This window comes from Hirundo rustica, chromosome Z (assembly GCF_015227805.2).
Source record: "Hirundo rustica isolate bHirRus1 chromosome Z, bHirRus1.pri.v3, whole genome shotgun sequence".
NCBI classification, from domain to species: Eukaryota; Metazoa; Chordata; class Aves; order Passeriformes; family Hirundinidae; genus Hirundo; species Hirundo rustica.
In genome coordinates, this window is record NC_053488.1 from 64,252,035 (window position 1) to 64,324,123 (window position 72,089).

The window sequence follows — 72,089 nt, forward strand, 5'->3', positions numbered from 1 at the left end:
CAATTCACTGAAACTCTCTGGTGAAATGAAGAAAAGCAAGTGCACAGCTTGCTGAGGTCCAGAAAAACAGGTAACCAAACAACCAGCAACAGAGACTGTAAGTAGGGGTTTGCATCCAGCATGCTGGTACCACAGTTTTTTCTTCTCCTCTGACTTTTTTTTAGTTCTATTTTTCCTTTACTTACTCTTCATAAGACTCTCACAACTGAGGTGGTGTGCTCAAGGCTGCATCCTTAGCTTTACTCTTGCCCACTGCAGACGGAAGTTCATAGGTACAGCTTTTAGCTAGCACACCTACTCAGGGAAATCTTGCTACATGGCAGAGGTAGAATATGTGTGTATCTTGAGCAAAATACAGGAAACATTAATTTTTATGAGAAATATAAAAGTGATGCTTTTGAGTTAATGTGAAGCAAAACACTTCAAAAGTATCAGACTGTATAATTTTGAAGTTATTTTAATTTTGAAATGTATTTTAAATTCATGTCTTAATTTTATATAGTCATGTTATCATTTTTAATATCAGCTAGGAAACAGTGAACAATTAAATAATGACTACAACTTCCTACCCTCTGTAATTAATTTACTGAATAAAGTTAATATAGTTATTACAAAAATGTCTACAATATAATAAAAAACATAATTAACAGATATGTAATAAAATGATAATTTAAAATAGATGCACCATTTTTAAAAGGCACAAAAAAATCCACAAAGCTCTAAATTCAAAGTGAAGCATTTAGAATTCAGCAAAGACCCTTCAACTAATGTGGAAAGAAAAATATGTAGAAATGCTGAAACTTTTCACCAGTTCAATTTTTTTGCTGCAGACAGCTCTGTGCTTTCCAGGCGTGATATACACACACATACAGAATGTCTCTGTAAGAGTTCTTGTACATCAGGAAATCTTTAGCTCTGTGGAAGGTGGAATTTCATCTTACGCATCTCTAGTGACAGCACTGGTTTAAAACTTCCTGTCCTTCTCCAGTCTTGACTATTTATTCCTGCCTTCACACAGCTGTTCACCGCCTCCTGCACTGAGCCAATAGTATGGTCTATGAAAGGAAAATAATATAAACCTCCCCCATCCCCTTGAAGAAGAAATACAGAGAGTGGAAAAAGAGAAGCAATGATGAAGTGATAATTGCCCCCTTTCCATTGATATTTAATGAATTATTTGCTTCTCTGAATTCCATGTAAAGATTGTCAATGCCTGTGCAGTATCATTTTGTGAGTGACAATCTAGTATTAACTCTTCCCAGTTAAAATTTAGATTTTCAAGGGCTGGCAAGCCAGACCAAGCTCTGGGTTTGTGTAACAAAACCGTTTCTTATCATGAATACTGGGATAAAGCCAAATTACTGCAAGTGATATGACTTTGTCTTCTAAACTTTGTGTTTAGACTGCCAAGTTACTGAACTAATGACTTGCATGGGGGCTACAACCTCTTCTTGAGAGCACAGGCTGAAGAAGGCACTCGTCTTGTTATAGTATGAAAACAAAGAAAGCACCTCTGGAGGAGCAAATGGGAAGGGTACTAAATAATCTTTTTCTGAACCACATCACTTACAATTTCTTCTAAGCCCAGAAAAATACTATCCTCCATCTCTGATGCTTTTGACTAGGAAGTGCAGAAGAAATTCCACATAAATTAATTCTTAACTCTTAAAGAGCCTCTAATGAGTACTTCATGTCAAAGAGGTTTACAAAGTCCTAAGACTTCTAAAGCAAAGGTAATAAACTTAGAAGAGTTCTCCTCAGACTCTTTCTCAAACAAAGAAATGTGGTATAATTGTATAGTGGTATAATGGATGGGTGCTTATTTTTCGATTTAAGTCACTCTAAGATAAAAAGTTTTATCCAATGCAAATAGAGAATAAAAAACATAAACCGTCTGCATACAAAAAAAGGTAAAGGATTTATGGAATGGTTGGGAATGCTTCTACACAATGTACAGGCCATAGCAGGCTTTTGTTTTTGATTGAGAGACAGAATATACTGAAAGAGCCACAGACTCCTTGCCAGAACATGGTAAGAAAAACAGAGTAGCTGGCAGAAGCACAACGCTGACTTTACCATGTGTTTGGAGACATTTTAGCATTTTACCGCTTTAGCATTTATCATGTTAGGCTGTTTAACAGAGAAAACTTTACCCTAGTCTTTGCTGCCTTTAAATAAACTGGCTGCATTACCAAACTTCTCAGAAAGATTATACTGCCTAGGAGCATCCAAAAAGGCCTGTCATTTGACTCTCTACATATTAAATTGTTGTTGCTTACAATGGACAGCACAGGGCAGATGAAGATTTAGAAAACACCTGAAAACGACTAAGATGCCTGATGTACTCATTAGGTTCATTCGGCTGTAATACCAGGAAAGACATGAGGTTTCTTGGGTTTAGTGATCCTGTGGTTAATTTATCTGGGTTTGACAAGTGAGGTAAGACCACAATCTTGAGTTTGCAGACCGGAAAAATGGGAATAGAGAGCCTTGGGGAGAAAGCACAAACCAAGATTTACATTCTGTTGCTGTTAGTAACCAATAAAGCCAACACATCAAAATACAGCTAAGCTATACAGTTATAGGGCACAGCCAGTTTCACTGGCCAGCAACCCTTTTCTATGCTCAGAGTTCAGGGAAAAGCAGACATACCATTTGAGGATGTATTGGCATGCTCCAAGTCCTATAAAAAACTGAGAAGCAGCACAAGGTTGTTGTCTTGAATTACACTTTCACACTTTCTACACTGCATCTGTCTCTGCAACTCATCTTAGGAGGCCCTTTTCATTTCCGCTTTGTCTTGTGGCTTATCTGTCTTAGCTTGCACTTTTTAATGGATTGCTAAGGCTGAGTCCTCCCTAGACAGGAGAAGAGAGGCAGTCAGAAAGCACTCAGCACAGAATCTCAGATTGATGAGCAATCTGCAATCCATCATGAATGAATGACAAGACCCAGCAGGAGGCTTTATAAAGGAGTGATGTCATGTTTGATAAAGTCTATCCAGCTCTGAAGTGCTTTTTGTGACACAGAGCCCTTCTCCAGGCAGGTAAGGCAAGGTACTAATGAGTAGCAACAAAACTAAAAGCTACTAAAAATTCTGAGAAGTAATGAGTAAAAGCAATAGCTAGAGGCTACTAAAATGACAAGCTACTACAGGCTACTAAAAAGGCACAATGGACATACACAATACACAATAGATAGTCCATTCATTTTATTAAAGACAAATGGACCTTTTGCATTCCATACAAGAAGAAAGAGGATAAACCAGGGGAATTGGAGAAGAGAAAAAAAAAATCTGAATTTTTTGCCTGCACGAAGTAGTAAACTTTGCGGTAGGCATTCAGAGAGTGAATCAAGCATCTCAGTTGAAACAGAAAGATGCTTAATTATCTTTACAATAAATAGGTAGATGGGCACTTAATTCTCCAGAATATTTAATCTCTTTGACAGCAAAGGACTATCTATTAAGTCATCCAGAAAAAATTAAGCAACTGAATCAGAAACTTATTTCATTTGTAACAGCTGTACCAGCAATTAGTAAAAGTTATTTTGTCAGCTGCAAGAAAAGCACATACAATTTTGAATCTTTCAAGTTGTTATTTTTATGTTTCCATTACATGGCATTTACTTGTACTGAATAACTTATACTTTCAGATCCAGTTAAAATAGCCACTTTCCAAAGCATACAGTCTTGGTTTTTGAGACTTTAATATAATTGCCCTAGCCACATGAAGAAAGTTATCCCAATGTGATCAACACAAGAAGACCTCTGGAGAGTAATCAAGTTACAGCACTGACAGTGATATGGATTATAAAAAAATATAACAAGTCAAGTTTAAAATCCTACTAAGAAATATTGGAAAGGACTTACACCACAGTGTTAATGTGAGGATCCACAGCAAATGAAAAATTACATATAATGGAAGGAAATAAATTAATAAAGGAAACTGGATTAGTATTTACGTAAGGGTTAAAGCACTCTTCTATGGATGGTCTCAGGTTAACATATGCAGTGTGCTTATGACATCATAACTCCCATAAACACAATGTATTAGGTTTGGTTTTTTTTTTTTTAAATTATTTTGTATAGCTGCATTTATTTGTTAGAACACAGTTGGCATGGATGGGAAAACAAATAAAACTTTCCAAACGCTAAATACATTTATCCGATTCTAAATAATATGTCTTTTGGGAAGTCAGATAGATCTGGTAGCTCTATTAAACAAGAAGATAATCTGTACAGCTCAATTTTGTTGTTTGTACATCACATAATTAAGACTAAGGAAATAAGAGCAGACACTGCATCCATTTACTAATTTATAGATGAACCTATAGCTCTAAAACATGAGAGGGCAGCCAGTTGGTTTTTATGCTAAACTTCATACCCACTGAACTACCCAGCTAGTAGATTACTGATTGATTATTTATCTATATGCATTTCCATACTACAATCATTACATGCCATCCAGATGTCTCGGATAGCTAAAGCTGTGCCTACCAATGTTAAATGGCTGATACATTAATATCACTGTATCTAAGGAAGAAGGATTTTTCAGTTTCTCCTTCTCAACTTTGAATCTGTTGATCCATTTCAGCCTGTGTGACAAAACCAGACATCTCAAAGACATTTAATTCCCCAGGTGTTCTGTATCTACAGAGAGAGAAAATGAAATCCAGCATTCTTGCTGAGGGAACTGCTATACACCATTCCCTTTGGCATGGCAGGCCATTCATCCCACGTGTTTTGGCTGTCCCCTGGGCACCTGGTACTGCCTGGCTCATTAGCTTTTGCTTAACTGTAGCCAGTGTTTGTCCTCTTACTTCAGGGTGAACACAGGGATGGGAAAAAAAGATAAGACTATAGAGACAAGTGGTGAACTGGAAACACTGCAAGCACGGCAAGTTCTCAAGTTACTGAGATGCACATCTCCTGGGATACTGGAAGGAAAACTGGCTTGGAGTTCGGGGACAGAGTGCATGGTTTTGGAGGAAATCAGGCTTCACAAGCTCTGCTGCTCATGGAATAGCTTGTCTTTCCTTCTGGTTTACCTACCATGTCTCAGCAAGCACATTGAACATTGCTATGCTGATAGCAATTTCTGATCTTTTAGGAACTGCATTCTAATACAGGTTCTCTTTTTCTTGAGATTAAATTGTCATGGAATATTGCTGCTTGAAACTAATGTTTGGCTAAAGCTGTCTGGATAAGAATGGGTGATATTTCGGGTCCAGAAAACAATACACCTGTCCCGCTGTGTGGAAAGTAGAGGAAAATACCAAATAAGGAAGGCTTGAGCTGAAAAAAGTCCCTACATTGCAACATGTAGCTGTCTTCCCACTCCTAAAAAAACTGCAGAGAGATTATTCTCCCTTCTGCAGACAATCACTTACTTCTATTTAACAGGAAAACAGAGAATATAATGCACCTGGTCTGCATTCCTTTTTCAATTCAAATAATTTGTTTAAGATTTACTCACATTAATTTAGGGCTAGAAATATTAGTACACCTTTACCCTTCTCAAAATATAATGTACTCCTATGGCACTCCAACCAATCTGTTTTGTTTGCCTTCACAACTGTCAGTCAGCTTGGCAAGGGACCAAACCCCAAGTCAGGATGCTCAGCGAACCCTAAAAACCCTGAGGCCAGTAGGAGCTTCAGAGTATACAGAACCTTCAGGAATCACCTGTTTTGGTGCCATAGATGTTGGCACATTTCCATTGAGTGGTTAACAAGGTTAACTGGACTTCATGATATGCTCAGGAAGACACATCCACGTAGACACTGATTGTTGTGCTTTTTTTTAACACTTAATCCTTGTTTCTTTTTTCAGCATCCCTGGTGATTATCCTTCCATTGCGATGCTTGGGTGGATAGACTCTCAAAAGCCTAGCTCTCCAAATCCACTGGAGAAGAAGCTGGGCCATGAAATCCAGACGGCAGAAAGACACTCCAATCCCTTTCTTTTTTTTTTTTTTTTTTTAAATCTTGCTTGATTATTTTTTTCTGAAGTCTTTAAGACAATCCAAATAAGCAGACAGATAGAGTGCCGAAATTTCTTATCTTAAGGCAGAGCCTATCATTATTTCATTCATCTAGTGGGCAGATTACAGGCAGGGATTTTCATCTGTGTAAAGAAAGAACCTTAATTTAAATTGCGTCTAAGAACTTTTCTGTTTGAAAATGAATTGCTAGCTAGAAAAAAGAACCATAAGCAGAGGTCCAAAGTTATTTCATGAGCCTTGGCTTAAAGTAGTAGTTCAAATGCCTTTGCACACACAGCCATATTGTGAACCATTTAGGAATGTTAAGATTTTGTGATTTGATATGGTATGTGGTTTCAAAATTATGCTGAGCTTGTCACTGAGGTTGACCCTGAAGAGACAGACTTGTTTAGATCACTCCTTGCCAGTCTTTGCTAATTTTTGCACTCTTTAGAGGAGCTTGTGCAAACTGTAATATCAAAGAGGCTTCCAGAACTACAGAGGTCCCAAAAGAATACAAGAAAGTACAAACTGCATGGAGCAACACTGGCAAATGTGATCACAAGGTTCAGCCCCTCATCCTACTTTCAAGACCCTTTATGAAACCTGCTTAACCCCTTAGTACCATTAAAAAATACTCAGTTAAATAAACCTGTCTTTAAAGCAAGATCTAGCTTCAGTTTCCATTGTTCCTGTCACAGTGTTACGCATAGAGGTGCAAGGGCATCAAGGAAGCTACTTTGATCAGTACTGCTTGGTCTCAGAAATGTAAATTGTAGGTTTATTAGTTTCTTTCTGAGTATGCAGCTATACACACTAATTGTTTCCACTAATTCTGAGTGGAGTCCCAAATGAGAAGTTCAACTCTGTTAAAACTAGCATGACTTTTTTTTGAAAAACACATTCTCTGTGGTCAGAGCTCTGGATTTCTTGATCATGTTTCCTGGTGCTTAACACTAAAGAAGAAAAAACTCCAGATGGTATTAGCCTGGCTTGTAACCTCTCCCTACAACCTCCATAACTTAAAATAAATGGCAGGGATATGAAGAATTATATAAAGATATACTATTTCTTATAAACCAAAAATGGTTACTGTAAACACAGGCATATTTCTCCTGCATAACATTAACGGACACCTGAAACAAAGAATTTTCTCTACCTTCTGAAAGTATTCGATTTTTGCTATTGCATCATAAAGAAAAAAAAATGTTCATCTTCTATTAGTTTGAGATGTCACATACTGAGAAAAAAATCATCTTTTATGGTGGTTTTGATACAAGGTAAATGAATGTGTTGCATGTTTTCAAACAGAAAAAAACTATGCAAATAAGGTTAAATTTCTTGTGGCTGAACCTGTGAAGTAAATACAGAACATATTTTGTTTGTTTGGATCTTGGAGGAACAAACTGTTTTTATGTAGTCATATTACACTAAAGTAAGCACTGTAATGTATTGCATTTCAAAATCACATATTTGTATAATAGAGAAGGTACTCACATCCAACATAATCAGTCTCAATCACAAAAACTGGAAACAATTCTGAAAAGTGAAAACTTGTAAAAACACTCCTTTGTTTTCTAAATGCTGACATTATAAAGGCGCAAAAAACCCCACACTACAGGCCTGAAGTAAACTTTCACAACATTAGGACCCAATTGTGAAAAGCTGTTTATCATACATAACTTTCTTACACAAGTCTGATTCAAAGTGGCTACCTTTGAAACATCCTGTCTCGATAAACTCTACTAACCTCTTCACAATCTAGGTCTTCATGATGTTCTATTTCACCTTAATTCCCATACTTGTGTTTCACTAGGGAAATGTCTGATAAAATAATTAATGTAATTCACCTTCAGTGAATAGCACTTAACATGTATTGCTAAGGCTGAGTTGCTTAAGACAACTACAGTTTAGAAGGGGTTAGGAGGAGCACCTGGAAACTTTTTCAACTTTGAAAATTATTCCTGTGTCATTTAGGGAGAAACACATGATTTTTCAAGATTTCCTGCAAAGAAATTGGGAGTGAGAACTTCAGAGTAGATAATAACATATTGTTAATTTGGAACTACTGTTTGACTTGAGGGTTTTAGCTGTCCCTACACCAATGCTGCTTTGCTACTTGCTTTGGTTTTAAGCAAAAATTGCATGCAGTGAAAACTGTCATTAAAAATTCCTGTCATCTCAGATTCACTCCTTAACAGCCATGATCACAACCAAGCACCTTCTACAAAACTCTAATTTTGCAAAATTCATAAACTGCTGAATTGATGCTCCTCTCCCCAGATAAACAAGCTGTATTGATTTACAAGTAATTTCATTTGGGAATTGCTATGTTGTAGAGAATTGTGACATTTCTAAATAAACAATGATGCTGAGGACAAAAATGCTAGCCTCTGAAACATGAGATGGATCTCAGTATTCCTAGAGGAGGAGTAAGTTCAGCTGATTAGTTTAAGGGATACAAATAAACACAGTGTGTTTCTAATTACACCAGTGAGTCACAAAGGAGTGCTGGTTAATAGGGTAGTTTTGTGCCTGAAGTTCTACAACCTCTTCAATAAACAGTGTGCTTGTCCTTTTTTCCTTTCCCCAGGCACAGCTGATTTCTTAGCAGAACTAGTTAACACAGCTGAAACAGCTGAGGTCACAGTACTCAATCTCCTTTATGTGAGCACGTTTAAGCTGTCACTATAAAGCTATACATAAGGAAGTAACACAGCCTCGTTGTTCGTTGGGACAAGTGGTATGACTGCTTGAGTGTGGCAGAGCTCAACAAGTGTTCTACTACACTAATAGATGTGAAAACATCCCAGACACACCTACTCAGACCACCTCATACTCAAAAACATTTATAATCTACTTTTCAAGGTTATTCTCATTCTCAAAGGGGTAGACAAGAACATATTCAAACACAAGCCAAACTTCTAAACAAAAAATCCAGGGTGTGTTTTTGTTGTTTTTTGTTTGTTTGTTTTGGGGGGGTTGTTTGTTTGTTTGGGGGGGGGTGTTGTTGTTAGTTGGTTGGTTGGTGGGGGGGGGGTTTTGCGTGTGTGTGGGGGGTTGTTGTTGTTGTTGTTTGTTTGTGGGGTTTTTTTTTGTTTGGTGTTTTGTTTTGTTTTGGGGGGGATAGGTTTGGATAGAGGTTTTTTTTTGTATCCTACTACTTCTTAATTAGGGGCCATGTGATTTTTCAGACTGGAAGTGCACCATAGACAGCTACAATGCCAGTTTCCTGACTGCTTTACTTCTGTACAATTCTGTTCAAGAGAAACCAGAGGAGGCAGAAGACTGGCTGCCTAAAATAGAAATTTTGTGTGGGTCTTTTTGTTTGGTTGGTTTTAGTTTTTTCATTTGTTTGTTTGTTTGTTTTTTGTTTTTGTGAGAGAATTTTTGTTGGTTTAAACCAAAGAAAAACCATGGTAAGTTTAATTATGACAGCTGTGCTTATTCCTTGGTCACTGTGTACTCTACAGAGTCATCTTGACAAAACTGCCATGCAAGGCATGCAAGGCATTTATTCATCTAGGACAAAGTACCTTTCAGAGTTAAAAAAGAAATTCCAAAAAGTAGTAGAATAATAAATTACTGTACTTTTATCTGTGTATCTCTGTTTACCTACCTATCTCATCTCCCCCATAAGCCCTGTCCCACACACTTAGAAACAACTCCTACACAACTTTGAAATGTCACGTTAATGAATTTCCAGTATAAATCAGATCCCATTTTCTTCCACAAGCATCAGCAATAACTCTTAGAGCCCCATCTTGATTTGCATTCCTCTTTCTGCCAGCGTCTCCACCCAAACAATTCCATAATAATAAGGTGACGTGCAGTCACTTTTTTTTACACCACTGAACTTTATACTAAAACAATTCACTAACAAAAACAACACAACTTTTATGTGTTCACTCCAAGGCTAAGCAGCTGTACAGCTCTCATTTGGCAAATACGGTAGCATAACTAATGCAAATTCTCTATCAGGAATAAAACTGATTATATATATATATGTATATATGTATGCATGTATGTATGTATTTTATATTACAGTGTTCACAAAATAGAATCAACGTGAGTTTGGTATTAAGATTTCATTTATGATGGAAAAGTCTGTCCACCTGGAGAAGACATTTCAGAGTTGTCTAAAGAGAGAACTTCACCCATATTTCTCCCCAGGGGCTTAATGGAATCCATATTGTTCATTCAGTCTCCACCAAAGCCAGAACCCTTCCTGATTTTCTCATCTGGCAACCCTCTAACAAACAGCACCTTATGCCAGAGTCCTCCAGTAGCATCTTGATTCTTGCCCTACCATCCTACATTTCCTACATCTTTCTGTGGTTTTTTTCCTTCAGAAAATTCTACATATGGCCTTTGTGTGGCTGTCCTCCTTCCCATGACTTTTTCCATCACCTCTCTCTCAAACCACTTTTCCAAAAAAAAAAAAAACAACCCTTTTCAACTTCTTGGCAATAAGTTCAACTTCTTTTCTCTTCTTGGCAAGAAACTCCCATTTTTAGTTTCTTCTCATATCCCTAAGTTTTCTATTTCTTTCATTTGAATCCATTAAATCAATGGATTTTGTCAAAACCACTCTCGCCTGATGTCAAGCAAGGAAGTTCAGTGACCTCTCACACAGAAACACTGGAGCTGCAGATCCCTCTCCAGCTAAAGTGAGGGGTCTGCAGCTCCCCATGTGTGTTGTAACCAAGGTCTTCCCTCAAATAAAGCTGTGAATCTGAGCTGTCCATCAAGTTACCTATAAACCAATGCTCCATTCAAACTGCCTCCCCAAACCCCTCACGTGCTAAATCAATAAGGAGAGTAATAATGATGATGATCATTATCATCTTATCTCTACAAAAACTCCAAGTGCGCCTTTTTTTAAAATTTTTTTTTTCTTTTTTAAATACTGAAACTTAGAAGCTACAGAGAGGAAAAGAGAACAATTTTGCTAAGGCAAAGAAAACACAGGGTGTAATAGTTACCTTGGGGCCAGAAAAAAATTTGCCCTGGCCCTGTCCTGAAACCCTGTGTGCTAAACAGGTCTTTGGCCATTAAATGTCACTGGAACTCCCAATCCTTTGGCACAGTATTTACATGTAACAAAAAGACTAAGTAAGTGAAAAGCCACTGGTATGTCTTCTGGCAATGGACAATCTCTATTTCTTCACTGCTTTCCCTAACTTGAAACCTGCATTCAGCCTCCCTGCTGCTGTCTAGACATAGCTCTGCTTTTGCCATCCACCCTGGGGTGAGTCTGTAGACTGAAACTACAGTAGCACAATCTCAGCTCTCTCATACATGCTGTGCATTGAAGGGCTCATTGGAGGCTGCAGTTTTCCCTTCTAAAGAATCCAAGCTCCCTGCTAATGCACCAGGTATCTCCAGCTAATGAAGATGTTACCAGATGATGAATTGTCTACACCTGGTGAGCTAACACAATGCTTGTTCTCCAAAACCACTGGCCTATTGAACTGCACAATGCCCATTGTGTAAGAGGGAGAACAGGAAGTTCACCAGCCTGGTGCCCTGCCAAATCAGCCAGGTCACCTGGAACAGCGGGGTCTGCGACTACCAGGGATCACCAGAGAGACCTTCAGGGCAGAAGGAAGCATGCATAAAGGGGAGGGGAAACATGTTAACGATTTGGGGAAAGTGGTTATCATATGTATGTTTATTCTGGGATAATAATTCAGTATATGTGTAAAATACAGTATAAAAACAGAAAGATTCCTGTACTCAGCATACATGGATCTTGGGAGGAGCTACACCCCTGTGCATCCACCCTAATAAAGAATGCCCACTACTTAAATACACTTGTGTTAAGGAGTTTTTTATTTTACCAAATTTTTGCAACAAAGATAAAAAACTTAGAGAATCAACTTGGGAGGAAGTGAGTGAAGCACCTTCATTTTGAAAACTAACTTAAACCCCTTGTCATCTCCATTAACAGTTCTAGCCCACCCAACCTATTCAAACTTTTATTTGGAATTATTTGGCTAAAAAATTATGAGTAAGGAGTGAAGAGTGGGAAGAACAAGGAGAGACATTTGAAATTCCAGAAGTGTATCCTCCTATGAAAAGTATGACTGTCACAGCATACACCAAACAGTGAGTGGATGATAAGACATGCTTACAGACAAACTCAGAGAAGAATTTCTAAATACAACTCTGAAGAATGAAACAAACTATTATTTTCACTCTTAATTTTTTTGATCAAGAAGCTTTGTGTTCCTTATACCCTCACAAATTGAAATATCTAAAAACTTGAAAAACATGGATGCCAAGCAAAATTAACAACTCTGGAATGTTATTTGTTCTTCTGGTGGGCAGGAGAGAAATTTTCTTAAAAGAAACATCACTTGGGAATACCAGTCCTGGCACTGAAATTGACATAAACCCTGAAGGAAATCAGCCCTCCTCTCCTATTAGCCTGTCATTTATTTAATAGGTAGCACAGGTAGAAGGGGGCTAGGGGAAAAGGGAGACTGGGGAATTCATCTGTTATCACTATATACCTTGACTATTCACCCCACCAGCAGCTCTATCACTGTTTTGCATGAGGAAGTGCACAAACATAGTGTAAGTATTTTCTTACATTCACAAATGCTACTAATACTATGTAGCACTTAACTAAGAAATAGCAAGTTTTCTCACATTTAAATCCGATATTTTTTCCATCTTTGTTAGTGCTTCCTCATCACTCATGCTGCCTTTAGATAAATGGTTGTCAGAAAAGCAGAATTAGATCAACCAGCAACTGTCAGATAATATGGATATATTTTAGCAGTTTAAAGCTAGCTGCTTTTGTCTTTAGCAAAAAAAGACCTGGGTTTGCAACAGCTATTTCCTCTCCCTCTCTCTCACTTAACCCAATACCCTGTCTCACGTAACCCAATAAACTGTTTCTCAATTCTGTCACACTTTCATTCCCAGAGTATAAAATGACCTGTTAAACTCTTTCTTCTTTTACAACCTTAATTACACTTGTTTTTCTTGTGGCATTTGGACAGCATCCTTTCTAAGCTGCTCTGCAAACTACTAATTTCCTTTTGCCTAAGCCTTCTTTTTGGTATGTGCCTCTTGGGAAACCTAAGCAACCTAAGCAGGAAACCTTTCTCTATACATACTTATGAAAGAATGAATTTAAAATAATGACTTCATGCGTGATGCAATGTCTTACTGAGTTACTACCCTATCATATCATCTTCCCTTATCCTACTATCTCTCTTACTATTCCCCTAGAATTGGTTGGGATAGATTTAATCTTCTTCATAGCAGCACGTATGGTGCTGTTTTGGATTTGTAATCAACCAGCACAGATAGCATCCCCATTTCAGGTGGTGCTATTGCAGTGTCAAGCAAGGCCTTTTCTGACACCAGCCTGCTCCAAGCAGGCTGGGAGGGCACAGAAAGCTGGGAGGGGACACTGCTGGGGCAGCTCTTAGTTGTGTTGTGCTAACCCACAGTGCTTGGATAAGTGTTTTTGGAGTACTATATTACTACATGTTTTAGTAAACTGCAACCAAACTGAAGACATACTATCGTGGAATTAAACTACTTAAATGGGCTGTAACAGTTTCCTAAGAACTGAAACTTCCAAGGTGAAGGAGGCTCATTTAATATGGCAATACTTGCAAGCTTTTGCAATCTGTTGCACTGATGCCATGAGGGAAAGGATGAGCACTATTTCTTACCTTCCTTCTGACTTCCTGTATGACTCTAAATTGTAAAATGCTCTCTCAATTTTTTTCCTGAAGATCACCTCCTCTTGCTGAAGACCTGGATTAAACCTTTCATGTAGCTTCATAACCCCTACGACAATTGCAACACCTCATGAGGCTTCCTCCGATCACATGTTCTATACTTCAGTCTCAAATTACCTTCTGGCAAGAAGCTTTCATAATAACTTTCTCCCTTCTAAGCCTGTACTACGGCTCTAGCATGCATGTCCACAGAAGGGCTTGTCTCTAACCAACCTTTACTTGTCCTTGATTTTAAAGCAGCAAGGGAAACCACAGCCAGGATGCAGATGCCTGTGTTAACATAATTCTATATAGAAACATGTTCATAGAATCACTGAATGGTGGGGACTGAACATTAAATGTCACATAATTCAACCCCCCACTGTTAAATTTCATTAAACCAGGTTGCTCAGAGCTCTTTCCATCCTGGCCTTACACACTTACAGAGTTGGGGCATCCACAGCTTCTCTGGGCAGCCTGTTTTACTGCCTCACCACACGGCCAGTAAAGAATTCTTCCCTAGCATGTAATCTCAACTCACTGTCTCTCAGTTTGAATATCTGTTTCACATGTTGCCAGCACAATCACATCTTGAATGATTGCTCTACACCTTGAGGAGAGACTGCAGCCAGGATGTGCCCTGGTGGACTTTGCTGGAGTACCTGTCCTGAAAACACACTAAAGACAGACAGATGACAGACACACACAGCCCTCCCTGTGGAAACAGAGTTTGTGTGAGAGGCAGGCAAGCAATGACACATGATATGTCACAGTGTCTCAGGAAAGGAATTATGAGTTCTGTCCTCTGACCCAAACAGTTCTCACATGAAGTAAAACAGCACCTCACTTGGGAATGGGATGGCTGTTTGAATTGTGAAAGCTCTATGTTGTTCTGACACATACCAGCAGAGCAAATTATTACAATGACTATTTCCAATGCACTGTCCGTTTCAATTTTGCTTCCCTCTTCTGCAGACTGCTTGGTCAAACTTGTTCAGATGGGCCTTAAGAGGGGAAGATGTGGGTGCCACACACTGTGGCTACACAAGAGAAGTTTCTCAGGTGCACACAGAGACTGCTGATCACACAGGCATCCTACCATGCACATGGATCATGCAGTTACCCAGCATACATCCCAACCTGTGGTGTTCAACTCAAGTCCCACAGCAACTCTGCTGGCCACGTCCTAACAATCTTATGAGAAGAAGGTCTATGGATTTATCTGTGAAAGTGAACAAAAAACAAGGGGACTACAGAGAGATGTTTATCCAAGCAGCTCACAGCTGTCATTACAGGTCTGTATTTATATGCAGCTCTGGTAATAATCTCATAGTGCTGTTCAGAGGGCTTTACTCCACTTCTCCAGCAGCTCTTCTGGCTATTTTACAGCACAGCCAGCACAGAAAGGGATATCTGAAGTCTGTGTGTGCTGCTGAGTCTTAGAAGAGGCAGCTGGGCAGGAAAGCAATGCAATATGTCACAAATGGTCCTATCAGTGTGCCTCATAGGATGGATGCTGGATCAACTCCAACATACCCAGGATTCCAATCATGGGCATACTTGCTCTGTGCAAAGAGAGGATGTCTTGACCTGTAGTTGCTCCCAGGTCAGACTGCACTCCTACTGTGCCACAAGACCAAAACCAGCATAAAAGAGATCTGGCTGCCAAGCTTACACGGCAGAGTGACTTTGTGTTTTTCCCATGGAATGAAAGCACTGAGTATTTTGGAATAATCACTGAACACAAAAAAATTGCAAGGACAGATCATTTCCCTCAATGGAAGAATTTATGATTTGTTATGGTAATTGTTAGCAGCAAATAACAAAACAGTACTTTTTGTGAAATTAATTGTTCACCTTTAGTCAGGTTTTGGCAGTACTTGGTTGCCTTCCTTGTTCCTCCTAAAAATTATGAATACGCTCTGCAGAAGTTGAGAAATTCATTTTCTGCAAGACCTAAGCTCTGAGGTTTTTTTAACAGTTATAAAGCAGACAATTCGTTTCTGTATGCCCTGCATTTGCTGCAATTCTGTATCAAGGAGTTTTATGAGGAAACTGGTAAAACTTTAGCAAGTTCTCATTTGACTGTCACACTTCTAAGTAAAACTCAGGACTAATTTTAGCATTTATTGGAATGTGCTTCTAGAAAGAAAAGGTCAAATGTGCTCACAGGAAGGCAGGACCAATTTGAATTTTTGGCTTGAACCTGTTTCTCCTTGCAACAAATGACACTTTACCTACCCATGTCAAGCAGAATGAATCAAGCAGCAACACCAGTTTAAGAGAAGGAATTCTGTATACACTTGTAATGTAAAATTTTCCATTTTCCCTATGATATGTTCAAAACAGTGGTGTCCAGGGAGGAGAGAGGAACACAATGACACAGCATGTGTTCTGTCTGTGCTGCTGAAACCACAGATGGCATTCTCTACCAACATGAGATACTTACCTTTTAAGAAAAAAAGAGTCAAAATGCTTTTTCAGCAGTACTTACTGCCCCTGCCCCAGCAGGAAAATTAGCTGCTCTGTTCCAAGACTATGGAGGCAGATGATAATGCCCACCCACCCTACTGAAACGTTATCCTTTCTGCCTTTCTATTTGTTTAGAAAAATCCTTCTTGCAGTTCTTAGAGAAGCCTGGAGTTAGGAAAAATGGCTTTCAGTGATTTATTTAGACACACTGGTACCCTTAAGACCACCATTTGAAAGGCAGGCCCTAATGATTTGGAGAATGGCAAACTAGTTGCCTGTCTCTTCCATCTGACGGAGGACTCAAGATGGCCTTTTCTCCTTTTTAACAATGTGGAAAAGACTGATATTATACATACATACACATAATAAACACATAAATATCCGCACACTATCACCTATATCTGCTCACCTATACCTGCAAAGGGTGGGGTTTTACTGTTATAAAAGCACAAAAAACATTTAGATTCATAATCAAAAGCTTAATCATTTAGATCCCACATTTTGTTTCCATTTTAAATCCTAAGACGTGGTTGAGAGGAAACTGATTAAACAGGAGAAAGAACTCAAAAGGCATATCATTCTCATGAAGGTGAAGAACAAAAGCACATCAACATTGTGGCAAGCCTGTTAATACCTGAATATAACACAAGACAAGCCTTACGGTAAATGGAAAGGATACTATTTCCGTAATTTCTATTAAGCAAATATCGCCTCTTCCCAGCAGTGTCTAACAACATGGTAAGAGGGCAGTACCTCCCCAGGCAAAGTAAAGATATTCCTCTGGCAAAGGGGCGACAAGCAGACAGGTTCAGCTACCCTGAGGAAGCTGACATGGTCATAGCATTTGTCTTTATTTAAGAACCTGCTACCATTGAGGATTTTCTATGGATGAGAATTTCTCTTTGAAAGGAGTGCAATTTTACTGTGAAAAATCTGATAAATCATTTCTTCCCATCTAATGATTTTCTGAGTAAGGAAACAACAGCTCTGAGCTACAGCCTCACATTAAATATTTGCTGGATAGTCACAGAGAAGCTTTGTGAAAAGCCAGAGAAAAAACTTTCGGCAGAAGACGTGTCAGGTCAGAGAAAAGCAGCACAGACAACAGTAATAAAGCTAATAAAACTAAAATAAAAGAGTTTAGAATAGCTACATAATTGTCAAAAGCAAAGATCTAGTTCACTAAAACAGAAGACAGGCTGGCTATTGACAGGTGAAAAGTTAATCTGAAATATGGTTCATGTCAAGATGCATCTCAGATATACTTTCTTTTGGGTGCTGCATCCAAATAAAGGCAGAAAATATTTCTCTGCAAGGAATGAAAAATGTATTAACTACATAACTTTACAAATCTGAAAAAAAAAACCTAGAGGGAAGAAAGTGAGACAAAAATAGAGGACTCGGAAGAATTTCTGAAATTTTGAGTTGCTTTAACAAATAGCCCAAAAACATTCTGTAGGTCAGAGTACCAAATGTTTCAAAATGTCCTATTCCTCTTTTGGCAGGAGAACTAACCATATCATCACAGAGGCAACAATGAGGAAACCTTTCAACATCTTTACATTGAATGTCACATGTGCCACATATTAGTAAGATAAACAAACTAGGCAAAAGCAGGTGAAATATAAGTTTCAGTTTTGTAGTAACTAAGATGTCCAACTCGGGAATACTAAGGAATACCTCACAGGGGGCAAAAAATGGCTGCATTGTTTTACTCTCTCCATTTCTTTGGTCAAAATGATAAAGAAGCAGTTAATTACTTAAACCCCACCTGAAATTTTTGGAAGCCTCTAACTAAGAAGGTTGATGTGGAAGAATAAATATTCTTTTTGAGAGGTCTGGAGAGAGCATCTCTGTTTTTGAAAGCATTTTTAAATGGTGTATGTTAATTGACGTTTACTTTTATTTATTTACTGTTTACTACTTATTAAATATAATTTATGTAAGATTTACTGTTTACTATTTATTAAATGTAATACAAAGAATATACATGAAGTTGTTGTTCCAGCCCCGCCTCACCTTAAGAAATACATTAAAATTTCTTGGATTGTATCAGATTTTCTACCTCAGAAGTAATTTCTCTTTCTTCTTTTCTCTCTCAAATACTGCCAAAAGATGTTAGTTATCACTGATCAAACAGAAAATGTGATGTGCTTCAAAGTTTATCCTATGGACTATGTCTTAACTTTCAGCTGGAAGGAAAAGAACACTTAGTTTACATCAAATCCAAACCCCTAAAGTAATGCAGGACCTCTCAGATTAGTCCTGAAATCTTGTTGATACAATACTATTGCATTTTCATAGAGAGTATCAACTAAATATTTATTTGGAGAAAAAGAGGCGTTGCAGAATTCTTAAATATCCCAATTACATTTTTATTGTTCATTTAAACAGACTTGTACATCACACAGAGCTTAAAAGCATGATTATAAAAAACAATCACTATCCCCCTTTTATGTTTTTTAGATCACAGAAGAGTTTAGGAGCTGAGGTGACTTACACAGAGGTGACAGCACTTAGATTTCTCTGAGGTCTTGACAATACTATGTGACTCATAAATCTAATTCTCAGAGCAGAGAATCACAAATGTCACCAGGCACAGAGTACCTATTAAAGTATCCCCATTTATCTTTCCAGAGTGCCTTTCTTTAACACATTATTTGATAGACTGTCATGTACAGATTCGAGCTGCCCAAATAAAATTTCAGCCCATTCTGTGATTCTCACAACACAGAGCAATCATAGGGCCCATTCTTCCCCAAAACAAAGTCAGACCATCAGCGAAAGTCTATCAGATTGTGTAAGTATCAAGACGTATATGTAAACAAAAGTCACCAGATCTTCAGTAAAGGCAGTTTTTTCCTTCAGTATTATAATGAACAGCTTTTGTGAGAAATGTAAAGAGCCAATATGTTAAGCACAATACCCCTGTGTAAGCCCTTCAGAGATGAAACTATAACATCAATGTCTGCTACAACAATATAAATATACAGTCAACTGGCTCCATGAATAGGAAATAACATGGTTTATTGCAAACTTATTGTAGACTTCAAAAAAACATGTATTTTGAAGTCCAGTTTGTTATGATTTTATTTAAACAAAACATGAGTTAAATGTTTTCATGCAATACTTGCACTTAAGTCTTAGATAATCATGACAAACAGAAGTAGTTAAAGAACACGCTAATTATAGACTTTGGTGAATATACAAAACCCCTCAGCATTATAGTTTATACAAAGTAAAGAACATCTTAAATACTTCCCAAAATACTGCAGCAGCTGCGACACAGTGATATGCCTTGCAAGGGCATAGGAATGTAATTTAGAAATCACAAGGGACTACCCCTTTCCTTTAATTTCACAAACAAGACAAAAGCAACTCCAACATTCCATTCAACTCTACACACTGATTTTTCAGGTTATGTCTATGCAGTACCTTGAGTTTTATCCAAACAGTAAAAGCTAGACATGTTTATTTAGTAAACAATTATGCAGTAAATCTCTATTACATTTCTTCCTTGGTATTACCTGGAGTAGCCATGTTATTTAAAAGTGGGTAGGTTTGGCACTTTTATACTGATGTCACCAATATTAATATTTCTTGGGATCTCTGGCAGATTCATATTCTTTACAGCTGAAACAGCCCGGGCTGGAGCTCCTGCTAAACCAGCCTGTATATAAAGTGAGGAAAAATGCAAGTCAGACAAAGTTGGTCACAAGAAGATTCAACAGCAATATACACAGACAACTAGCTTTTCAAGTATTTCCATGGTTACACAATTAGAAAAACCACATGGTAATTGTATTTGGAATGAAATGGGTTACTTGGAAATATTAAACCAGAAAGAGAAAACAGTTCACATATTCCTTTTTATGTGACAAAATAGGTAATGTCAACTGGATGAAAAACATGAGAGGAAGGAATGGGAGGCTTATCCAAGCACATGTAATGTGCACGTTATAGAACAGACAGTCTCGAGGTGTTGGGTGTCCGATGCGCTGCCTCTGTCTCTTACCTATTCTAAAGTTCACATGGTTCACCCTTGACTAACACTGGTTATAGTGTAAGAGTTCAGAGTAAGTAAACTTAAAGTAACAAGGTGCTGAATGTCAGTCAAATCAATGAACAGATACATAAACACACACACTCTAATGTGTATATATATCTATATCTATATACACAAAGAAAAATATATATATACACATACAGAGGTATTTCTAGGTGGCTTAGACTAAGATGAAAAGGATAACCCAAATTTGTGGGTGATGAAGAGCATGCAGACAGATAATTTCTACAGGCAAACTAGAATAATCTGTTGTCCCACAATAACTAATTATACACTAACATATCTGCATCACCTTGAGCATTACACAACACAGTTATGACAGATTAAACTCTTTAACTAAATAGCACCCATTTTTTATAAAGTCCTCTACCGCATGCAGTCTCTTTGCACACAAAACTAGAGCCTTTCTGTACAAACAAATAAGTTTTAAGTGCTGAATTACTGACTTCCATTTACTTCTGCTTTTAGGTAAAGTAGCTGCCAAGTTTACACACTAAGGTATATTATGAAATGCTAACAATTTACAGTTCAGTGGCCTGAAGACATACCATAAATCATCCTTCCCTATTGCTTCTAAAAACACCAATTCAAAATCTTGTTATTTTAAGGATTATTAAAGGCTATTAAGTGTCACCACTATATTTGATGTTGTGAAAAAAACCAACTATTAATTTTAAATATGGAAATGTTTCTCCTAAAAGTTCAGATTCTCTATGTAGATTTAGGATTTTCAGTGTGGTTTTACTTCAGACTTGCCACAAAAGTGTAAAAATATTTTTTATTTTTATAAGGAAAAAAAAAAAAAAGGCATGGAAGGTCTTTAAAAGAAGAGTTTTTATTAGCAGAAAAAGACATCACATTCCAAATTCTCTGAATATGTAAAAAGAAGTAACTTTTATTTTGATGTTTTAAAAGTAAGATTAAAAGTATTCAAAAACATTAAAAATCATAATGTGATTTTCGGAACTACTAGGTGTGGAGTGTGGCATCTTGCATGCCCAGTAAAAAGCAGCAATCCACAAGAAACTAAGCAAGATGCTAGGAATTGGATTAATAAAAGACTAAACGTGCAGAAATAGAAGGTCTTTAATTTTAGGTTTGTCAAGACTGAAGAAATTGGCGCATTTGCATATAAAGTATTTCTGCACAAGAAATACAGCAAAATGAAAGAAGAAAAACTTTGATAAGGTTGTGTCATATTTGATTATTAAAAAGCGTTGGTATGTGACTACCACTCAAAGTACAATCTTTTCAGATTCTTGGTTTTCACTGAAATTCATTGCAAGTGCAAGGCAAACTTACTGAGGAGTAAACCTGACTTCCAGTATCCACCTGGTCTACTGCAAAAAAGGAGACAGACACCCCACACACTTGTCAGATAACAACTCTACTTTCTGAAGGCTATGAAAAAAAAAAAAATCTCCCTTTTACTGCTCACTTATAATAAATATAAAGTCAAGCTAACATAAGATTTTCACTCAAAATCATACCTGCTAAAATCCTTCCTTCTCTCTCCAAAAACATGACCCAAGTCAAAAGAATCCAATTAAAGCTTCTGCTTTTGAACAAACCCTTTATGTGGAAAGGCTAAAGCACCACAAGTCCCTACATTTTAGTCATGGGATGATTCCCAGAAGAAGAAACAGAGACCCGAAAGCCATGAGTCATCTATTAACAATATCTTCCCTGTCAAACCTTCCTATGTGAGACATGCCAAATTTGAGAAAAGCATTTGGGGGCAGAGGAGAAAGCTGAGAAAACAGAATCTCTAATGTACCCAAATTTGCCCTCACCTTGGCCCTGACACAAAACAAATTATCAGTTGTCAGAAGTACAGACTAAGTAAAACTCAAAAGGTGCAAAAAAGAATTTTCAAACCCTCTTTTTCCTTCATTTCTCTTAACATCACCAAGTCTTATTGGGTTATTCACTTCAGAGGCTCTTTCAATAGCAATATTTTCTTAAAGGAAAACCTGAACCTAACACTAGCAGTATTGAGAAATGCAAGTATCCAAAAATCTGCATCCCTGAATCTGCAGTAAGTCAAAGGAGCAGTATTAGACATTGTAATTTCTTTCTATTTATTAAAAAACAGTGCAGAAGGCATGAAGATGCTCAACACTGTCCTTTTACATCTGAGAACTTGGAAATACTAATTTTAAATCAAGAGGTAACTACCAATTAAGTCTTACTGGATAAAAGAATAGATGCTTTTAATCCTTTAAATTCTATTTGCAGTAATGGAAGAAAAATTCATTAAGCAAAATGAGGCAATGTAAACTGTTTTCCATAGAGAAGATGAAAACACTAATTAAAAGCAATGAATTATACAATTTACAACTGAAACAATGGGAAATCAGAAAAATATAATAAGTAATGACATGGTAGCACATGCCTGGCAATTCAAAGGAGAGGTGCTTTCTGGGTGACTTGGATGGAGATTCTTTATCCTAATTTAATGAAGTTATTTATTCTTAATGGACAAAAAACATTTTTAGTAACTGGTCATTATTTTTACCTACCTGCTACTATCCTCTTTATACAGACTTACAGTCCCTGCCTCCCGCCCCAATGGCATAGGATACAATGGAGACACAATTAAGAATTATTAAAAATACCACAATTGACACAATCACTACCCTTCCACCCCCCTACACAGTCACAACTTCCAACAGTCATGTTTCATGAGGACCATTCTGGATCATGATCAGCGAAGATCCTTGACAAAACTGCTGTGACTGTCAGAGTACCTATTTTTTTACAGTGAGTTTATCTTTCACTATCTGAAGTGAGACTTTCAAACTATTACATTCTCTTCTTCTGTAATGCTCTGTATTAAGTGAGTTTGTAGAATAGTGGATACATAAAATGCATAGCAGAATGCTATTTAGCACAATTAATGTCCACCCTGTCAAGCACAATAGAGTTACACAGCATTTCTAAGAGAGACAAAATAGCTCATAAAGAATGTCTAATGGATAAAAATTACTGAAAAGCACTTGAACTCCCAAACTGGATCACTAATACAATTCAAATGCTATTATATTTGAACTCCTTAGAACTCATTTTTAGCCTGTCAGACAGTGAACCAGAAAGAAGTCATTCCATTCCTTTTACTGGAAGTGAACTATATTTGCAAACACAAAGCTAAAACACATAAGTACTTTCAGCTCCATGTGCTTTTGAGGCATCTTCTGGAAGTAACTGATTAATACAGCTTTCACTGTAACACTGAACTCAACAGATTTCACCTGCCTTTTTTATCATGTAATTCAGCAGGTAAGTTGGTGACGTGCAAAGCACAAAAACTGTTCCACTTGTAAAAACAAAACATGTAGCAGGCTTTAAACATGCAGTGAATGATGAACTGTCTGTCACAGCAAGCAAATGACTGAAGCAAGTGAAACTGAAACTCCTTAAGACATAATTAATGCAATTTCAGAAAGACAGTATGAATTGCATACAGCTGGTATAACAATAAACCAGTACAACACAGCTTTGCTCCAACTCCTTTGTACTCAATTTCAGTTGTTGAAGAATGTGCTTTAATGTTGAAATGCTGCATATTAAAATTTTAGAAATGCTTGTAGACATGTTCATATACTTTTAAAGAGCAATACCATATATGCAAAAAAAGACTATTTCACAGATTGAAAAAGACACATTTAGTAACAGGATTTTCAACTGGTCCTAATCTATCAAGTGAGAAACATAAGCTGTCATTAATTTACTTAAGTCGTTATTAATCACTATAGGAATCAATTTTCTTTGTTCTTATCATCACCCTTTCTTAAAATGCCCAGCTGATAACTTCACATCAAAGTGATCCCAGTAAGCTCCTTTTATGCTTTAAAAAGAAATTCAGATAATTTTGGTAAAAATATTGCACATCACAAACACTGTTAATACACATATACAAATAAAAATGTTCCAACTGTCATCCCAAATAACTCTACACAGAGCTGGCTATCACTAAAATAAATATATTTAAAAAAGCACAGCCTACTGGAAAACAAAATAATGAAGGCTAACACTGCAAAATAAGCCACCCTTTTCCAGATACTTCAGAGGTACTAGGACCTCTCTGCTGCTAGTGTTTCATAGCAATGCTTGTTTTCAGAACAAGTATGACTTCAAAGCAGCAGGGATATGAAATCAGGAAAGGATGCAATACATAATATAAAGGAATGATCATGTCCCCTGCTCATGAGGTTAAATAAATGAATGTAATTAGAGAAAAACCAAAATGAAGTCTGCAAGTATATCAAAATGAGGCCAAACAGATAAGAAGACTTAAGACATACTCTTAGGAATTTTAAGCACTTGAATCACAAAAAGAGTAATGGATGGGAATGATTAATTATTTCTTTGTTTGTTTTTCATTGCCAGACCCAAAAATAAAACCAGAATATGTGTGAGCGAACACAGAAAAAGAAAAATAGCTTTGCACACACAAAAAAAAGGGGGGAAAAAAAAAATATATATATATATAAAAACACCAAACCAAAAAAAAATCTGAGATCAAGCTCCCTAGTGTTACCAATGAAATACAGACTGTATGTTACAAGTGTTAGTGAACATATTAGGCAGAGGAAAGCCAATCCCTGATTTTATTAATGAGCTGTAGCATAATTCAGATTTAGGTTAAAATGTTGCATGTTACCAAAAACTATTTTTAGCTAATGCTTTTACAACTCAGTGTTACTAAATCCAATTGTAGAGTTGTATTTGTTAAATCTTAACGCAGACTTTTGTAATCTTAACAATATTGCAGTACACTATCCTAGAAAGATCACATAAAAAGAACAAAGCTACTCATAAATTAAATAAATTTTAACTGCTTAAGATTCCACCTGTTTAAAGTACCTGCAGTTTGAACACACAGAGACTTAAAACAAATGGAAATTAATTTTGAAATACTGCTGTAACTCTAACTGACATTCATAATGTTGAGCTAAACTGAATGTTTCAAACAACAAATGGCAGGTAACATTTGACCATAAACTGAGTTTCAAACAAACAATTTCCTTCTCCTTTTTCTGTTCTTTGTCAATATTCATGGTTGGGGACTGAAGTTACCAGGATAGCTTAGAGCAAAATCCAGACATTCAGATTATAATGATAGCAAGTGTCATCTGAAGTTGAGTACATGCTGACAGCCCTCCTCATTTTATGTTCAACATACTTAAGGCTGGATGATCAACTTCAGAATTTCTACATCATCTTTACAAATTGCACTGATAATTTTATTCTCTCTATACAGAACTATTTCATTTGCTGGTTTTGGTGGAGGGATTTTTAATGTTTCATTCACCTGAAGCTTATTCTGAAACTTCTCTTTGAAAGCAGGTAAAAGTTCATTGTTTTTATCTGGAAATACTAAATGGTGAAGCAAAAGAGTTCATATTATTTGTTTTAGATTACCAGGGACAAAATTATACCAACAAAAAAGTTATTTGTATTATGTCATCCTATCTTATTTTGTTATTTGTGTGCTCATTTTTTATTGACATTAATTTTGCAGGGTTTCGGCTACTACTCACTCAAGTTCATACTCCTTTGTTTCTTAACAATGATACAAAGAAAAGTTAAATTCTAAAATGCAGGAAGAGAAATTAAAAAAAAAAAAAAGATGTCAATGAAAAGCTAGTAAAATACACTATAGCCAATAAAAAGATGAGGGAACTACAAGAAACTAGCACAAAAGGTAGGCTACAAGGACTAGTATGGGTATTTTTACACAGAATTTTTGAGTCTGGCCTACATAATTTATTGCCTTTGACATCATTTTGCTTTCCCTTTTTGTTAAAAGTACATTGTTTTCTAAAAGTCAGCAATACCTTTGTCTACCTGTCCTGTCTGGGAGATTGAAAGATAAAGGTCTGTAAGAGAGAAGAACGGAAAGAGCCAGAAAAGATCAGGAGGTCCAGAAAAAATGAGGCCAAACTTAAAAGTCTAAATCACACGCAGTTGAACACTCCAAATAGAGAAAAGGTAGCCCGGTTTTACCTACAATACTTCCAGAAGTTCTGAATAAAATCCCAATGACCCCTCTCCCAGAGAATTCCCTCCCTTTATCACAATGTTTCTTTGGTTTTAGGATTGACCAGATATCCATTCACAGACTAACACTAAACTGAAAGGCAGGGAAATGCATATAAGACAATATTTCTTAGGGTACAAATAGTTTCCTTTGTAGCCCACTCAAACAATATTAGCTGAATCAAAAGTCAAAGCTAGGAACTCCCTTATAGTGGTTTAATTAATCTCTGTTGAAAATATTAACAAATTTCTTGAGCTGATAACTTTGCTCAACTATATGTGAATTTAATAAATACATTCAGTCTTTTTCACTAAATTCTAACTGAAAGCCTGCTTAGAAACTTAGTGCGTAATTAAACATCTACTTAGTGCATAATTAAATGAATGTTTAACCTGATGTTAAATAGCTAATTTTTATGTATTAGTGAAAGCTGGATGGGCACAATAAAAAAGGAAGTATTTCTGAAAATGGAACCCAGTTACAGCTTTATTAGTTTCAACATTTCAGCTATAAAAGAAAAGGCAATTTAACCTTAAAATAGCTGCTTTGAAAATACAAGAGGTATGACAGTGGCCTAAAAGCGAAAGGAACTAAAGCAACAGTACTGTGAGCACAGGCAGCACTCCTATAAACTATGGACTATATCAGTAATAATTTCTATTTTTTTTTAAATTAAAGAAAACTAAGAAGATCCACTAGTTTTGATTTCTTAGTGACCAGCATTCAATTTTTCTAAAGTTACTACTTATTTTAATCTACATGGATTTGCTTTTGTCTTGAAAATATGTGTTCAGGAAAGACATACTGAATGATTTACAATCTTGATCAAAAAGACAAAGGAAAAGAAATAGCAATCAGGAAATTTCTGTGGATATACATGAAACAAATGATTAATGATCAAAGGAAATAATTATATGTATAGTGATGTGTCCCAGCATTACAGTAACTGTTAAATTTGAAAAGAAATAGCCACTGAACTAAGTAGAAAAAAAGTATTTGTGGTGAGCAGACTGCGAAATGTTTTGCTTCATCCCAATCACCAAGTGTTTTAATTTATCACTGCTGCTTCTTTACCATCTATATTCATTGCTGACTGTAAAGGAACAAGTTCCTATTTTCTTTGTATACACTTCAAGTTACATGTGCTTCTTTCAGATCATCTACCATCTACTTTTATACTAAATGCTCTTAAAAGAAAGACTGACTTATTGATGAACAATGGAAGACAGCAACTATTGCAACTGGCTGCACTGAATCAATGGGTTTCAGAAGACTAGTCAAGAGATTGCTCTAAAGTTGATTTGGTAACAGAATTTACATAATTAAATGCTTTTCCACAGAACCAGTATGTACATAATACATGGTACAACACAGCTGCTCAGCAAGTTCAGCTTTTTGGAACACAGCTACTTTTCTATCAAATAAGGAAAAATCGATGTATACAGAAGTTATTCAAATACAGTAAAAATTTATGAGAATAACTCCAAATATTCATCTCTGCCATCAATGTTTCATTTTGAGTGTGAGAAAAACATTAAAATGAACCCTTTTAGACATGTTCAGAATCTACCATAGAATCCTTTCAGATGCATATTGCTATGTACTGTGTCATACCTAGCTTTTTCTTGTTTTTCATATATTGTTGTCCTGTTCTTGGATATAGTTTGGAAGTTGTGCAAAACGAACAATTAAATGTATTAAAAAAACTTGAGTTGGCACAGTTTGAGACTGCACAATCAGAAGAACAGTATACACTGCACCAAAAAAAGCTGAAAAATTAATTTCTCTCTTTATTGCACTTCAGTTAAAACAAAGAAGTTCTCTGGGTTCTCTTCTAAAATGCCACTTAGTTTATCTTTATGCCACCTGGAAGATTTCAGTCTACTCAGCTGACTTCAACTTTAGAAAGTCTCCAATTCATGCAAAGGCTTGTTTAGAAGCTTGAATATTTTTGCTTTGATGTATTCTTCTGTGGAATTACTATCATCATTTTGAATCCAGCTCAGACTTAGTTAAGATATATTAGCAGCATTTTGGCTTACAAGGCACATACGGTGACATTAAAGGGACAGTAATATTCTGTATCAGAGATAAAGTAATTCTAAGATCCTTTCTTAATCTAAATGTCTTTCCTAAACACAAGTTCAACAATTGATGAATTGAAAAAGGAGTCCCACAAATCACATGTGATCCCTCACATGGCCTGTTATGGGCAAATACAGAATATCACTTTCTCACTCACTGAAGACCAAAGGCTCAGATTATAAAAATTGCAGAATTATATTTACTGTGAAGTGTATAAAACTGGGCTTTAAATTCTGTCTAGTCCATTTCAGTCTAATTTATTTTTCTCGTGTCGCAGTATTACTGCTGCTATTTATTCAGGTGCTTAGAAGCATACTATCAGACAGCAATATGTAGTCTTTGAAGACACACTTTGTATCTTTAACTCTATTTAAGTGCTGAAGTCACTAGTCCAGCTAACAAGTAGGCTGAAAATAAAAGTTTTCTACAAGAGAAACTTAAAGGCAGTATCATAATAGCAATGCTATTAGATACAAAACCCAAAATCTAATCAGCAGCAACTAAGAAGTTATTACTTATTATGAAAGGCACAACACCCTCAGATACACTGCAAATTTTTGGCACTATAAGCAGGCAGCTTACACTATTTAGTTTGCTATGAAGGACAAAGAGTATTATATAGCATGCATTTACTGCAAGCCTGGTTTTAATTTAGAAACCACATAGTGCATCACTCTTACCTCAGACTTCTCCAGTTTATTTTGTGCATCAATCTGAGTGACAATTTCATTCATATTGGTCTCCAAAACCATTCCACCCATGACCATTTCAGCCAATATATTATGGACCTAAAAGAGACCAAAAGAGAATTCAAAAATGCAAAATAACCTCCATATAATCTGGAAATATGGTCTAGCTACCTCATTATAGGGAAACATGTATTCTGTAAGTCAATTAATGTTACTGTTTAATATAAAGCCAGTTGGGAACAAAGCTCATAATTTCATGTTCCTTTCTCTAGTATCTTCTTTGCTCACAGATCTTGTACAAACTCATCTGCTATACCACTTATAAATGCTAAGAAACTTTCACATTCCTCTTTTTTTTGTTCCCATTTTCCACCCAATTATTAGAGTTTGAATTAGCATCAACAGCAGTAACACCTCTAGGAAGCAGGTCTTATGAGACTAACCAAATTGCTCACAAGCAGACGTGTAACACTTCTCTGGGCTACACCTGAGAAGAAAGAGACTCTGATGTTCACCAACCACAGAATCCCAAGATTTGGCTCAGAAATATAACTGACATTCCTGAAATACCAAATAAATGTGGAATCTTCAGCATCTACACCTAAGACTGATGGCTAGGACTCAAACTACAGGAGCCATAAACCAGCTGGGGACATTACTGAAATGGGTATGTTTAAATACCTCTCTTCCCTGCAGCCCTCACTTGAGGATGAAAGCCCTGGTTCATGAATCATTGCTTCAGAGTCTGCATTCAAAGCGTATTAAAGACTTGTTTGGGTTTTTTTTTTCTCTTTTAAAAGGCATCCTTCTGCACATCTACTAGTAAAAATCCAGAGTTACCACATAATGTATAATATTTTAATCCTATATTACTATTTAAATCTGAAGACAAGGAGCATTTTTCTACTTTTCAGAAAAAAACATGTACAGTCTGGTATCTTAAAAGCATTAATTCTAACTACTATTTTGGACATTCTCCCAATTTTCTGTGGATCAAGGACAGAAGTAAATCTCTAAATCAAATAACCTGGAGGTAGTACAACAAAATCCAACATAGTTCTTGGTTTTGTGCCATACCTAAAAAAAAAATTGATTTTTTTTTCTCTGATAAATTTTAAGTGTATTTTTGTACAAATTTACAATTAATGTATCTAGAGAGGCTAAAAACAGCTCTTCTTCAGGCCCATCTGGGCTCTTCCAAAACCTTCCTTTCTATATGCTTCTTACTTCCTTGCCTCCAGTCTCTAGAATATTTAACTTCTCCCTCAATGCAGACCACCCCATACCTTGGGTCATGTTTCATACCTTTCTCTGCATTTTTTTCAGACTTTCAGAATGCAATAGTGAAATCTAGCACACATTATTTAAAAATGTTCAAAGCATAGGTGCTTTAAAGAAGCTTGAATATTTTGTCTTGACTCACTTTTCTTCTAAAGGGATGGTTTTCTAAATAACAGCATATAATTAATTTGGTAATCTGCATATGAAAGGAAATCACAGTTTTGTGATAAATAATAAAGTTATGTAACTGTAGTAATCCACTGACTCCCTCCTCTGAAGTATATGCTCATAGGCAAGCAGCAGCAAGGTAAAAATAAACAGTAACTGCTCTTTCTTTTCAAATTGCAAATTCATTGCAAATATATTTTAAATGTACAAATACACATTGTCTCTATTTTATCTTATTTTAAAAAATCACTAATTAATTTCCTAAAGAAACAGCAACAACAACAAAAAATCTTAAATAAAAATGCATTAAGTGGCAATGAAGTGCAAAAGACACTTCAACAGTGTATTCAAAATATTATTTAAGTGAAAGATTGAAGGATGAATAGATATATCTTATATTCCAAAAGGGATCTGACTATTGAGAACATCAACTTTTTAAAATCCAAAAGTGCTTGTTTGTAATAACAATTTTAAAGTGTTCTTACAAAAATCAAGAGTGCTTCTTACTTATATTCAATGCACTCTCTAAAAGCAGGAATGCATAATGCAAAGAAGCAACATATCAAGAAAAAACTCAGGAAAATTGGCAAACACATTGTCTTCAAGAAATTTGATTTTGGATGTTCTGGTTAGATACTAAACTATTGCAAGAGATCATGATACTCCCACAGATATTTCAATAGGGGCCAAAAAGTTGTGAAAAAAACCAAAGTATTCCCTTACATCCCTAGCTGAATGTATTCTATTCTTTTAGTTGTATAATAGCTTCCAGTGATGCTTTTTTCATCAGAAAGCAAAAGACTCTCGGACTCGGTGTGGGAATCAGTGCAGGACTGAAACAAACCTGCCCCTCCTCCTCACAATACACATGAAAATGTCTTGCTCCAACTATAGCCAGTTTTTTTGGCTGCTTGTAATACAGATGATCTTTAAAAGAGAAGTTAAATTCTCTCCTGTACAAACTACACTTCCTGACACCTCAAGTCCTCATCTGCTACAGCACATTAGAAACCCTCATTCCCACCTATAATCCACTCTCCAAATGAATTTCTCATAATGTATCAATATTCTTGAATAAACATCTGTCTTGGTTCCAGGTTACTATGAGTCACTGTTGAGTCCTGTACAATTATATACACTTGATGAACATAAATATTTCCTTGCAGAAATACCACATAAAATGTTACTAAGGAGTCCACAGCTGTTGAGATGACATAGTTTAACCCTTCTACATGCCATGCCATCTTTTCACAAGAAAAAAAATGTTGGTTTGGGCAGCTCTCACTAGAGAATTGCAAGAAACCAGCATCCCACTGTTTCATCAAGAACTGAAGACACAGAGCAACTCATTAAAATAACTTAGTCAATTATCACTTTTCTCAAAAATACAAATATTTTAAAGGTTTCACCCCAAACAGCACCCACACATAAGCACCCATTATAACTAAGAATGTCTACATCAAACAGGAGAAGCTGCTGTTTTTCCCTTTTACACACTTCAAATATATTAATAAGCCAGGCCACAAATATCTCACAATAGAAAGTTAATGCATTAACTCTGAAGGCTCAGATTATGCTTCTTGACAAGGTGACCTTATCAGCAGTTCAAAGACAATTTAACACTCTCATTTCATTCTCACTGATACATCTTCCTGTTTTGCTCTCAGACCTACGAGAATACTGATGAACCTACACTGGAGGGGGAAAAAAAAGGAAGTATGGAGATGACATCAAATAAGTCACAGCTACGTAACTAATGCTACTGTACAGCTGGTGGCAGCCTTGCATTACTACAGAAGTTCATGTCTCTGTATTGAACTCTTTTGTTCATTTACACTCACATTAAAAACCACTGCACTTGTTATTGTCACATCCAAATTTTTTTAACTCAAGGTTTCACTTCTTGTCGTGAAAATGGGTTATTTTTACTAAAATAGCTAACTAGTATTTAGGATTTCCATTTTCCTCAGAGTTTGAAAATTACAGTCTAAACATTTAATGGGATTCTTCAGCAGATTTTTAGTAGATCAAAAGAAACAGTTAAATTCTAGTGTCCATTTAATATATAATTTTCACAAGAAATATAATCTCATATCCAATATAAAGTAAAACTTTTTTCAAGAAATTTAACATTTTGAAGCACCTAAGTTTTCTATGTATTATTAGAAATACTTTGTCTATCAAGTTATGTGAAGCAATACTCTTTAATGTAACATGCTACAGAGCAACAGCTCGGAATACGTATCAGCCAAAGCATTCTTCAGCTAAAGATCAAACTCCTTCCCACAAAATTACAGCAGTACTTTCATTCTTTAAACTCAGAAGCCAATATATAAACCACTCATTAACTCTTTTGTACTTTAATCTGTCCTTTCGAAAATATCCAACATGTTCAAGTCATGGAAATTGCTAGAAATCCTAATGACTTTTCATGACCTAAGTATTGGTAAAACACTCACTCTAGGTAATCTGTATTTCACTGTCTGGTCAAGGTGCAAGTGCTTCTTCCAAAAGAACTTTCCCAAAAGAACTTTCTGATTTTGAAACAAAGTGAATCAGTTTTAAATAGTTCATAGATATGTAACTTAGTATTATTTTCACTCTACTTTTTCTATCTTACTTTCCTTTGACACCTTTTGTTGTTGATGCAGAAAGATGTTCACAGATGGGGAAAGGTGACAGCACAGAAAACAACAGTATGCACAAAATGCAGCTGAAGGAATAATTCTGAATATTAAATTCTCAGCATTTTAGGTACTACACCAAAAAATATCAAAGTCCTTTTAAATGAAAGGTGACTATAGTAAGAGCATTTCTCTAAACTACTTGTTTCTTATAGCTGGAATATTCAAACAAGAATGTTTCCAAATGTTTGAAAAAAGACAAAGTCTGTTTGAGATTTTAAACAAAAAGATCCACACAGCATCTAAATTACATAATCATAGCATATGAAAGGCACCTTCCAATCCTAACTGGAAAACACTTAACTTCAGTTCTGAGTTATATAAAACCTAAACATAAACAAAATAGAATACATTATTTCTTGAAGCTCTTCCTACTCTAAGAATATTCAGATGTCTTAGATTCTACAATTTTATGTGCAATATTATTATGCAAATCTCCTGTATTATTTTATTGTTCCTCAGAAGTGCATGTTCCATTGCAGCTTTCAAGTAATGAAAGTATTTTAGCAGAAACGGTCTAGATTTCACTGATAACTGAATCACAGAATCATGGAATCAGTAAGGTTAGAAAAGACCTCCAAGATCCTCAAATCCAACCTTTGACCAAACATCACCATGTCAATTAAGCCACAGCACCAAGTGCCAATTCCAGTTGTTTCTTGAATACTTCCGGTTATGGTGTCTCCATCACTTCCCCAGGCAGTCCGCCTCAAGGCCTGACAACTCTTTCAGGGAAGAAGTTCTTCCTGGTATCCAGCTTGATATCCTGCTGTCTATCCATGGTCACTTGGGAGAAGAGACCAACCGCTGTCCAGTCACAGCCTCCTTTCAGGTGGTTGCAGAAGGCAGCATGGTTCCCACTGAGCCTCCTGCTCTCCAGCCTGAACAGCCCCTGCTCCCTCAGCCACACCTCACAAGACTTACTCTCTAGAGCCTTCACTAGCTTTGTTACTCTTCTCTGGAAAGTAAGGCAGAGTTTAATACCAAGTATCAGCTGAACCAAACATTTTACTAGAAAAAATATTACAGGATGTCATTACAGTACCTTGTCTACATGGAAGATTAAATCCAGCTCACAGACATTTTCAAAACATTTGTCTAATGTTTCCACAAATACCTGCAAAGAGGGGAAAAAATGCCAAAGGTCAATCTTTAACGAAAACTCTACAGTTCCATTAGGTGTGAAGTTTGAGAAAAGCAAATACAGAAATTAAACACTGGTCAGATCTTAAGGCATTAAAGGCACCTAGAGAAATTATGTGGTTAACATTATGTCAGAAGTATGTAATCTATGTAGAGGGCAAAAGTATGCACAAGCCAATTTTGGTTAAAATTCTGCTTAAAGGCACACTGTTTCAAAAAACAGATACAGCTTTAAAAACCAGTAACATAACCTACACTGTAATTTCCTCAACTGTGATTCAAAGTACTCCTTCCCATTTAATTAGAACTTAATTATGAAGAAAAAAAAAAATCATGTTTTCCCATCACTGTTTTTAATAATCACTACATTGCAGGCATCTCCTAGTTAACCAGACTGTTAACTTTTCTGTTTGACTATTAACTGTCAGCATCACTCCTTCCAGTACAGCAGCTTTCACCTGACAGACCCATTGAATCCAGGATGAAAAAGGCATCTGTCTTAATGTCACACCTCCTGATCCCATCAGCCATATCACCATATAAATTTAGAAAAGTCTAGCAGTTTATACACAGGCAAATAATTTGTTTCTGAATCCAGAATACAAAAGCATAAAGCAAAAAATCCGAGCAGCTGCTGAACTCCAGCCACTGATGCTCCCTGCCAGATTGTTGTGGGTTAAGTTCAGTTTTGTTTTGCTTTTTTCTTCTTTCTTTCCCTATAGAATTTTCCCCCCCATAAGTTGCTAAGAGACTAAATACTGATGCTTAAAGGGTACTTGACCCACACAAAAGAAGCTGTGAGGGCGGTAGACCACTTAGTTTGGGGGGGAGGGAAAGGCTCGGGGGCTCCGGGAGCTGAGGGTGGTTTCTTGGTTTCGGAGAGGACGGTCGGGCGATGGCTGGCTGCGTGAGGAGTTCACTGTTAACGGAGGGTCCGGTCCTGGGAATTCTACCATCATCCATCTTCTGCTGGAGCGCCCAGGAATTCGGAAACCCTTTGCCTGCCCCGCTGGAGCTGGGCCAGCCCTGCCCGGCCGTCGCGGCTTCTTCAGCACTGCTCACTTTGCCGGGACACCCTTCCCCCCTGCCCCCGACTTTGCCTGTCAGGACACCCCCCTGCCTGCTGGGGACCCTCGCTGCTCCAGCCACCAGCCCGGGAGTTTCCACCATTCCAGCTTGGTGCTCTCAGGGTCCCAAGGAATCAGACTGCCCCGGACTTCGTGAAACAAAGCCCCTCAACGTTCCTGGTTCTGTTTATTATTAATGCCGTAGTTGTTGTTTGTTTGCCTTGTTATATTTACTAGTAAAGAACTGTTATTCCTTTCCCCATATCTCTGACTGAAAAGCGTCTTTAATCTTCTAAATTATAATAACTTGGAGGGAAGGGATTGGAATTCCCCATTCCTAGAGAGACCCCACCTTTCCCTTGCAGATACCTGTCTTTCAAACCAAGACACAGATACAGCCTGTATATCACCTTGCTCTGGGTGTTTCTGAAACGTATTCCTTGGCATTTATGTTTCTATTCTGATACATCAAGAGCACCCAATCCCCAATTAGTCCAGATAATGAAATGATGACTGTACTTGCAATCCTGAAGTTCCTGAATGCCAATCACCATGTGCTTGTAATGAGCGCAGTCAAAGATTCCACTCTTAAGAGAGTTGTATGCACAGTTCCCTTTGTCCAAAGGATAACTCCTACAGACACAGGTAATGTCCAGATCTCTCTAAACTAATGTAAGAGTGATCTTAGGGTCTTCAAAGTTTAAAAGAATTTCTGTAAGAATTTATTGATCTTTTATTAATAGTGAGAAAATAAACTGCAACTTGTTGGAAATTTTAATCAGTTTTATATGTTTCAAGGCCATTTTGTCACAATATGTATTTAATATTATTTATTAAGCTGTCACTGTATGCAATTATTTTTTTTAATTCTAAACTCAAACATCCTAAAGAAGCAATATGGAAAATAAACATCTCATTTTGGTTCCCTGTTCCACATGATTTATTAACCCCATCTTAGTATTTGAGAGGCACCTGTGGTATTTCTTTAGCGAGACCCAGACGACTGCCGATGGCAAAAAGAAAGCCTGCTCTCTCACCGGGGGATATGATATCATGGCTTTATTCTGGAGTCCTGCTCCTGCTGGCTGTAGTTCTTTCCCAGTGCCCACCAGTGCCTGATAGAGAGCCTGTCCCGGGGCTGTTTCCCCGGGGGGGAAGAGCCCAGAGGCAGGGACAAGCCACTGCCCAGTCAGGGACAAGGTGGGAGTGGAACAGAGCTGGGTTACATTCCAGTGTGGGGGATGGAAGCGGCAGAGCAGGGACAAAACACATGATAGCGTTTTCAAGGTAAACAGGGGAAACATTACAAATCAAATGAAACACAATATTAACCAAATTAATACACTATAACAGGCACCAGATTTCAAACTGCCTAGGCCCAGAAAAATAGGAGTGAGAAACCATGTCCTTGATGTAGATCACAGAATTGTTTAGGTTGGAAACCTAAAGACTAGTGAGTCAAACAGGTAAGCTAGCACTGCGAAATCCAGCTCCAACCCAAGTCCCTGAGTGCCACATCTAGATGTTGTTAAAACACTAGGCATGGCAACTCCACCACTTCCCTGGGCAGCCCATTCCAATGCCTGACAACCCTTTCAGTGAATTTTTTTCTAATATCCGGTCTAAATCTCCCTTGGCATAAATTGGGGCTGTTTCCTCTTGTCCTAGTTCTTCTCTCTTGGGAGATGAGATTGAAGCATCTCTATAAACTCCTTTCACATAGTTGTATAGAAAGATAAGGTCCCTCTAGTCTTTCTTTCCTCCAGGTTAAACACCCCTCTCTCAACTACTCCTTGAAAGACTTGTGCTCCAAGCCCCTTCACAGGTTCCACTCACTTTCTCTGGACTTGCTCCAGCCCCTCAATGTCTTTCTAGTAGTGAGGAGCCCAAAACTGGACACAGGATTTGAGGCATGGCCTCACCAGCGCCCAGTACAGATGCCACTGGTCTTCCTGGCTGCGTGGGCGCACAGCTGGCTCATGTTCAGATGCTGACAACCAGCACCCCCAGGTCCTTTTCCACTGGGCAGCTTTCCAGTGACTCTGCAGCAGCCTATAGCACTGCAGGGACTGTTGTGACCCAAAAGCAGGACCTGGCATTTGGCCTTGTTGAACGTCATGCAACTGACCTTGGCCCATCCTTCCAACCTCTCAGAATCCCTCCAGCAGATCAACACTCCCACCCAGCACAAAGTCACCTGCAAACTGGCTGACGGAACATTTGTAGCCCTCATCCACATCATCGATAAAGATATTAAAGGGGCTAGCCCCAACAGTGAGCTATGGGGAACACCACTGCTGACCAGATGCCACCTGGATATAACCTCATTTACTTCCACTCTGTGGATAAAACTCCTGCTTCTACAGCCACATATTTATATCTACAGACCCAGTTAAACAGATCTGCTTGACATTAGCCATTCCCAACTGCCTACCTCTAATTATCAACAAAGATTACCCTGCCCTAGCTATTATTACTACTGTTAAAGTCTTTAAAATGTTGAAGTCAAACTACAAATTAACTGATGATCCATGCACTTAGAACAAGGACTATTCTTTAATACCAAAATATAAATCTGTCAGTTAAACTAGGAACATAGAGCATATTCAGAGGCAGACTCAAGATAATAAGGTTTGGTGAAAAGTTAATTAAGAAAAGTAATCTGCTTCTGTTAAAGTATACTGAATCTAAGCAAAGCAGGTTGTTTTTTTTTTTTTCTTCAAGCAGTTGCTAATTCATTGTGACAATAACAGACTTCTATAAAGAAGGGATTTGAGCAAACAAAAAACTTGTATGTTAAGAAGAAAAAACCCACACATTTGACAACATGTGCAGCAAAACAAACCATCAAAGATTTTCTCTTACTTTCCTTGCACCTTAGGAGAATGCAGTTAACAAGGACAGAGCTGTGTGATATTAGCTGCAAGAAGAAGATTGAAAACAGTGTAAATGCAACCTTAGTCCAATGTTTTTAGTTACAAGACCTAAGAGTTTGACACTATTCCTCACATAAGTCACCAACTTTGCATGTGATTCACACACTCTGACATCTGGCTGTTCCTTGGAAAACAAAGGAACCCATTAAGAACAAAGGAAACTCAAGAATCCTAAAAACAAACCTCCCAGATACATGTATTTAGTAGCAGCATGCATGCTTACACATCAACAACACAAAAGTTTAAGTTTTGTGACATTCTTCAAGTAAATAAGGCTTCTATAGCAACACTTGATTCATTGTTGGAGTGTTTACTTTTTAACTTTTACCTACTACACAGCAACCCCACCACATACTAAAAAAACTCACTCACAAATCTCTGTTTACAATGCATGACCAGTAATGCACAACAAATGTTCTTTTAATCTAAGGAAATCAGCTGGCACTGACTATTCCTTCACAGAGATTTTTCACTGACTAAGGATTTCTCATGGAAACTTTGGAAATTTTCCCCCATCTTCCATTCACGATGGCAAGTTCACTCAGAATAATGCCAGAAATTACAAGGTCTACATCCACTAAAAACAGTAGTTTAAAACACTGGCCTGAAAGGTAAACTAGATTTTTTTACACTAACATTTCTTGGCCTATTTTAAGATGCCTTCAATAATGGAAATTTATTTCAATTAAAATATGATGGAGTGATGAAGTCACTTTCATCAGAATTTTAGCATCCAATGAATTGCATCCTGTAGCAAGTAGTGCTCAAATTCAAGTAATTTAAAGAGTCACTTCAGATGCTGCAGACTTGTGGATCAATAACCAGAAGAGAAAGCACATCTACTGTTTTGGGACACACACACCCTCCACACACATCAGTTCAGATGCATCTCGTGATGTTACTGGAAGACTAACATAAATAAATGAGTGAAATAGCAGGAAAATAAGGATGCATGTACAATTAATTACTAGCTCCCCCTTGTGCTTCATTTTTGAAATTATAACCTTTTATGGTAAAAAGAAAAAAAAACCATGCACATCCCCATGTAAGTAACAGAAAACATGAAAAAAAAAAAAAAAAAGGAAAACCCCTGCAACTTTATTTTGTAAGAAAGATGCTTTAATAAAGACAGATACCCACAGGGAGCATAAATTATATGAAACAAAATATGCAAGCCACATATCGAAACATAAAACATCACGTTTATATCGAAGGGCTCATTTTAAAAATTAAATTATTTTAAAATAAGAAAATAAGACAAGAAAAGAATAAATCATACATCAGTAGGAAGATAACAAGGGCAGCAGAAAACTGAGAACACCTAATCAGTCAAACGTATCTGAGCATACATAATGTCAAATACTAACAAAAGCAGGTACAAAATGAGCTAAAAACAATAGGAGTAACTCATACCAAGAATATCGCCTTCTTATTCCTTAGCTAAACAGCAATGGTAAACCTGCAGAATTCAATCTGCCCATGGAGAGTTATCATCGCCATCATATGCCTCTCTGATTTTTATTTAATTAGCTTAAAAGCATCTCTGCTCAGGATCCTTTATCATTAACAGCTGAGAAAAACATGTTACATGAACTGCACTGCATTTCCCACATGCATCTCACTGAACACCATTACCTTGAAAGGCTCTATTGAATTTCCCATGGAAGACTGATCTCACAAACTCTGCTTCATGTCTTCATCTCACAAACTCTGCATTATGTCTTCAAAGTACAGCAATGGGCCAAGACACACAAATTCTTACAGCAGATACAGGTTCTTAGGTCCATAAGATAGCTAAGGTACCATTGCAAATGCCCCTCATTTTTTCCCTTATGGCAGCCTACAGCTAGTTTTCACACGTATTTTCCTTCCATGCAGTAAAACTTTACACTTCACAGGTTAACTCAAAGACATTCAAACAGCATGACAGAATTTACACCGAATCCAAAAGACTGCTAAACCTAATGTTGGGGGTTAAGTTTTTCTGTGGAATGTTTCCCCCCCTCCATAAGTTGCTAAGAGACTAAATACTGATAGTTAAAGTGCTCAACCCAGACAAAGGAAGTTGATCACTTAGTTTTGGGGGAGGGAAAAGGCTCCCGGGAGCTGAGGGTAGTGGACTCACTGCTCTCAGTTTTCCGGGGAGGACGGTCGAGCAACTGGTAGCTGCGTAGAGTGCACGGTTAAGGGAAGAGTCTAGTCCTAAGAATTCTATCATCTATTGGAGCGCCCAGGAATTCGGAGTTTCTTCGCTGCCCTGCTGAATTTTAGGTCAGCCCAGGTCCAGCCGATGTGGGGTCTCCAGCACTGCCCACTCTGCCTGCCAGGGCACCCCCCTGCCTGCCGAGGACAATCCACCGCTCCCAGCCATCAGCGCCGGAGTTTCCACCGTTTGCCCCTCAGAGTTCTTAGTTCTGTTTTACTATTATTATAATTGCTGTTGTTGTTTGTCTGTCCTGCTATATTTACTAGTAAAGGACTGTTATTCCTTTCCCCATAGCTCTGACTGAAAAGTTTTTTTTAATCTTCCAAATTATAATAACATGGAAGGAAAGATTTGAATTCCTCATTCCTAGAGAGGCCTGTCTCTCCCTAGCAGACACCTGTCTTTTCAAACCAAGAGAGATTTTGGCGCCCAACGTGGGGCACGAGGGCATTGAGAGAAAAAGGAATAACAGTTCTTAAGTGCCTACATTGCTGTGTACTGGATATCATGTGGTCTGGCTTAACCTGGTTCGGGTGGCATGTGGTGGTGGCCGTATTTCTCCCATTTGCAGGCCCTTATCTAAACATGGGCCCTGTAACTAAGGTTACTGTGGCTGTCATCCAGTTTGCTATATGGGTTAACAAGGTGAGGAATTCATGGATTTTTAATTTCCTCTGGAAGGCAGGCACATGGATTCAGGGCTATCATACACTAACTGTGTGTTTCTAGAGTTACGTTAACAACGGTACCTACTGTGAAGAAATGACACCAAGGGCAATTTTTTCCCAACCCTTCACCCAGCTCTTTGGGCCTACCCCACCAGTCTTTGAAGGGTTCAAATCTCTGAATGTTAATGACATCATACAGTGCCTGGTGTTGCTGGTATGCCTGTTCTGTTTAGCATTTAGAGATAAGGGGAGACTGACCTGGATAACCACCCTGATACCTACCCTAGAGAATAAGGATACTGCCCCACAGCCTGACCCTGCCCCACAGCCTGACCCTGCCCCACAGCCTGAGCCCATCCCACAACCTGACCCTGCCCCACAGCCTGACCCTGCCCCACAGCCTGAGCCCGTCCCACAGCCTGACACTGCCCCACAGCCTGCCTCAGGAATAAACTACCCAGATTGGGTGAAGGAGATCCGTGAGATGGGCCAGATGCTGAGGGAGCACATTTCCCCTGTAGTAGCCTCATTAGCCCCGGCTGCTGGGAAACCCTCCCCCTGCCCCGACAAAGGAGAGTCTGATGGTGCAGCAGCAGAACCCACAGACGTTACAACCGTCCAGGTTCCAGCTGAACCACAGGGGCAGCCACAGCCAGCAGCAGTTGCCCCTATGGAAACAAAGAAGTATAAGGTGAAATCAGAGCACCCAGGCAACAAGGATAAGAAAGGAGGGCCCTCACAACCCAGAGGAGAGTCACTGAGTCCCTGACATATGAAAGTCTCCATAATCTGCAAAAAGATCTTGCACAATGGGGACATGAGGCTTATACAGCCTGGTTACTTCGGGTCTGGAACCGTACAAGTTCAAACGTGCAACTAGATAGTAGTGAGGCAAGGAATTTGGGACCCTTGACCCAGGACTCAGGCGTCAATCAAGTATTCATAAGGGAGCCAGGGCCCCTTTCCCTTTGGGAGCAGCTTTTAATGAGTGCACGGGAGAGGTTTGTCCAGAGACAGAATGCAGGAGCACCATCATAGAATGCGCTGGAAGACCCTTGAGGAAGGGATCCAACAGCTGAGAGAAGTGGTGGTATTGGAAGCACACTTTAAGAGGGGTGGACAGCATGATAATGACCCCGACAAAATCAAGTGCACAGGGCAAATGCTGTAGAATCTAGCAACTCTAGGACCATCTCAATACGCCACATTCATTGCAACAATTCATCCTGATAACAACCGAGAGACAGTGGGTTCTGTAGCCAACAAGCTTAGAAATTATGAGAGTATCATCAGTGGCCCAATGCAGGCTCAGGTCTCTGCCGTGGTTAAGGAACTCAGAAGAGATAAGGGAGAAGATGGAGGAGGTGACAGAGAAGATGGAGGAGATGATGAGGAGGAACAGTTCCCATGTGGCACTGGTGCGAGTTACAGGCCCTAGAGTCAGAGATCAATGGCCCCCAGCTACAGAGAGAGGGTACACCCCACGAGCTGACCTGTGGTTCTTTCTGCATGACCATGGGGAAGACATGAAAAGGTGGGACGGGAAACCCACTTCTGCCCTGGCAGCACGGGTGCGTGAGCTCAAAGAGAGAAACACTAACCGAGGGGGTCCCACTAAGATGAAGGTAGCCCCAACATCGCATGGCCAAGCTGCCAGGTATTATAGAAGTGAAGATATGTCAGATCCCTGTGAAGGAACCTCTATCATGTATGGCCAGGAAGGGAATAATGACTGGTGCTAGAGGGACCCTGCCTCTAGCCAGGGAGAGGCACGGGAAAACTGGGTCTATTGGACGGTGTGGATCCTGGCACATCAGAGCCACAGAAATATGAAGCTTTGGTTGATACTGGTTCACAGTGTACCCTGATATCATCAGAACATGCAGGGACAGAACCTATTTCCACTGCTGGGGTGACGAGGGGATCACAGGAATTGACTCTGCTGGAAGCCAAGGTGAGCCTGACCGAGAAGGAGTGGCAGAAACATCCAATTGTGACTGGCCCAGGCGCCCCGTGTATTTTGGGCATAGACTTCCTCCGGAATGGCTATTACAAAGACTCTAAGGGACTCAGGTGGGCTTTTGGAATAGCAGCTGTGGAGGTGGAGGGCATTAAGAAATTGAATAGCTTGCCTGGACTGTTGGAGAACCCATCTGCAGTAGGACTTCTAAAGGTAGAAGAGCAACGAGTTCCAGTTGCCACCTCGATGGTGCACCGCCGACAGTATCGGACAAATCAAGATGCCGTGATTCCCCTCCACAAGATGATCCGTGAGCTGGAGAGCCAAGGGGTGGTCAGCAAAACCCACTCACCCTTCAACAGCCACATGTGGCCTGTGCACAAGTCTGACAGAGAATGGAGATTGACTGTGGACTACCGTGCCTTGAACGAAGTGACTCCACCACTGAGCGCTGCTGTGCCGGACATGCTGGAACTCCAGTACAAGCTGGAGTCCAAGGCAGCAAAATGGTACACCACAATTGACATTGCTAATGCATTTTTCTCCATTCCTCTGATTGCAGAATGCAGGCCTCAGTTTGCTTTCACCTGGAGGGGCGTGCAGTACACCTGGAACCAAATGCCCCAGGGGTGGAAACACAGCCCCACCATCTGCCATGGACTGATCCAGGCTGCACTGGAAAAGGGTGAGGCTCCGGAACAACTACAGTACATCGATGACATCATTGTGTGGGGGAACACGGCAATAGAAGTGTTTGAGAAAGGAGAGAAGATCATCCAAATTCTCCTGAAAGCTGGTTTTGCCATCAAGCAGAGCAAGGTCAAGGGACCTGCCCGAGAGATCCAGTTCCTGGGAGTAAAGTGGCAAGATAGACAGCAGCAGATTCCTGCTAAGGTCATCAACAAAATCACCGCAATGTCTCCACCGACCAGCAAGAAACAAACACAAGCTTTTCTAAGCGCTCTAAGATTCTGGAGGATGCACATTCCTGAGTACAGCCAGATTGTGAGCCCTCTCTACCTGGTCACCCGCAATAAGAATGATTTCCACTGGAGCCCTGAACAGCAACAAGCCTTTGCCCAGATCAAACAGGAGATCGCTCATGTGGTAGCCCTTAGCCCAGTCAGGACGGGACCAGATGTGAAGAACGTGCTCTACTCAGCAGCTGGGAACAATAGCCTGTCCTGGAGCCTTTGGCAGAAGGTGCCTAAGGAGACTCGGGGCTGACCACTGAGATTCTAGAGCCGAAGCTATAGAAAGTTCGAAGCCAACTACACTCCAACAGAAAAAGAAATCTTAACCGCCTATAAAGGAGTTCAAGCTGCCTCAGAGGTGATTGGCACAGAAGCACAACTCCTGCTGGCACCTCGACTACGGGTGCTGGGGTGGATGTTTAAAGGAAAGGTTCCCTCCACCCATCATGCCACCGACGCCACGTGGAGCAAATGGATTGCCCTCATCACTCAGCGCGCCCGCATTAGAAACCCGAATCGCCCTGAGATTTTAGACACAATTACAAACTAGCCAGAAAGTGAAAACTTTAGTCTCACAGATGAAAAGGAGAAAGAACAAGTGACACGTGCCGAAGAGGGTCCACCATACAACCAACTGCCAGCAGAAAAAACACGCTATGCTCTTTTCACTGACAGCTCCTGCCGCATCATAGGGATGAATCGGAAGTAGCAGCTGTATGGAGCCCCACACGACAAGCTGCACAAGCCACTGAAAGAGAAAGTAAGTCAAGCCAACTTGCTAAACTCAAAGCTGTTCAACTAGCCCTGGACATTGCTGAAAGAGAGAAGTAGCCAAAGTTCTACCTCTACACTAATTCGTGGATAGTGGCCAATGCTCTGTAAGGTTAGCTAGACAGGTGGAAAAAAGCCAACTGGCAGCGTAGGGGAAAGCCAATCTGAGCTGCAGATGAGTGGAAGGACATTGTCACTCGAGTAGAGAAGCTACCTGTGAAAGTCCGTCATGTAGTTGCCCATGTCCCCAAGAGTCGGGCTAATGAGGAGCATCAAAACAACGAGCAGGTAGATCAAGCTGCAAAGATAGAGGTGTCAAAGATAGACTTAGATTGGCAACACAAGGGAGAGTTGTTCCTTGCTCAACAGGCCCATGATGCCTCAGGTCATAAGGGCAGAGATGCCACCTGTAAGTAGGCACGAGACCAAAGGGTAGATCTAACCATAGACAGTATTTCTCAAGTTATCCATGACTGTGAGACATGTGCTGCCATCAAGCAGGCCAAGCGGGTGAAGCCGCTATAGTATGGAGAGCAATCGTCCAAGTATAAGTATAGAGAGGCCTGGCAGATTGACTACATAACCCTTCCCCAAACCCACCAAGGCAAGTGCTATGTGCTGACCATAGTAAAAGCCACCACTAAATAGTTGGAAACGTACCCTGTGCCTCATGCTTCTGCCCAGAACACCATCCTGAGCCTTGAAAAGCAAATCCTGTGGAGGCATGGTACCCCTGAGAGGATGGAGTCTGACAACGGGACTCATTTCAAAACAGCCTTATAAACACCTGGGCTAGAGAACATGGCACTGAGTAGGTGTACCATATTCCTTATCATGCACCAGCAGCCAGGAAAGTTGAATGATGCAATGGCCTGCTTAAAACCACTTCAAAAGCACTGGGTGGGGGGACTTTCAAGAACTAGAAGATTAATTTAACAAAAGCCACCTAGTTAGTGAACACTCAAAGTTCCACCAACCGAGCAGGCCCTGCCCAATCTGAGCCCCTGAGAACAAAAAATAGAGATAAAGTTCCAGTGGTACACATGAGAAGAATGCTGGGAAAAACTGTTTAGATTAATTCTGCCTCCAGCAAAGACAATCCTGCTCCTGAGATTGTCTTTGCTCAGAGACCTGGCTGCACATGGTAGGTGATGCAAAAGGATAGAGAGACCCGCTGCATACCTCAAGGGGACCTTGTTTTTCAGTGAACATTGTAACAGTGTCTGTATTTATATTCACATGTATATATATGTATATTATTTAAAGGTTTAAATTCAATATACTATGTTAGTATGGGAAAAAATTCGGGGTAGATAATGTTGGGGGTTAAGTTTTCCTGTGGAATGTTTCCCCCCCCCCCATAAGTTGCTAAGAGACTAAATACTGATAAAGAGTGCTCAACCCAGACAAAGGAAGTTATCACTTAGTTTTGGGGGAGGGAAAAGGCTCCCGGGAGCTGAGGGTAGTGGACTCACTGCTCTCAGTTTTCCGGGGAGGACGGTCGAGCAACTGGTAGCTGCGTAGAGTCCACGGTTAAGGGAAGAGTCTAGTCCTAAGAATTCTATCATCTGTTGGAGCGCCCAGGAATTCGGAGTTTCTTCGCTGCCCTGCTGAACTTTAGGTTAGCCCAGGTCCAGCCGATGTGGGGTCTCCAGCACTGCCCACTCTGCCTGCCAGGGCACCCCCTTGCCTGCCGAGGACAATCCACCGCTCCCAGCCATCAGCGCCGGAGTTTCCACCATTTGCCCCTCAGAGTTCTTAGTTCTGTTTTACTATTATTATAATTGCTGTTGTTGTTTGTCTGTCCTGCTATATTTACTAGTAAAGGACTGTTACTCCTTTCCCCATAGCTCTGACTGAAAAGGTTTTTTTAATCTTCCAAATTATAATAACACGGAAGGAAAGATTTAAATTCCTCATTCCTAGAGAGGCCTGTCTCTCCCTAGCAGACACCTGTCTTTTCAAACCAAGACACCTAAGCATAGCATAGATGTTCACCTGTCTCTCAATGAAGCAAGCAAATATAATAAAAAGAAACTTATGTTTATATTTAGAAAAAAGGGAAGAAAACGGTCAAAAATTAACAATGTGAATTTGCTTTAGGTGTTTGAATGAAGAAATTCAAGCTGAAGACAGTATCAAACCTGAGGCAGAGTCTATGATTTGTAATGCATACAGAATGTTCATTAAGCCTGAGTCAAGAAGACCTCCCTCTGATACAGCTCTGACCCAATGGGGACATAACTGGCATTCACAGAAGTATCTTAAGTATCATAACAAAAACTTTTTGCTGAAAAGAACTGCGGACTGCCATACATAATCTAACCTCCTATGTATTTATTCAGTTTACATGAGAGAAACCTCCAAAGTGCTAGGTTCATTTCACCAGTTCACTTTCCATCATAAACTGTTGCCTTACCTATCTACTTAGACAATTTGTTATACGAATGACTCAAAACAAAGTTCAGATGTCTTACCTGTGCTATCTCTGAACTACAGTAAACAAAGATGTATAAGAATGGTTCAACACTTTTCAGGAAAAAAACAAAGTTTATTTGCTCAATTCAATATGCGTGTTATATACTGTTAGTCTACACTGCATGTGGGATTGACAAGGAAATAATAAACTTTCTGAGGGTCCTCTTTCAATAAAAGATGCATTTAGTTCTGATTGCTACTGATAAGAAGATTAAACAGATCTTTCTTCTGAGCCAGTCTAGAAATTAAAAATATTTAAATAATCTCTATACTCTTAATATTTAATGTATCTCTAATACTCCATAATATAATTAAATGGTTGAATTACAGTGATTTTGAGAAATTTGAATCCTCAACAGCTGTGGGTACTGTGGTGAGACTGTATGATTTATAAACAAAATCATACAGGTGAGGAAAAACAAAAGATTTCTACAAATGGAAATAGCATTTTTATTATTTCAGTTTTCTTTAAGAAATCATGTTGACATGTAATTAAACACCAGGGCACTTGGAAAAAATGCCAAATACAAAGACTAGGAAATTAAAATCCATTGAAGTATTTTTGGTACAAGATGCAAAACATTCTAGAAAAAAGTTTAAATTCTTTAATTCAAATGTTTGGGGGCTATATAATTACAGACAATAGTAAGCTCAAGCAATTTCCTTCAACACCTGAACATACAATTTAGGTTGCACTGTGTATGAATATGCTTCATAAATATTTTGGCACTTCCAAATATGAAGACACACTGTGCAACAGGCAACTAAGCAACCCTATCCAACAAACTGCTATGAACAGGTACAGCTATTGTGCGTATGACTTGTCAACATTGCACTGTTCGGATATTGCAGAATGCTCTATGACCAAAGATGATATAAGAATCCAGAAAGGAGTCTCCTCCCCTGCTACCCACACAGGTACATTTCTGGATCTACTGTCCAGAAGAGCAAAACTGGAGCAGCTGTTTTGAACAGTAGGAGGTGTCTATGAGAAGCTATGCAGCTTCAAGAAAGGTCTGCAGAGAATTGTGAGGCTTTAGAGACTCACAGTGCTTCTGCAGTGAAATAACCTACTGCGACAGTCCCATGTCTCAGGACAGATTATACTTATGTGACAAATCAATTCTCTTGATGTACAAGCTTTTGAAAGGCTTAACAGTAAGCTATACTTACTGTTTCATATATAAATACATATACATATACATTTAGCAATTTAAATACTGGCCACAGCACCAAGACTGCCTGAGTTTAAGAAGCATTGGAACAATGCTTTAAGGCATATGGCATGATTCCTGGGGTGTCCTAGACAAGGTCAGGAGTTGATCTCACGGTCCTGATGTGTCCCTGAGTTGGAAGGAAATCGAACTGGAAGTCTTGCAGAAGACAATCTATTGGAGGAGTCTGTGATCTTGAACATGCCCTGTCTGTTCTACTGCACTGAGCAGCCTGGATCTTCCTAATATAATCTATAACCTATGATGTCCTTGGCAAAAATGAACTGTAGGAATGGAATGTACTGATTCTCACTAAGAATCTAACTGTTGCATGTTTAGGGGTTAGTCATCCACGTAACACAACCTGAATAGACACAGAGGCCTGTGCTCTGATGCAGAAATTCCTTGACGAAGGGATAAAATCAGCCAGTTCACTGTAATGGAGGAGTCTGCAGGCAGCTCCCACGTGGTGCTGGTAACCATGCCACCTGCATGGCCTCACCATGACCTCAAACTGCATCGAGTTTTCCTGAAAATATCCTTTAGCAAGAGTTGTTTTCCTGTGATGAAATTATATAATAGCTCAAGGACTCAAAAGAGGGAGAGCTTCTCTGCCTCACACACTGTGGGAATACTCACCTGGGCTCCACCGGATGCCACAGGAAGGTGGCATGCCCCGCACTTGAAGGGGTGTATGATTTACCATCTATATTCATCTTCTCACTCTGTTCTATTAAGTAGTTATCTTACTAAACCATTTGTGCTGTTGAGCTTTTCTTACTGACACACAGAAAGAACCTAAGCTTATGGATCTTATTTCTCCCGACCAATTCCCATCCTATCCATCCCAATTCCACTAGCACAGAACACTGTGCATGGCATTTGCCTTCCTTTTCTAAGGGATACCTGTCAAAAACCTCATAAGCCACATCAAGAATTTATTCCGAAGAGATTTTGGACATATTTCTGCTTTATCCATTTATAGTGAATATATATACATGCATGTATGTGTGTGTGAGTCTGGGTATACATTAGTATAAACAAATAAATACTCAGCGCTTCTTCGTATGTTCATGGTATAAAAGCAACCTTCCAAATATTACCAAAAAAAAGGCGAGCAAAACATTTGAGTTCTAAGCTACTTCAAAGTTGAATTACAGTTATTAAGGATAAACAAAAAACCCAACAAAAAACTCACAAAGCAACAAAAGAACTTACTTGTATGAGGTCTAAAATACCAAGCTCACTTTCTGAGGAATCCACACAGAAGACAAAATACAAGGTGGCATAGTGTCGGTAAATTAGTTTGTTATCAGATCCGCCTATTAATCTAAAGAGGAAATAAGACAAGGAAAGCTTAGGTAGCATCTCAGGATAAACTGAGCAAATCCTCACAGTTATTTCAATTAACAGGAGGCCTATCATTAACAGCTGGAGCTCTCCCAAATTCAACTGTACTGCAACTTTTATTTTGTGATATAATTCCAATGGAAAACTAAGGAACAAGACAGACCAATTTACATTAATGACACAATCACAGTTATTGTTACCCGTATGGATAAAAATTACATCAACGTGTGAACATTTTTATTAAAATCAATTCGAACAGATCCCAAAAAAGCAGGTATTAAGTGTATTTTCATTCCACACTGGTAGACAGGCACTGCACAGGGATTAATTTGCTTTACAGATTAACAGTATATGCCTATGAATCTTTCCCTGACTTTCTCAGAGGAGCATCAGGAGAAAAAAGCTGTAATGAAGACTGGCATTTGGATCACAAAAAAAAGCCTTAAATAAGGTTTATGATCCATTTAATAACCAAGAATATGTAAGACTAGAGCTACAAAATGTTTGATATCTTGAGAAGTGGGATCATATTTCAAGCCATAGTTTATGACGCAATGTTACAGTCTCAGAAGCAATTATATTTTTATGGACTCACTAATCATCATGGCACTGGATGAGAAGAGGTCTAAAGAGGTAGGTTCCTCTACTCTTCTGCTACAGCCTTCCAAAAAAAGGCACATAAAGCACAGAAGATCTACATCAGATCACTGACATTTGGTTTGAGCTGCAAGAGGCCTGCTCTTACAGAAACAAGAATATTTTTGAGGCTGAATCTACATGGCCATGACTATGACAATTTTCCTTAATTCTGTACCAGAACTGAATCACCTGTTTGGTGCACCATAACTCATCCCCTTAATTTCTGTTTTTATCACAGGGAGAGAATACACAGATTTTAAAAAAAGCGGAAGTCTTTTGGGTCACTTCCGGTTAAGCACTTTGCTCTGCATTAATGCTTGGCAGAGAGCAGGGAAGGAGAATCCTTTGTTTATGAAGAGCAGGGTTTACTTTCATGTATCAGACAACACTATTACAAACAAATAGGACAGTGGAAAGATGTGGCAATTAAAGATTCCTCTTTTATGATCTATTTACCCAATTCTTTCAAATACTTCATACACATAGTTCTACAGATAAATTGTTGAGGCCTTTGGGTAAACTGCAAACTATAGAGTGAACCCTGTCTTGAAAAAAAAAATACTGAAAAAAAATTAATTCTGTAATTGAGCAGGAGGAGAAAAGCCAGAATTGTGTTCTATCTCAGTTTACCCTTGCTAAGCAGCTGTAATTTTAAAAAAGTTCCAAATATCTTCTGCCTTTCACTTACAGAATTCAAGCCAGAATGTTTCCAAATTGAGATCACCTTCAAGAACCTAATGACAGAATCACCAGTTGAGTAGTCGGGGAAAAAAATACTTTAAATTTAAAGCACAGTTATAAAAAAAATCAGGAATCATTTTCATCAAGAAGAAAGACATTCTAGCTGATGTGGTACAGCTAAACATTTAACCGACTCTGCACACAGAAAACTTAGGTGTTAGCAGACCAATTTTCAATAACCAGAAACTGCATAATATTTAACAGACTATGACAATCTCTGTATCATAGACTGGAGATCATGAGTTTATTCTATCAATTCTGATCCCTTCTTCTAGAAGGTGGCTTTTTACCTATTTATTCTTGCTAATGGCTAATAAATACTTCAAAATAAAAGACATCTCCATTTCAGAATTCCTTCAGTCAAAGTAAGATGACTTTCAAAAACAATGAAGATGATTCAAAAAAGATTATTTTGTGTCTTACAGGGACAGAACACATAAGCCTCAGTTTCCCCCATCTTAACTTTCCTTTATTAATAAAATATCTTGGTTGAAACTGTACTAGTTAGCATATTTAAGACCTTTTTTTTTTTTTCTTCCTAGCTCAAATTTTAGGAGTTCAAGCCAAAGGACAGCTCCAAAGTATCTAATTTTCTAAAGATTTAGCTCAGTTGGTCAGAGCATGGTGATAAAAACACCAAAGTTGGACTGTGGATTCCTGTATGGGCTGTTCACTTCGGAGACCTTGTGTGTCCCCTCAGAATAGTATGTGATTCATTCAATGGGCATGGCAAATGCCAGTGCCTTTTAAAATGTGACCTTGATTATAGCAAAACCACATCTGCCTGTTCTTTCCCCACCCTTGTATCTGAAACAATCATGACACTGGATATGGCACTGTGGCCATTCCAGTACTAGGAAAAAAAATATTTTTATTGCCTAAGACTTTTTGGTACATACAGCTATCCTTCAGCTAGTAAAGAATATGTGCACTTGGTGCAGAATGACATCATTCCTTGTGTATCAACATATCTCAAGTGACATGGCATGTACATTACAGCTGTGAAAGGCTGTACTGCGGTCAGAAGTAATAATACTTCAAAGTTCGTATTGGGCATTTATTTCACACTTGATACTTACAGTCCTCCTTCTAGAAAATTACAGACATTTTCATCACGTTTAGATACTAAATGGAAAGTTTCTCTGATAATTTGTTGCTGCGTATCTTCACTCTGTGAAAGGAAATATACTTTGCTAAAAAGGATTGACAATTCACAGCACAAAACATTGAAAAACACAAAGTATATCAGCACTCTCAAGCTATCTACTTCTGAAGCCTTGAATCTGCCAGTTAACAAGACGTGTATTGTTTGTATCTTTTCAACACAAAAATCCATTATTTACAAGTTGCAGAATTCACACCATAAAGTCACCCTAGGACAAGGTATTACTAAGAAATGTGGAAAAGTGATTGCTTTTAAGGAACTTCTGCAAAAAAATTAATCTAAAACCAGGGTTTTTTAAGTAAACCAGAAGTGTTCTCAAACATAATGAATCTTCTGTATCTCCAGTGGAGCCTTAACAGCTACAGACATGCTTTGAAACTACTTTTATCCATAAACAGAGAGTATAAAGAAGTCCTCAATGCTCGAAGGGAGCAGGGAAGTTACAAATCCCAAATATGTAACAATTCCAGAAATAGCTTAAAATACAAGGGAAGCATAAGCAACAGATTCTCCTAAGCTACCACCTTAACTCTTAGAAGATCAGAAACACCACTTCTGAGACTGATTTTTTCTAGCTCTTTAGAAACTTAATTTTTAACTTTGGAATTATGGCCATGGGTCTATATTCTGAAAGACAAAATGATGACATATATTTTAATTACCACAAATTATTATTTTCTACCCAACCACAAAATATTATTAATTTAATTTTATTCATTTTATCATATGTATCAGCTAAAAAACTTAGACCCATTTAAAAAGTTTCACGATTATGAAAAAAATAAATACCTTTTTCACAGATCTGACCAAATTAATCTCTCTAGAAAGCAGGAGATAGACCCCTTGTAGAAAAAAGCTAAGATTTGCCTGCAGTACCTGTTCAATTGACACTTAAAAATGTGTAAGCTTCAAAAGGTCCACAAATAAATCTATATTATTGAAATCGCACAGAAAAATACAATCTATACGACTGTACCTGTTTCTGCACACCAGAAAGTTTCTCAATTTAATTTGCTATTCACACTTTCAAAACTTCAAAGCATTCTGTTTATACAAACATGTTACCCTGCTTTAAGCAATGAGAATTTAAGTCCAGTTATGAAACTAATAGATCAAAATGTTTTTACAAGAAAAACCTGGTATCTGCTGGCCACTTGTTCCTCTCCTTCCCTTTCTACTTCAGCCACACATAGGAAAGACGTGTATCAGTTACACTCCTTTAATTCAAAACCTGACTGTGCATGCAAACTGAAGCGTCAGAGTCATAATTGCTGCTCTGAAGTGTGCAAATAAGACACATCCCTTCTAACGAACTGTGAGTTCTGTAATAGCCAGAACTGCAAGAAAGGGGCCACAAATCTAATTAACTGCACTGCTAGAAAAGGAGTTACTTGTTTACATAACTTTAAGAAATACCAACTATTGTCTTGTATTTTAATGCCCAAGCAGACCTCAGCATACTGGTAAGAGATAAGAGTACACTCAAAACTTTATCTTAAAATCTCTTATCCTTGAACTAAATCACGAGTTTCCGTTGCACTTTCTTTCCATTCAGATCGAACACTTGTGCTCCATTTTCAGAGGTGCTTGCTGCTTGCCTTCTATGATTGAAAAGAATTATCTTTTCTAGTTCGTTATGTTTTCATGTCAACTGCAGTTTTATAGCACATGGGGACTCTCCAAAAGAAAAGGTTCTGCTTAACAACTCATCTTCCCCGCTCTGCCAGCCCTGCCGCAGCACGGAGACACACTGCACCGCGCCGGACAGTAGAGCACAGAGCAGCACTTCCACACGACAGCTGGAAGAGCCAAGCCTGCCGCCCGACAAGACTCCCTCCCTACCCCCCCTTCATCGTCGGTGCTCCTAAAAGGCAAATCCCAGCGAAAACAACACCGGCTTTCTTCGAAGCCTCACGTACACGGTCTCAGCACCGTCCCCCTCCCCATGGCGCTGCCCTAGGCCCAGCGCAGCCGGCCGGGCTGGGCCGGGCCGGGCCGGGCCGGGCCGGGCCGGGGGCCCTCGCGTACAACCTCGCCGCCCCGCCGCCGCACGGCCCGCGCGCCCCGCCGAGCCCCAGCCCGCCCGTACATAGCGCTGGTAGAACTTGGAGAGCCGCGGCTTGCCGTGGTTGTTGAAGATGAGGATGGCTTTGATCATGGTGGGGCGAGGACCGAGGGCGGCAAGCCGGACGAACTGTGCTGTATCCCCCCCCTCCCTTCCTCTTCCTTTCCCTCTTCTCTTTCCTTCCTCCTTTTCCTCTCCTCCCTCTGCCCAGGCCCGTCCCGCTCCCGGGCCGCTGGCGGCGTGGGCGCGCGCACCACGTGACCGGCGGGACGGGCCGCGCCGCACGTGATGCCGCTGGAATATCACGTGACGGGAAGGCGGTGTCCCACGAGGGACAAAACACCTCCGGGGGGGGGGGGGGGGGGGGAGGCCGCCCCTCGCGTGGCGTCACTTCCCGCTCTCCGTACAGCAGCGGCATCATGGCGGAGCCCGAAGAGCAGCCGCCGCCCGCCGCGGCTCAGGGCGGCGGCCGCAGCGACGGCGGGGAGGAGACCCCGGAGGGCGGGGCCGCGGCGGGGCCCGCCGAACCGGCCCCGCCCTCGGCCGGGTCGCCGGGCACCGAGGAGCCCGGGGGAGACGCGAAAAAGAAAAGTAATGGGGCGAGAAGCCTCGGCCGGGGCGGGCGGGCGTTGTGACGGGCAGGCAGGCTGGCCAATGGGCGGCGGGGGTGGGCGCTGTGGGCCAATGAACGGTGGGGGGCGGTCCCGCTGTGACGCTATCCTCTCCGCAGTTGATGTGCTGCTGAAGGCCGTGGGCGACACCCCCATCATGAGGACCAAGAAGTGGGCGGTGGAGCGGACCCGGACCATCCAGGGCCTCGTGGACTTTATCAAGAAGTTTCTCAAGCTGATGGCCTCCGAACAGCTGGTACGGGCGGGGGCTCCGCGTGGAAGGTCCACGCCGTCAAACCCTGAAAAAACACTGTTGGAATCCAGTCTGCGGCTGCCTATAGGAAACTTGGAGTAGGAGCACCGAGAGAACTATTCCAAGTAGACCCAGATTGTAATATTGAGCGAGCTGTGGCAGCGCGGTATGGGCGTGCTCGGCAGTGACCGTTGGGCTTTTTGCCGTGTCTGTATTTCTTGGTGTCTGCCAGACAGAGCTGTGTGCACCCTGGGCAGTCGTGTATCCCAGGGAAACATTCCTAGGCACCGTGTACCTGGAGGAACGGGGTATAGAGATGGAGTATTGGAGAAACAGTTCAGAGGTCTAGAGTCGCATCTAAAATAGTTTAATTACTTCATAAGACTGATTTTGCTTTTAAAATGGGTAGTTGGGAGATGTTTGCCCTTGGACAGCAGATTGCCAGTGTTATTTCTGTATTCCTTCCTGCGGAAGTGACTAGCCAAAGTGGCCTCGCGGTAACACTGGAAGAGCTGGAAATACAGCTTTGCACTGATTTTGGTGTTCTGCAGTGAACTCTCAACATCCATACAGGCCAAAGTTTTTATTTAAGGTATACAGTTCAAGGTGGACTCATTAAAGCAGTCTGCTAAAGCTTAGCTGAATTCATTCTGTTCTTGGTTTGGAGTATCTTATTAAGAATGTAGGCATAAATGCACTGGGCTCATTCACCTGGAAATCATGAGGGAGTCTGCTTTTCCATGGTTTAATATCTCCAAGACGAGTGATAAGTATATTAACTAAGGACATTATCAGCAGTTTGTTTCAGTGACTATCATATCATTATCTCAGGACAAAAGAATAGGAGCATGTAGCCTTCGAGTGTGGCTGAAGCCTAAGGCTATACTTTGAGAACAAAACCCTAGGAATTTTATGTCTTTTATTTGGAAATAACGCATGATACCCCAGTATCCACTGCTGCCTCACATGATAGATCCCGAGGCCCTCTTTGTCATTGTACAGGATTAGCTCCTGTACATGTAAATGCATTTTTTGGAGCAGGAAGTGAGAAGGATGACTTGAAAATAGAAAAAAGATTTTTCTAATTTCTGTGATGGCCATTCTTATTGGACAAATCTGGAATAGCTTGAGTGCTTGAGAGCAAGAGCTAAAACCAGTGAGTTCACTTTGTGCTGCTGTGTGGGAGACTAATAGGTCAGCTTACAGGAAAAGGAAGTCAGCATGCTTACTTTGGCTGGCCAGACAGAGGTGACTCCTTTTGGTCATGTTGCCCCTCCACACTTAAGTGAAGATAGTAATTGGTCATATTCTGTAATTTACTTAAAGATTATAAAAGAACTTTTCACTGCAGAATGATTCTTCTGTGTTCCCAGTGAGAACTCCATCTCCTCTCTCATTCTTTTTTTTGCAGTTCATATATGTAAACCAGTCTTTTGCTCCGTCTCCAGACCAAGAAGTGGGGACCCTCTATGAGGTAACTTCCATCTTAATGTCCTTTCCAAATGTATTTGACAGGATTTGACAGCATATCTTGGACACTTGAAATCTGTTACTGTCCCTAGCAGTAATACCTTGCATTTAGTGTAGTGTAGTTGAACTTCACAGATCTGTGTAAATGATCCCAAGAGATGTGACTTCATGCAGTCTCTGGAAAGGCATTCCTTCATGTGCAGTGTGTTTTCATGCCTCTCATTGTAATGGAGAGCTTTTTCATAACAGGGTTCTGTGTCATGTTTATCTGATGGGAGGGCTTTTTGTTTTGCTTCATGTATATGCTAGCCCATGAATAATTATAACCACTTTTGTTTTTTGTTTTTCTTGCAGTGTTTTGGAAGTGATGGCAAGCTTGTACTGCATTATTGCAAAACTCAGGCATGGGGGTGAATGACTGGCAACACAGTTGTTCAGGTGTTCTCTTCAAAAATGGAGAAAGGACTAACTTAAACTCAAGCTGTAAACACACGGAAAGAGGGATTTTTGCGTTGCTGCCTATGAACATATGATGCAGGTGAATAACATAAGCAAAGAGCTGGCTAGACTATATGATCACATGGCTTTTTTTCTGATGCACATTTGAGGTGCACAAAAAACACCTGCATCTGCCATGTAGGATAGAGCCAGCACTCTTGCTGCTGACTACTTAATTGCTGTATCTGAAGGGAAAGTATTTCAGTTTTCTGCGGACTGACTGGACAGCTCTGTCTATATGCTGTACTGAAGATAAGAAAACCTTTTTATTAAAAGTAATGTCTGTTGTACATGTAGCCTGGGATTCAGTTTGCTTCTGATGTGTAGTAAATCTGTGGTGTGCATCCTGTTCTTTGTGAACTCTTCATCTTGAATATGCATTATCTCATACTATTTCAAGACAGCATTTTTATTTTTTTTTTCTTGTAGTATATAGGAATTGGTATATAGTCTAATTACTCCACCCTTTGCCTTCATCATATTAGTAATGTGAGTACCTCGTTTATAACGGCACAACTTCATGACAGGCCTCACAATACTTTCCTCCACAAATTTTGTAGTGATTTGTTGAAGGCTCAGCACTTCAGCAGTTTTCAAGTTTTTTCTTCTGACGCTATTTAATGACTTGCATCTTTAGCTGAATGGTGCAACTAGCTGTTGCATCTTGAGTTAGTGAAGAAGTAGATACGAGATGCTAAAATCTCTATATATTCTTTTTGACTGTTGTTAATTTTTGCATTTCACCAGCTGTGTCGTCCACTAAATTGTAGAATGCAATTTATATTCTTTTGCTAAATGATAGCAGTGCGGATTGACTTGAGATTTTTTCCGTTATGGAGAGGACTTGGTACCTTGACTAGGGTGCTGACCTTTGCTTTTATTTATTGGAGAGTTTGGCTGTGAGGGGTGGAGGGTTTATTCGAAACGTCTGTTGTACAGTCTTTTATGTTTGTTTAAGCTGAACCAAATTAAATGTTAGTTGTTTGCTTGCAGAACGTTCTTATGCTAGATGACAGTTTTTGTCCCTGACGTAATCCAGTTCTTCAGCACGTATCGACAAAACAGCCAGTTCTAGTTTAAAGCATGTTTTTTACAATAGTCTTGAACTGCTATTTTGTACATAAGTGGCTCTTACGTAGTCTCTGCAAGCTGTGTATCAGATTTTTTTTCACCTCAGAGGACTTCTGGAGGAGTTGTACCCAGCTTAACTTCCTGATGTTGCCACAGTTTGCATGTAGCATGCATGTATGCCACAGTTACACAGGAATGTGCCCTGAATGCTTGCTATGTGAATAGCTTGATGTACCTTGGCACTTTTAAAGTGGAAAACTTGGGTTCACTTCATTAAACTAACAAGGCAGAATTTGTTGTAAACTTAAAACTTCAAATAATCTATACTTCTGCCTGCTCAGAACCCTGATCTCATGAATCTCCATCTATTTAAAAGAGCTATTGCAGAGGGAAGCTCTCTGATTCTGTCTGGTTGAGGAGATTGCCTGCTTAGTTGCCGTGAGGCCAGCACAACCTCCACAGCCACTAGAGGGTACACAGGGACAAAGGTATTTGCAGTTTTATCTAGGGCTCTTTTTCAATCCTTTTTGTAGTATGTCCACATGCTGGCCTTACAAATATAAATAGTTTGTTCTCCCATGTGACAGTATGTTTACCTAAGATAAGCTACTAGTCTGGTTCTCTTTAAAGAATGTTCTATTGGTGCCTTTCACCTCACTTGATCTTAACAAATTAAACTACTGATAAACTGCAAATGTGCTCTTCAGAAGTGATGCAAGGAGGTTGATGTGTGTGTTGTGTTTTGGTTTTAAAAAGTAAAAACACAGTAAGATCTTGAAGAACTGTAGGTCATTGTATCTGCCAAATAATTATTGAAGGTTGCCATTTATGCCAAATCTATAAATAATTTTCCTCTGGAGTTGAATTTTAAAAATTGTTTGCCTCAATTTCTCAAAATGTGATAATCCAATAATGTAAAACCCACAGTAATGGTCTGGATTTCTTTCTTTACCACATGCAGTTTTGGACCTGGATAAATGAATCATGAAGTTTTGAATTATTCATTTATAAGATTCAGCTTGTTCCCTGAACAATACTTCCTACTGTTTGCTTCACCATTTTTCTGCTCTTACTTTTTCTCCAACCCCAAGTATTTTTTTTTTCTTGGCCCCTAGTTTACCAGTATACCATGAGTACTTACCTGATCCAGCCCTTGCTGTTTCCTCATTCTGCCTTTATTCTGTTACTTTTAATGACTGCCAGCTCCAGTTCTGCTAATTCCCCCATGTAACTTCTGTACCTTCTTTACAGAGAGTCCTCCTTTTTGCCACTTTCCCCTGTAGTTTTGTACCTTACATGACCTGAGGGAGGTGGTGAGTACTTAACCTCTGATAGCTCTCTAAGGACTGTGGACTCTTTCTGTCTGGAGCTGAGACATGACTTTAGGTGGCAGAATTTTTCTTTTGTTCATATTCTTAAGTAACAAATTAGACTGCAAACACGTCAAGTAGATAATGTGTCAAGTGAACAAATAAGTGATTCCCAGTACATTGCTTGTAGAATTTGCAAAAGACATGTTAAATCTCCTATTTTAAAAGGAGACAGTTACAGCTTCTAAAATCTTAGATAATCCTGTTATGCTTATCTCTTTGAAAAGAATATTTCCAGTAAATTGGAAACATCAGAAGCCCAAGCAGAACATGAGCTGTGTTCTCTGCATTTGGAATGCCTTGAGCAAAAGTGGTGACTGTCATTTAAGTGACTTCAGTTGCTAGAGGGGGAGAAAAAGGGTATGAAAGTAAGGACTGACTGTTGGACAGATCAGTGAGAGTTGTACAAAAAGTCTAGATTTACTCAAAGTGTTGTGTTCCACCAATATGCTACTAGATACCTTGAGAAGGCTGACTTGGAACAGAGACTAAACAGAGCTAAAAGAATAAAGTAGGTGTTTATTAAAAGGCCTTTAAGTGTACACCTTGGGCAGAACAAGAGCCTAGCCAGGGCTACACCCAGAGTGGACCCAAAATGGTCACAAAATGGAGGACCGATCGCGAGGTCTCACGCTTTTTATAAATTTCGGTCCATTTGCATATTTGTCTTAACTGTCCAATTACAGCTTCAGATTATGAAGTCCCATCCTTCTTGTTTTCTCTCTTAAGTCCATCATTGTTTATGCTTTTGGGCCTGGAAGCTTGTAACTGTTGTCCTTGGTCTCCATCTGGAAAAGGGTTTGTTTTGCCTACGTACACTGTGAAGAGAGGCTTACTGACACTGAATATGAGGCTCAGAACTACACCCCTAGGCAGCACAGAATCTGAAAAACACAAAAGCTAAAACTTAAGTCTTCATACTAATATGCTATACTGAACTGCCAATATTGGTAAAGTAATTTAATTTACTTGATTTAATGTAATGTAATTAACAGAAGAGGCAAATTGAAAAAAATTCAGTAAACTAATTTTTAAAGACTGAGAAATAAGGTAAGTATTGGAAAGGGAAGTTATTATATCATTTTTATGAAAGACCTAGTACTTCACAACATCCTGATACTAAAAAATAATGCTATGCAAAATTCAGTTAACCTTTTTCAAGTTAATCACCACGAACCCTTTAAACTGTGAGGCACTATTTTTACAAATCATTGTAATGGTTTAAAGACTAGCACTAATGACAGATTTGCAATTTGTAGCTTGAACTAATCTTAAATGCACATGGAAACCTGAAGGAGCTAAATTAAATTAAAGTCACCTCAAGAGTGAAATGATAAAATACACGGTTGTGCCACCTATGTGCATACTGAGCAAATATCATCATTTCCAGGATTTTAAAGTCTCGGAAAACTGCTGCTAAGACCTTAACAGAAGATGTGTCTGTGTTAATTATCTCCACAATTTAATCTTGAATATACTGATACACAGTAAATTCACAGTGCAGGAGTTGGAAATCCATACATCCATTCTTCAAACTCCTTCTGGCTCCATAGCAGCTTCTGTTTACCCATTGTTGCTGTTCATGCTCATTTTGCAAATCAAATTCTGCCTATTCACACAACTTTTTTACTTTTGTTATTCTTGACTACACTGAAGTCTCAGTTACTCTTCAGGGGTACAAAGTTTATTCAAGGCATTATCATACTACTACATCTTGGTCTTAGGGGTGAGGAAAAAAAAAAAGGGGGGGAAGCAAAAATTCCTTTAACTCTGGGGTTTTTCATAAGTACTGTAACTATTACAAGCTGTATAAAATTCAATGTGTGTTAAAAAATAAGATGTATTTTTAACCTTGTTTTGTATAAGATCATCAAGTGAAGAAAAACATTTGACAAGAAAGCATATAAAATATGTTTCTAATTTCGAAAGACCATGCTTCAGTTTTGTTACTACCACATTTAATACCCTTCCAAGGCTAAACTTCTTAAAAATCCATGCTTTGCTCTTGCTTTAGTGGCTATAACGCTGTGAGATGTCAGATGCCTCTCTTAGAACTGAGTGACAGAAGCTCATATAGAGATTTTTTCATGCAAAAATAGGTGGTTTTTAAAAGGCTGAATCACATTTTTGAATGAGACCAAAATGAGTATGTTAAAGGCTTAATGTTAAGCCTGTCACACAACATCTCTGTCACTAGACTTGGTAGTGTCAGGAGGTTTTCTGGGACACTGTAGCTCAGTCATCTGTACAGTCGGTTGTTAGAACAGTTGCTGGCACAGACTTTTGCCTGCACTCAGTTCAGGAGTGGGCAAGGTGCCATTTCTGGTGGGCACGTTGGATGTGATCAGCCTGTTATGGAGTTCAGAAGGTAAATAACATTGTTGTAATCTGTTCTTTGCAAGCTGGCCCCTGTGCCAGGGATCAGTCCTTGGGATACTTGTTTCTAGGTACACAGGTGAAATTCCAGGTGAGATTTGATCCCTTGTATGTGCAGTGAGAAGAGTTAAACTTCAGGAGGAAAAGTATGGTCTCTCTTCAAACTTTGGGAGCAATCTAGAAACTTTTTAAATTATTCCCCTGCATTTCCTCCATACTATCATCTCTAAATGATTAAATTGATAGGCTCTAAATGTCTACCAATAGCCTCATTCAGCAACATTTTTTGTTAAGTGTGCAGATTACAGACAGTGGCGAAGTACTAGCTATATGTCTTGGTTCAGTCATACCTTCCTTTATTAAAAGTAGATTAACATTACTTAATTTATTTTATTTTAAGTGTAGGAGTCTTGGAGTCCTTCCTTTCTATCTTCCCATGATAGACATGATGGGTCCACATGCAAATTATTTATATAATGTGGGTATATCAATTAGATGGACAAAATGTAGAGTTAAAATATAATTGCTTTGAGGGCCTAACTTTAAAAGGTTTGAGTTAACATGTTCCAATTGCAAAAATCAGTATATGATTTAAAGCAGATAAAGATGTTTCACTTGAACTCTGTTTGGTAACAGAACTAAGAACCCTAAAGAGTTTTTAATGGGAGACCTCAAAGAAAGAAAAAAGATCTCCAAGCAAAATTACACAGTAATACTCTTAATGCAGAGGCTAGCCAGCACTTTGGCCTTTTCATGTAAATATCATAAATTGAAAAAGACCACAAATTTACTTTCAAGTGTCTTTCTTGCAGAGAAAAAAAATCAATATTAGGTATTTTATTTATAGCACATGCATGGTGTACTACTGTCCCACCAAAAGTGGGTGAGACTGATTCTTCCAAGAGTCCTTTCTGTGCTGTGTGGTTTAATGCCACACGGCTCTTTACTGCATTGTTTGGAGTGTTTCTACCTTCAGCAGTGCTTGTGCCATTTGGTAGTTCTTGGTGTTTTCAGTGTATGACATAATTTTGTGTGTGGTGTCCTCATTTCACTCACATTTTACTGCATGTTTTTTATTCTAAAGATGATGTTTAGCTGCATGATGTTTGATACAACTTGTTCTCAAGCTTTTTTTGAGAATCGCTGTGCATGCAGCAGTTTCTCATGTGGGATCTCTTATGTACTGAGTGATCAATCTCACTTCACAGGTTATAGGACTGAGGAGCAGCTGCACTGATACATTGATTCATGACTACATTGAGTCATGTAGTCCCAAAACTTGCGCTACAACTGCAGATCCAGGTTTTCTCTTTAGAGCCCTCTACAAACATCAGAAACTTAGGTGAACAGAGATTTAATGAAGAGGTGACTTGGGAAAAGGGGTGTAAGTCATTCTGTCTGGAGGAGGAGGTGTAAGTACTCACTGTGGTGTTGAGGTGCTGTTGCCTGGCCAGGCATTTAATGGACAAAAGAGACACAGCATAGTTGTTTGCTGCAAGAGTCTGGTCATTCAGGGACCATGGATCCTACCTTCAGCTAGCTCATAACTTTTATTTGGAGTTGGAAGATGTAAAAGTACAGTCACAAGCTACATTTGCAGGCCTAGTACATGGTGCCAAGTGTCTAATGCTGCAGTTCAGTAGTTCCATCGTTGTGACTTGAAAATTTTCCTCAATAAAGCATGAGAGAAACCTTGTGAGCTGCACCCCAGTAGGAGGTGACATGGCAGTAAGTGCTTGAGCACTTCAGCTGGTAAGTCTCCGAGTTAGATGTCACATCGAAATATTGCTTAATTTGCTTATACCTGTGTTTTGGGTAATAGCGGAGTGCTTCAGCATTTGTACATAAAGCAAAGCTTTTATGGTTAAAGCCCAAGCTCCTATTCTCCAAGACAAATTTTTAATAGTATACTTGAGAAATACATATAATGGTTAATTTCTGCAGGTGTATGATTTCCAGCAATAAAAGTGCATAAATTCCTGCTGTCTCCTCATGCAGAATCACAACTGAGTATGTAAAAACAATTTCCATGCTGTGTGGATTTCAATGTTCTCTTTTTTTTATATTGAATTTTCAGTGACAACTAGTTAACTATGTGCTCAGATCCGTGTGCCATTTCTGTCAATAGGGCATAAGCAAAAGTTGGAGAGACATAGATACTGTTCCTAATGGTGTTCAGGCGGTCGAGTAACCAACTCCTGTAGAAGTTTTGGGGATCAAAATGTATGTTGAACAATTCCAAATTAAAAGCTGTAAACACTTTTGAACAGGAACAAATAAAAAGTGTAACTATATAAAATGTAATAAACAGCAGCAGTTGGAAACTGCAGTAGGTAGATCCAGCCTGATCCCTTACTTGTAATAGAGGAAAGTATAAAATGTCCTTTTACTAGCAGTATTTAACTAAGGATCTCATCAACATTGTGGCAAAGGAATCAAAATACTGAGGTGTCCCAGGGATTAAGGGCAGATAACTCTTTTTTCCCCTGGATTTAAATACCAGGGAAAATACCTCCAAGCACAGGTGTACAAATAAGCAGAGAAATATAGTTGCTGGAAATTAGTTTCTGACAGATCCTGTGACTATCAGACAAAAAAATACTTGAAAACTTACATCACTCTCCATTTCACAACCCATTATTGTGATCCTTCCAATTTTTTTCTTGAGAGATGTTTTATTCTTTCGGGCAGTGCTTCCAGCGGCCGCCAAAAGAATTTGAATTCTGTCTTTGAAATAAAGGAATGGTATTTCACACTGATTCTAACTGTGTAACCTCCAGCAGTTTTAATGGTGCTGTATGAGACTATTCAGGTAAGAACTGAAAAAAGATCCTACTTGCCCATCCAATCTCTTGAGAGCACCAACCAATAGCTAAAATAGACCAGAAGCAAATTTCATTAAGAAATAAGACTCATTCTTAATTGTAACTTTAAAAAAGTTACAAAGGGAGGTAATGTGTTTGTTCATTACCTGCATTTGGCCCAGGAACACTGGACGTGGCTGTTGAGATCAGTGCCAGGGCTGTGTATAAGAGATTTGGGATAGTTTTAGGTTCTCTCAGACCTTAAAAAATATTGAAATTATTGCACATTTCTCTCCCTCCCTCCCTCCGTCTCTCTCACATACACACGCACACACACCCCAACAATACTTTACAAGATACTGAAAAGGCAGGATCTGCTTCCTGCATGCCAGGAGAGGTTCTGGAGTGATGGCTGAAAATGAACCTATTCAGTACATTGATTTGTGTTTCACGCCGGTGTGCTAGATTTCAGCCCCATTTAAAACTTGGAAAGTATTCCCTACTGCAGTTATTCATTCAGCCAGAAATTCATTCAGCATCTTGAACATATATGTACTTTATTAATGATTCTTCTTTTTGTCATGTCTGTACTTTCATGTACATGTCAGGGAGAGGGAAGAGAAAGCAGGTGTTCTAAAAATCCCTCAATGTGACTGTAAGAGAAACCACAATCTGCCAGGGTTGTGAACACCTTTGAGCCTCAGAGCTATAGCAGCTCACAACACCAGTCAGCTTACTTTCAGCTCCAGAATCATAGAGCAGACCTAAAACCCGAACCCTTTTTTTTTTTTTTCCCCCCCCAAAAAAAAAAAAAAAAAAAAAAAAAAAAAAAAAAAAAAAAGAAAGAAAGAAAGAATAGATGGATTTTCTTAAAACATTGCCCTATGGTGTGTATAGTGAATTCTGTTGCCAGAATTCATGACTAAGAAACATTTTATTAACAGCTGAAGTGGAAAGAAAGATGGCTGGCGTGGCATTTGCTTGCTCTGCTGCCTGTATAGTGGTTGGATAGACTGAGGAGGACGGTCTGTTGTGTTAGCATGGTCTCTTTTGTCCCATTCACTGTGTTTCTGGGTGTCATTCTGAGTTCTAGTGGTTACAGCAGCCCTAAATGTTCCTTCAACAGAGCACTGGCTTTTAAGGAACAGCACTTTCAACGGGCAGACTGTCTGTAGGCAAACTCCTGCAGCAATTTTCTGTGTGTTTTAAATAGCCGAGTGTCTTTTTTTTGCTTTTCAATAGAGTTTTTAGATGTATTTTTTCAAACCAACGTGTAAGTAACGGAGGCAGCTGCAGACCGCTCTCCCTGGCAGAAGGAGAGAGATGCTTTCCGCCCAGCAGCAGTAGCCACTTCTTCTCGTATTTAGCCCCGCCGGGGATACCGGAGCGCCAGGCGCCCGCCGGCCCGACCTCCCCTGGTTCGCCTGGGTTCCGGAGGGGCAGCGGCAGCGGGCAGTGCGAGGAGCCTCTGCAGCCGCCTCCGGCTGCCCCCGCCCGCCGGGGTCGGTGGCCGCGCTCACGGGGACGGGGACGGGCAGCTGGCCGCGGGCCCGCCCGCCGGGGCGGTGGTAGGCTCCCGCCGTGCCTCCCGGCGCATAAAGGCAGGCGGCGGGGGCCGGCCAGAGGCAGCGGCTGGCGGCGACAGGGGAGCGACCGGCGACGATGGAGCAGCCGGTGCAGACGGAGACGTGGAAGGCGCGGAGCCTGGAGGAGTTAGTCCGTATCCTCCATCAAATATTCGCCGAGGACAAAGTCAGTGTGGACGAGGTCCAGGCGCTGATGGAGTCGTACGAGAGCAACCCCGAGGAGTGGCTGCAGTACGCCAAGTTTGACCAGTACAGGTAGAGAACACCGCGGGGGAGGGAGCCCCCGGCCGCGCAAGCGGCGGCGGGGCAGAGCCGCGGACGGGGACTGGGATCAGCAGGGACGCCGGGCGAATCCCTCCCACCCCCGCGTCGACCCCGCCGACAGCCCCTCCGGCGGCGCCGAGGGGCCGAAGGGCAGAGGCCGCGGGGCGGGGGTCGCAGGGGGCCGCGGCGGAGCCGGGGGCGGGGAGCGGGCGGGGCGGCGGCGGCCAATGGCGGGCACGGGCGGGCGGCGGCCCCGCGCCCGCTCCCCACGGCCGCCCCGCGCGATGGCCCGGGGAGACACAGCGCCGTGCCGGAGACACCGAAATAAGAGAGTAAACGCGTAAACAAAGCTGGGAGAAAGAGCCCGAGAGAAGAGGGCCGGCGGCGCGGGTTTTGCGCTGGGCGCTGAGGAGGGCGCGCTCGGTGTCTGCGGAGGAGCCGGTGCCGGTCTGCATGCCCTGCCTTATCGGGGGGCCGGGAGCCGCCTGCCCCGGGCTCCGCCCTAGTGCAGATCGAGGCTTTCTGCTGCTCACCGGCTGGAAGGAAAATACCTGTTAGGGTTTTAAACTCCCTCTTGCTCTGCTAGCGACTGATTTATGTTTGCACTGTTAGCTTCGCTGTCTTAAATTTCAAGATAAATATATTTCATTCGAGTATTTTCTTTAAAAAAAAAAAAAAATCACCCCAAACTCCAAAACTTTTCCTTTTAACTATGCCATAGTGAAAGCATTATTCTAGCTTGACTTTTTTTAGCCTTCTTTCAACTCTCTGTGACTATCTTCCATTTGGAACAAATCATGACATTTGTAAACAGAACATAGGAAACTAAGAATCAGGAAAACAATGTGTGTTAATACTGGAAGTATGCATGGCAACCTTTTGTTTATTTATTTATTAGTTGTTATTTATAAATTTATTTTGTCCAGCCAGACCTGCACAGAAATAACAGCATATGAAAAAATCTGTCATATCCCAGCATTGATTACCTGTTTTCTAACATCATAGGGAAAATATGTCTACTTAGTATGTGTACAGGTTGTGGAGGCACACAGTGAGAGGCAGTGTATGTCTCCTTTGAAAGTAGTTTGTTACAAGCATCCTTTCTTGAGTAAAATAGAGTAGGCTTATGGGGATACTAATTTGGAAGCATTCAATTGACATCAGTGCGCTTTCTGTGTGCCCTTGATTGCATTTTTCAGGTGAGACTGAAGTGTACCATGGTAGGTATAAATATTTTCTTTACTTGGTGAAGTGCAAATACTCATGACTACTGCTAAAATTAAATCCAAAGGTCCCACTGAGCTAGTCGTAACATAGCATTGGCCCCAGATGAGAAGGGTCACTCTATGGGAAGCAATAGAGCAAAATCCAAATCCCTTCTCTAGTGAACTTTTCAATAGAACAAGATGATCAGCAGTTCAGGGGAGGCTTATAGGAGGGTAAAATGAAACAAACATAAAATGTTATTTTAAAAGAAATTTTGCTCTAATAAACTTTGTTTAGGAGTAGATGCTGGCAAAATGTCCCTCAGAGGTACTTAATCCATGCAAAAAGGCTACAATACAAGACATGGAACTTTCAGCAATAGAGTAGGAAGACCATGTATAGGAAGTCTGACATCTTCATTCTTTGTTATTTTGGCTTTGTACAAATGAGTTCTGTGTAAGAGAAGGAAAGCCAAGAATATCAGAAAATGAACTGCAGAAGAATGTAACTATGTATTTTTCTTGTTTCATTGCAGTCTTCTGTTTCTAATTATAAGCCAGCTGCTGAAGTGACTTCATTCAGTAACCATTTTGATTTGATCCTGTCTACCACTCTAGTCTGACTCACAGTTCCCAAACTCCAATCATCTATGTAATTCAAAACAAATATGATTCTAAACCATTAGATATTCCCTTTTCTTCCCAGAAAAAGAACTCTTACCAAAAAAGCCAAACTTAAAAATACAATTTCATTTTTTCTAAGTAAAACTTGATTTCAAGAAAACAGAAGGAAATTAGTTTTTGTACGTCACAACCTTCTCTCATAAACATGTTTGCATAATTTTCTCTTTTATAGACATATTAGTACAGTAAAGAACAAACACTTTGTATTTCAGGTATACAAGAAATCTGGTGGATAATGGAAATGGAAAGTTCAACTTGATGATCTTGTGCTGGGGTGAAGGTCATGGCAGGTTTGTATTCAAAGACTATGATTTTAGTAAACATATAAATTCCCCATATCTTTCACTGTCATATAAAATAGAGGAAAAATAAATCAATCCTATGAGAGCTATCAGAAAGTGTCGGGAAAGTAAGCAGTGCAGAGCTCCTATTAGTACAGCAGTCCTGAATATCTGCTGTAACTTTTGCAAGTTTGTGCTTCATGGCCGTTTTTAAAGCACTCTTTCAAAAATGCTTTGTTTTACTACAAAAGCTAAGCTTCTCTACTGTCAGAGAAAGTTTTTAGCCACAGAGAATACAATGACTTTGTTTAACCTGTCCCGTACAAGAGACTTATATAATACCCAACCTCAGAAGCAGCACTAGGTGCAGTTTAAATAGTCTTTGTTCTCCTGGGTTGTTTTAATCTGAGAAGGTGAGAAAAGTATATTTTGATTGGGGCTGCAGGTAGTGAGGAGGGAGACCCTTTCCAGAACTGCTTGGCTTTCTCTAGGTTCATGCATCCCATCTTTTCCCTCTAAATGGATCATAATGCTGATGTGCCTGAGTCATGTGCATAGACTGTGTACTTGGTTGTGTTGTCCCACACAATGTCAGGGCAGGATCTGTCTCTTGGAGGGTCTTTCATGAAGTGTGGGCTAAAGCAAAAAATGCAGTAGCAAAATAAGCAGGTTTTGACCAAATATTCTCACATCTAAATAGAAAACCTAAGGAGATGTTGGAACAGGTTTGTTTGGTTGGTTGGTTTTTTGTTTGTTGCAATTGATCATGTACAGTTTTCTTTAGGGGATGCCATAACATGATATTCAGAGCAATATAGGAACAGATCTCACCACTTCTACTCCTTCTGGGCTATTCCCACACAGTCTGTAATTTTTGTTAAACTGCGTTCAAATTGGATGGGCATTTGTTACCGCTGGACTGAGATGATTTGTTTTTGCTTCCTACAAGAAGAAGGTCAGATTTTCTCATGTTCTTTGGATGGGCCATGACAATGTGGCATTTGTGTTCTGTCCCTGAAGCAAGCTCTGCTATCTCAGCACCTCAGTTTGCAAGAAATCCTAATGTTTGTTGAGTAAAAACAGTAATGTACAAGTACCAAGTTTTTGATTGAAACTCATTAGCACTTTACTTCAGAGGGTCAAATTCTCTATTCTCCTTTGCCGCTGATGAGTGGAGATCCCTCCCTTTGTCCTAATCCCATTTCCAACCAAATACTAAATATCTAACCCATACGTAATCTCTAAATGTGGCAAATAAAACACACTTCAGAGCAAGAAGAGAGATCAGGAATGCAAACAAATCCTGCCAGATTCTGTTGGGTTTTAACATGAAAATGCCAGTGAAATTAACAGCTTAGTATAGCTGGTTGACTTAGTACGACTGGAGTATAGATTTTTTTTTTTTTTAACAATGTATGTGAATCCCAGGAGTAAATGGGCTATAGGAATTAAGCAGAATTAACTCATTTCTTCGTGTTTTGGGAGGGAGCAGGGTGGATTTGCAAAGATCAGGTATACGTGCAAGTTTATACTAGTCTCTGCCTGGAATCATGCTAGAAACATTGTTTTGTTTCTTGGCCCAGAAGAGTTTCTGCATTTTGAAGAAATTTTCAACCCTACTCCTTTCTCCAGACTTTCTTTGTATTTCTCCAGGTCAAAGTCATAGGCTCTCCAATATCTGACTCTTCTCCAAATCCTGCTGTATGTGAACTTACCTCAATATATTTCTATAGTAGCAGTTTTAAGTAGACACCCCTGAATGCATGTCCCTTGTGCAACGGAATTCCATTCTAAGGTTTTGTCCCCATACAATATGCTACATTGTCTGTCTTTCACTGAAATTAAATATGCATATCATGCTGAGTTTCGCTATTCTTTTTACATATACAGCAGTATCCATGATCACACTGACTCACACTGCTTTATGAAGATCCTCCAGGGGAATCTAAAGGAGACTCTGTTTGAATGGCCTGAGAAAAAAGGAAATGGTGAAATGACTAAGAAATCAGAACGAGTTTTGAGGGAAAATCAATGTGCCTACATTAACGGTAAGATATTAAGCTTGTTTTGACAACTATCTGTTCATGAGTCCTATCCCTAACAGAAGAGTTCATCTGCTTTTTAGTCTCCTACATTTAACAGTATAATACCTATAGCTTTATGCACATTTTAAGAACGTGACTCTTTTGACTCTGCACAAGCCTGTATTTAGATTCAGTATAATAAATAACCACAGCAAAACTGTGTTTTTCACTCACCCTTAAAACATTGTAGCAATTGTTTGATAATTTAATATACTGGATATCTCCTCTAGCCTTGCAAGCAACCTTTAGCATTTTGCCCCTGATGATTATCTGAAATTGCTTGTAAACACAAACTTGAATAGCATTTTTTAAGAAATAAGAGAAGCAAAGTTTAGAAGTTTAGATAGGTTGATCACCTTGCCTTTTTTTTTTTTTCTTTTCTTTTTTTTTTTTTTTTTTTTTTTTCTTTTTCTTTTTTTGTTCCCAAAGAAGTAATTATTTTACTCAGTCATGGAAAACTTATGTTGAAAATGTAAAAGCTTCCTATGAAATAATTTGACCAGCCAGGAACAGAAACCCGTAACTGTGCTACTTCTTGTGCAAATTAACAAAAGACTCTAGTGCTGAAGTGCAGTGTGAGCAAAACTGAAATTCCCAGTCTACAAAAAAGATACACAATGTTGAGAATGACTAAGACTCCATCAGTGAGGCTCTTTAAGTACCTAAATCCATTCCATCATCACATATATCTGTAATTATTGCCACCTCGTGCTTTGCTGGAGACCATCCTATGAAAGACACCGCACATCAGGCTGGACCACCTTGATTTCAACAGAACAAAGGTGAAGCAGCAGACAAACAGGTCATCTGCTTTATATGTCATGGGTTAAACACTGGAGAACACACAATGTGGGGCTGACCTTGGGAACTTCCCAGCTAGAGGGAGTGTGACGTTGAGTTATGAACTTAGCTGGAGTGAGGGCACTGGGGAGGGCCTG

The 72,089-nt window shown here is 39.4% G+C and overlaps 3 protein-coding genes across 5 annotated transcripts in view; 2 read left to right on the top strand and 1 right to left on the bottom strand.

The window, feature by feature from the left end:
- Positions 1-18,552: 18,552 nt before the first annotated feature.
- Positions 18,553-54,864, bottom strand: AP3S1 (adaptor related protein complex 3 subunit sigma 1). 3 transcript variants are annotated; one of them, XM_040090960.2, is made up of 7 exons: positions 54,619-54,864; positions 52,444-52,535; positions 49,853-49,964; positions 34,263-34,334; positions 29,076-29,183; positions 26,108-26,149; positions 19,736-19,871 (listed from the first exon to the last, which is right to left on the bottom strand). In XM_040090960.2, the coding sequence occupies exons 1-6, from the start codon at positions 54,685-54,687 to the stop codon at positions 26,114-26,116; spliced, it is 489 nt and encodes a 162-aa protein (XP_039946894.1). In that variant the 5' UTR covers positions 54,688-54,864; the 3' UTR covers positions 19,736-19,871; positions 26,108-26,113. The 3 variants fall into 3 exon arrangements, with proteins under 3 accessions (XP_039946893.1, XP_058280168.1, XP_039946894.1); XM_040090959.2 differs by lacking the exon at positions 26,108-26,149 and having other exon boundaries at positions 18,553-19,871; XM_058424185.1 differs by lacking the exons at positions 26,108-26,149; positions 49,853-49,964; positions 52,444-52,535 and having other exon boundaries at positions 18,553-19,871; positions 54,619-54,845.
- Positions 54,865-54,964: 100 nt separating this feature from the next.
- On the top strand, positions 54,965-57,730 carry ATG12 (autophagy related 12). The gene is made up of 4 exons (XM_040090903.2): positions 54,965-55,185; positions 55,325-55,461; positions 56,870-56,932; positions 57,283-57,730. Exons 1-4 carry the CDS (start codon positions 55,014-55,016, stop codon positions 57,340-57,342), a joined length of 432 nt encoding a protein of 143 aa, XP_039946837.1. The 5' UTR covers positions 54,965-55,013; the 3' UTR covers positions 57,343-57,730.
- Positions 57,731-66,658: 8,928 nt separating this feature from the next.
- CDO1 (cysteine dioxygenase type 1) overlaps positions 66,659-72,089 on the top strand; it is a 9,853-nt gene continuing 4,422 nt past the window's right edge. Inside the window, exons 1-3 of the mRNA XM_040091179.2 lie at positions 66,659-66,888; positions 68,999-69,076; positions 70,958-71,115. Of these exons, the coding sequence (XP_039947113.1) occupies positions 66,710-66,888; positions 68,999-69,076; positions 70,958-71,115 (415 nt within the window). The 5' untranslated portion in view covers positions 66,659-66,709. The remainder of the gene's footprint in view (positions 66,889-68,998; positions 69,077-70,957; positions 71,116-72,089) is intronic.

Coding starts and splice junctions, on each gene's coding strand:
- ATG12 (XM_040090903.2), top strand. CDS start 55,014: ATGGCGGAGCCCGAAGAGCAGCCGCCGCCCGCCGCGGCTCAGGGCGGC. Junction 55,186..55,324: donor GGGAGACGCGAAAAAGAAAA/GTAATGGGGCGA, acceptor TCCTCTCCGCAG/TTGATGTGCTGCTGAAGGCC. Junction 55,462..56,869: donor TGATGGCCTCCGAACAGCTG/GTACGGGCGGGG, acceptor TTTTTTTTGCAG/TTCATATATGTAAACCAGTC.
- AP3S1 (XM_040090959.2), bottom strand. CDS start 54,687: ATGATCAAAGCCATCCTCATCTTCAACAACCACGGCAAGCCGCGGCTC. Junction 29,184..34,262: donor TAATCTTCCATGTAGACAAG/GTACTGTAATGA, acceptor GGTCTCTTTTAG/GTCCATAATATATTGGCTGA. Junction 19,872..29,075: donor ATAAACTGGAGAAGTCTGAG/GTAAGAGTGATG, acceptor CTTTATATACAG/GCTGGTTTAGCAGGAGCTCC.